General features: G+C 47.3%; 3 protein-coding genes across 5 annotated transcripts; 1 reads left to right on the plus strand and 2 right to left on the minus strand.

Moving 5' to 3' along the window:
• Positions 1-3681: 3681 nt before the first annotated feature.
• Positions 3682-18738, minus strand: LOC103179519 (wiskott-Aldrich syndrome protein family member 3). The gene is made up of 9 exons (XM_042340743.1): positions 18395-18738; positions 8293-8451; positions 7951-8085; positions 7668-7821; positions 6960-7077; positions 5830-6005; positions 5020-5286; positions 4434-4792; positions 3682-3963 (listed from the first exon to the last, which is right to left on the minus strand). Exons 2-9 carry the CDS (start codon positions 8423-8425, stop codon positions 3806-3808), a joined length of 1500 nt encoding a protein of 499 aa, XP_042196677.1. The 5' UTR covers positions 8426-8451; positions 18395-18738; the 3' UTR covers positions 3682-3805.
• A 6572-nt stretch (positions 18739-25310) lies between these two features.
• On the plus strand, positions 25311-38034 carry LOC103178804 (monocarboxylate transporter 8). Of its 3 annotated transcripts, none has more exons than XM_042340892.1 (7): positions 25311-25509; positions 26433-26779; positions 33170-33314; positions 34695-35115; positions 35264-35407; positions 36052-36280; positions 37093-38034. In XM_042340892.1, the coding sequence occupies exons 2-7, from the start codon at positions 26452-26454 to the stop codon at positions 37317-37319; spliced, it is 1494 nt and encodes a 497-aa protein (XP_042196826.1). In that variant the 5' UTR covers positions 25311-25509; positions 26433-26451; the 3' UTR covers positions 37320-38034. The 3 variants fall into 3 exon arrangements, with proteins under 3 accessions (XP_042196826.1, XP_042196825.1, XP_007891933.1); XM_042340891.1 differs by lacking the exon at positions 25311-25509 and adding an exon at positions 25734-25864; XM_007893742.2 differs by lacking the exon at positions 25311-25509 and adding an exon at positions 25991-26158.
• Positions 38035-44506: 6472 nt separating this feature from the next.
• Positions 44507-56645, minus strand: rlim (ring finger protein, LIM domain interacting). Its single transcript, XM_042340903.1, has 5 exons — positions 56508-56645; positions 48516-48727; positions 47606-47713; positions 46362-46624; positions 44507-46226 (listed from the first exon to the last, which is right to left on the minus strand). The coding sequence occupies exons 2-5, from the start codon at positions 48700-48702 to the stop codon at positions 44901-44903; spliced, it is 1884 nt and encodes a 627-aa protein (XP_042196837.1). The 5' UTR covers positions 48703-48727; positions 56508-56645; the 3' UTR covers positions 44507-44900.
• Positions 56646-68124: the final 11479 nt, after the last annotated feature.

Consider the following 68124-nt stretch of genomic DNA (forward strand, 5'->3'; position numbering starts at 1 on the left):
TATTCAGCTGCAAAAGGAAATGGAGAGGTTCTGTGGTTCATTCGTCTCTCTCTCTTTCCCAAAGGCTGATGTCAATGGGATGACTTCGACTGGGGAGAGGTGTGTGTGTGGGGTGGGGGTGGGGGGGGTGGGGTGGGGGGTTGTGTGTGAATGGGGAGAGATGGTGAGGTTTGTGTGTGGGTGGGTGGGGGGTGGGGTGGGGGGTTGTGTGTGAATGGGGAGAGATGGTGAGGTTTGTGTGTGGGTGGGTGTATGTGGAAGTGGGTGAGTAGTGGGTGAGGGGGTGGGTGGGTGGGTGGATGGGTGAGAAACACACTTCAGATGTAAGGACTGTTTGAGGTTTTGTGTTATCTCTTTAGGCATTTTTGAATTTCAATTTACCAAACCAAATATAACCCCCTTCAGGGATCTCATATGAATATTTCATGAGATGGATGATGTAGGGTTTTTTTTTTTAGTACACACTATAGTGGAACTTTCCGACATGGGCAAAAAATAGAATCACCTTTTTTTCTTGAGATCGCCTCATTTCACGCGGCGTCGGGTTTAAGTCCAGGCGAACCGTGTCAGATTAGTGTTCGTCCAATCTGATACCATCGTTATTGCCACAGAGCGTTCAAGAAAAGTGTTATTTTCTATGTTCTTTTTAGAAATGCATTCCCCCTCCCCACCCATAAGATGTGATTAATGCTCCAATCCTGTGCTGGGGGGGGGGGGGGGGTGCGCTGCCTTATCAGAGACACCGCCCTTTGGATGAGACGTCTAACCGAGTTCCCGTCTGCTGCGGTCGCCTACAAGTACACAGTCACTACACATCCTGCGAAGCGCTTTGAGAAGTCTCAACCACGTGAAAAGGCGCCGTATCAAATGCAAGGGTTACTATCATGACTCCACTGCAGACGATTACCTTGAATCGGTGCTGGACGTGGTTTGTACACGTGCAACTCGGTTCATCGTGTAATTAAGGCTCTCGTCAATGTTCTCACTGAAGCTGAACTGTTGCCTTTCTCAGAGATAACAGGGGAGACAGTGGGAGGCTGCCACCCTGCGGCGGGATCCTGTCATGGCCGGGTGAGGAGACAGACCCGCTCCTTGGATAGATTCCTGTTTTATAGGGAAATAAATGACAACCTACCTCCCCCCACCCACCCAACTCCTGCCCCTCCCGCAACCCCAAATAGCAGGAGAGAACAGAAAACACCTCCCCTGGTCACTGGGAGAGAGTGGGTTTGCAATCCGGAAGCCAGTTTCACCTAGTTCTTTAAAACAAAGTGATTTCCAAACTAAGACCGGATTTATGACTATTGCCTGATATCCGCCTAATCCTAAAATGTTGCGGGTAACTGCTGGAGTCTCACCAGCTAAAAACCGCATAGCTTGCCATTGATATTGCTGTGAGGACCACCCTACCTGTTAGGGCTTTGGCTTGCAGAGTTGGCAGGAGCTGAGTGGGAGGATTCCTTGCCCCCAATGACTGGTCTGCCCTTCTAAGTCCTGCCGATGAGCCAGGCTTTCCAGTGTTCTGCATTCTTCCATGTCTAAGCCATGTACCACAGTGGGAGGCATGCCAAGACCAACACCTGGTTACCTTAAGCAATAGAGTCAATGCAAGTTTACAGGGAGTGTGGGGGGGGGTGGGGGGGGGGTCTGGAGGGGGAAATCGATGTAGAGCATCCATTTATTTCAATTTTAAAGACAGAGTGTACAGTTAAAAATCACCAGGGCTCACATCATTGTCACCACTTCATGAAATATATAATACACAATACTGTCAAAACTTCCAATAATGAGCTTGAGTTGAGACGATGTAAACTGAAGCGATGACACATACAGGTCAAATATGTACAAATCCACTGAAGTGGTACAGTCCCACTTTTTAGTTCAATTTGTGTTTAAGGAGTGCTTAAAAGGGGGGGGGGGGGGAGAGGAGGGAGGGAGGAACACTGCCATCCCAGGGATCCGCAGTCTGTGCTTTAACACCATGAAATATAAACCTACAAAAGCTTTATTTGGCATCTCCCGGTTCACAATGCTTCAAGTATTTCTCTTGGATTATCTCCATGACCCACTCAGTTTCGCCCACAAAACAGTCACTTCATTTTACAGTATATTCTGTGAAGCGCTTTGAGACGTCTCGAAGACAAGATAAGGCGCTATATCAAATGCAAGGATTATTATTATTATTACTAATGCTGAAAACTCCCAACTCCCTTTCCCTTCCTTAGTAAACGATGGACATGGGATAGTTCGGATTGCACAATAGGAAATCATAACTGATTCTGTTCCGTTTCTCTCCTGAAACTAATTACGTTTCTGGAAAGAAAAAAAAAGCTTGAAGCCATGCATGCTGGTCTCTCGTTGCCCGAGGAGGGAGCGGCGGGTCCTCTTCGATCAAAACTTTGACGGTCCCACCCCCACCTCCGGCCCCCCCATCGCCCAACCTTCCACATTACTTGATTCCAACCCCCAACTCGGGTACAAATCCTTAACTGTCCAGCGCCTTGGCACATCCTTCCAACGTGAAAAGCACTGTGTAGATTTGGTTGTGGGGTGGGGGGGAGGGGGTGGGGGGGGGAGTGGGGGTGGAAGAGGAAATCACTGACAATCTGGTGCATTTTCTCCTGGCTTTAGGGCTCTGTGATGCGAGTTAAACAGCCGTGCGGAAACATGCCATGTCTCCCCAAGCCCAGATGTTTAGTCCTATAGATATTTGTGAAGTCAGGGTATTAAGGGGTGCGGAGGCAAAGGGCGGGTAACTGGACTTGAGGTACAGATCAGCCATGATTTTATAGAATGGAGGAACAGGCTCGAGGGGCTGAATGGCCTCCTCCCGTTTCTACGTGCCTGTGTTTCTTTCCATGTTTCTAAACGCAGGTGATGTCGGGAAGCGATACTGATTTCAACGCACTTCAAGTATTGTAACTCAAAGTCTCGCAGGATTATCTTTCAAGAGCAGCTTTGCAGAGCGGTTGCTTTACTGATACAACGAGAGGCTCAAATTATGCCGTGCGGTGAAGTGAGGGCGTGCTTTGATTTCTTCTCCACTTGAAATGTCCTCTCTCTCTCTCTCTCTCTCGCTCTTTCTCTCTCTCCTCTCATCCTGAAGAGGCCTTTGACTCGTTTTTTTTTTTGTCAGGGGAGCCACACTGGATTTGCACGGAACAGGGACTGGAAAATATACACGAAGCAGATCCAGAGGTTTCGCTATCTTAGTGTTGCATAGGTTTAGGTCAACACACAGGCACAGCATCGATCTGAACGACAAGGGTTCGTGTCAGCAAGAAGGCGAAAGGCTCACTGCGGGCGTCTACACATAGAGCAGGAAAGAGCAGCGCTCATCGCACGACTCAGTCACAGAAACAATTTCAACAAGCCAGGAAAAGGGCGGAGAGCGAGAGAGAGAGAGAGAGAGAGAGAGAGAGAGAGAGACTGTGCTCATCAGAAAGACACAGCGCTTAATACAGTACCAGGCAGATGAAAGTCAGCTATTTTACATATTTTTACGTGTGCTTTGCTGGGATGGGCCCGCGCGCGAGTGCATGAGCGAAAAAGCCCGTTAATATCTATCGCTGCAGATTTCAATCGGAGAGTAAACGGCCAGAAACACCGGCACGCGCACACACACACACACACGTGCGCGCGCGCATTGCACACACGCGCGCACAGACAGACAGACACACAGACACACAGACCAGACCAACCGACCGACCGACCACCGGCTGGGTTATTGCACATACGTAGCTCCCATGCGCCAGGGGTATGGGGGAGGACGACAGGACGGGACAGGACGGGACGAGGGCGCTCTTCAATCTGACCACTCGTTCTCATCCAGTTCTGAGTCGTCGTCGGACTCGCTGTACTCCACCGCGATCCGGCGGGACAGGATGGTAGCCACGTCGTTGCCAACCGGCTCCTTCTTGGCCTCCTGCTCCCGCTGTTCCTGGACTTTGCGCAGCTGAATCCCTGCAGCACAGGAGGCAGAGACGTTAATATTAACGACAATGATAAATGCATCATCAATAATGATCAATAATAAATAATAAAAAAAATAATAAATAATAAATCATAACAAATAATAAATCATCACAAATAATAATGATAAATAATAATAATAACAAATAATAAAGAATGATGATAATAATATAACAAATAATAAATAACAAATAATAAATAATAATGATAAATAGTAATAACAAATAATAAATAATAACAAATAATAAATAATAATAGAAATAATAAATCATAACAAATAATAATAAATAATAATGATAAATAATAATTAATAACAAATAATAATAAATAATAAATAATAATGATAATCCGTGCATTTGACATGGCGCCTTATCAGGTGGTTGAGCGGTGACGAGGCGCTGTATCAGATATGCCCCGGGGGTGGGGGGGGGGGGGTTCGAGGTGACTGCGGCTCCGCTCACCTCTGCGGATGGCAGCCAACAGGTCGCTGCGAGCGTCGCTGATCGGCATCAGCCCCACGTTCGATTTCTTCGTGTCGATGAGGGCGGCGAGCGGGGGGCCGGGGTGCAGTGGGGGGCCCGGCGGCGGGGGAGGGGGGGCGGTGGGCGGCCCGGGCGGGGATGGGGTGTAGGACAGGGGGGGAGCGGGCGGGGGGGGCGATGGGGTGTACGTGCGGCCGCTGGCAGCCGCAGCGGCCAGCGGGGGAGGGGCGGAGATGGGGCTGTCGAAGGCGGTTTGGGCCGAGGGGATGAGGGGCGGGGGAGGGGGGGGGGCGGGGGCCGGAGGGGCGTAGTATTCCGCCAGCTGCATGGCCTGGGCGCTGCGGAGACAAAAACCCAACGGGAGAGAATGTTAGTCAACGTACAATTGACGGGCAGTGAGGTCCTGACCTGGTCCTGCCTGCGGTGAAATCGTTCCCCCCCGAGGGGAGTGGGGGGCCGGATGCGGCCCGCGGGCCACCAGTTGGACCACCCTTGCCCTACGTGAAGGCTGTTGCTGACGGCGTCGTTGCCCATCGTGTCCGGACACACCCTGGAGCCTCCTCACCTGTACTCCTTGAGCAGCTGTGGTCGGGGCCCGTTGAGTGTGGCCTCGGGGGGCTGCGCCGGGTGCGAGGGCGGCTGGGCTCGGGTCAGCGACGCCTGCCGGATGCCGGCGGCTGGCAATCTGAAGCCTCGCTCCTGGGCCTGGGTCACGGCCGCCAGGAGTTCCTTGTTGTCCGGCATCGGGAACAGGGCTGGAACGCTGCCCTGCTGGGCCGGGTGGTTGGGGCTGGCCGGGTAGGAGAGCTCCGCCGCGTCGGAGATGTACGACCTGGGTTTTGGGAGAGAAGGGAGGGGGGAGGGAGGAGGGGAGGAGGGATGAGGCGGAGGAGGGAGGGAGGAGGGGCGGGGGGAAGTGAGAGGGACATGTTATTGGCCTCCATGATTGGCCACAGAAGCTACTGAGTTACTATGAAGCGTATCAAAGACAAACTACCTCTTACTCCCCAACCCACCCAACGGTTGGCTCCACTCGACTCGCTCCGGCCTCCTGGCTTCTCCCTCTTGCCCTCCTCCGTTCCGCCATTGTTGACTGGGCTTTCAGCCACGACACCCCCCCCGAACTCTGGAACTCTTTCCCCTCTATCTCTCCGCCTCGCCCCCCTCCTTCCCCATCGTCAGGTCGCGCCTGAAGACCTTCCTCTTCAACTTGTCTATGGTCTCCTCCCGCCCGTCCCCTCCCCTCCCCCCGGCTCTGCTTCCTGCTCCAGCGCAGTCCAGCACTCTGGGACGTTAGGCTGCGTGAGGGGCACTGTGTAAATGTAAATTGTTGTTGTTGAGTATTGGAGACAAAGCCCGAGTGTCAGAGACTGACCTGGTGTCCGGGGAGACGGAGCCTTCGGAAGACGTGGCATGGTAGGGAGATGGGGAAAACCTGTGATCGGGTCTGAACTCTTTGTCTCGGGCCATCATGTCCCACTCCTGTCGGCGATTTCGGGCTTTGCGAACCTTCTTGACCTCTCGCGTGGCATCTTCCACAAGTTTCTGCTCCTGGGAGGGAGATGGGATGGAGGAAGGGAGGGAGAGAGGGAGGGAGGGAGGGAGGGAGGGAGCGAGGGAGACAAGGAGATAGGGAGGGAGACAAGAAGACAGGGAGGGAGTGAGTGAGGGAGGGAGTGCAAAATTAACTTGTTTCACATCAGATCTTTGAACAAATCACAAGCCTTGACTTTTCTTGTCGTCGAAACTATCGAGTTTAGTGACTGAGTATTTTGTAGCCGACTGTGAGAGATTGTTGGCCGGGACAAATGTTGGCCCGGGAGAGGGAGCTGGAGGTGACCATAGGCACGGCCGAAGAAGTAAGTCTTAAAGAGGGATTTAAAGATAGATAAAGGGGGTGGGGGGGGGGACGAGGCCAAGGGGTGGGGGCGAGGCCAAGGGACTTCCAGAGGGTAGCGGCTGAAGGTACGGCCGCCAATGGTGGTGCGGAGGGGACCAGTAAAGAAGCTTTCATTGATGGGAGAGGTTCGTTGCTTGGAAAAGTACAAGGGTTTGATGATTCACTCTGACTCCTGCCTCTCTGTCTATTTACAGCACATTGGTCAACCCTATCCAATCTATTTCCATTTACTTTGCTAATTGGATGGACTGTTGTACCGGTGCATTACTCAGCTGCTGACAGTGTCGGGCAGCTGAAATGGAAATTGAACTGTTGGCAGGTTCCAGGCGCTCGTCTAACCAGGAAATCCATTCAGAGAAAAAAATCCAATTAAAACCCTCAGGAACTCGCTCACGCTCACACGCTCACATAAGCCCTCACGACTCATTCACGTGTACACACTCACCTCAGTGCATCTCGACACACTCGCATCAATGCACATCCTTGCACACACGTCGTTGTATACACACGTGTGACTTATTATCACTGGCACACACAAACAAACACGCAGGTTGGAACATGTGTTTATTACAGGAACACAAATCCTTCCCTTTCCGCCTCGTTACCTTCTGTCTCCGCTTCTCTTTCCGCTTGTCCTCCGTAGCCTGTAGCATCTTCTCTTTCCATAAATTGAAGAAATAGGAGGAATCCGTGTAAAACTTCAGCCCATCTTTCCTGTCGTCCCTACGATAACAATCAGAAATGTCAGATATCCTTTCAAATCGATAATCATAAGGGAACTTACATAATAATAATAATAATAATAATAATCCTTGCATTTGATATAGCGCTTTAACACGTTGTTTAGTATCAAAGTACTTCACAGGTTTTACTCCAAAGCGTAGTGACTGTATACTTTGTGGGTGAAACGCTGCAGACAACTGTGCTGCACGGTGTTGGGAGGGTTTGAACTCGCTCCGTCCACCACAGACCGCAGCCCGGCTCCATCCTGCCTCTGCGACCCTCTTCTAACCTGGTCATTCCCTCCCTCCGCTCAGCAAACACTGACCTGCTTCACATCCCCTGCCCTGTCCACCCCGACATCGCGGGAGGAACGAGCTTTCAGCCATTCTGCTCCCATTCCTTGGACCTCCATCCCAGAGGTCCTCTGACTCACGCCCCCACCCCCTTTCTCCCTCTCCCCCGCTTTCAAAGCCCGTCTCAAGAGTTTTTGATCGCGCTTCCAGTCATCTCTCTCTCTTTCTCTTTGTCGAGATCAGCAAACTCGAGGGCTTTGAAAACGTCCTCCCAAAGTGAAAGGCGTCTTGGATTACCTGTAGGGAGTGAGGATGTTGAGAGGCGGAGGCTTGTCACACTGTTGGTACATTTCCAAGGCGGGATTCGGGATAGTGTTGCGGGAAACCACCTGCTGATCCTGAATTGTGGAACTCTTGAACGCTTTCCTCATGTTGATATCCTGCAGCGAGACTGGAAACAGACAAGCACAGAGCTTACAGGGGACCTGCCAAGGGTTCCCGTCTCCACAATTGCCCACGTTTCGCCCACAAATACACAGTCACTCCACTTTACGGTATATCTAGGTCCTCTCTCACTGACCTTCCTCCACCGTTGAGTCCAGTTGGGTGACTTTGATCGCCAGGCAATCGATTCTCTCCTGGAGGGAATTCACCCGAATGCAGAAATGGTTTGCTTCGTTAAACAGCTCCCCGAATATGTCCTCGGCGTGTCTGCCTGCGAGAGGGAAGGTGAGGGTGGGTCAGTCAGATGTGGATCGGGTACAACAGAGGCATTCACAAAACTCGCAGCGAGAGGTCAGGTCCAGGGTGTCAGTCAGGACTGGGCAAAATATTTAAACATCTGATTAAATAAGATAATAAATATTTACATATTCCCCGTCTCCAGGCCTTCCTGTTTGACCATCCTGTGTCATTGACTTACTGAGGCTCCCGAGCTGTTGAATGATGGAGGCCAGAGTACTGTTGGTCACACACTCCAACTCGCTGGTGACACCGTCTGGTAAAGCCCCACGGCACAGGTGCCGAGGCTCAATGATCCTCTTTATCAGCGGCATCTTGGCTTCAAACCCGCCTCGATTCCCTGCGGCAGAGAACGTGGGCAAAGCACAGTGAGACGCAGGCCATCCCTGGAACCTGAGCTAGTTCATGATAGCGGTCGTTGCTCTAACCAACGGAACCAGAAACTTAAGCTTAACACCAAAGTTCCGGGACGCTAACCTGCATGAGTGGCACTACATAAATGCAAGCTGTCGTTGTTGTTGCTGTCGTCGTCGTTGTTGTTGTTGTTATTGTAGGTGTGTGTTAAATGCTCCGAGAAGCTACTCTGCAAAGAAGGGCCCTATATAACAAGTTGTTGTTGTTGTGTGCGTGTGTGTGCGCTCCAATTAGAATTTTGCTTTATGTTGGTCAATGCAACAATGGCTCAGTTGGTAGTGCTCTCGCCTCTGAGTTGGAAGGTTGTGGGTTCAGGTCCCACGTCGGGGTCTTTCAGCTCATATTATCTAGGCTGACAGTCCAATACAGTGCTGGGGGGTGGGGGAGGAGGGGGAGGAGATTAGGCGCTGCATCAAATGCAAGGATTATTATTAATTATCATTATTATTAACCATTCCCTTGACGTGAGCTAAGCGCTGTTCTGCTTCATGTCTTATTTTCAGCCAATCTGTGGCTTTAGTCTTCTAACTAAATGCACTGCGATTTTAAATTAGACATCGACACAGTTCATTATCACCGCAAAATTAAATTAGACACAGGGAAATAATTACATTGCAATAATGTCCATCCCTGTGGTGGGGCGATGGGGGTGGGTGAGGGAGAGAGGAGGGGGAGAGGGAAGTAGCGAGTTGGCTAAGCTACACGTACAGAACAAGATACGACAGCGCTAGACCCGTATCAATGAGCAATGACCAGTAGAAAATCCCTAAACCAGCACCCCTCAACCCTCACCCTCACTCGCCCACCACAAGGCCTTAGACAACCTGCTTAACACAGTCAATAATTCCCAGACAGTCAGAAGACAACAATCCATCAATACGTGAGTCAGCTTCCTCTGACTGTGAAGTTCACGCTGAATACATTCGAGCATTTGATTCACAGCGTCAACCGTGTCGGAATTGGATGAGGGGGAAAAGAGGAACACACACTTTACATCGTTCGTATAAAGCGTAAAACAAAGCATATCACATCAGGACTTTGACTTCAATGCAGTCCGTCCGGGCTGACCCACTCCAACAACCCAGTTTAACACCGTTTAACCGAAGGATGGCACCTCTGACAATATAGGCCTCTGACTCCCTCCCCTCACTTCTACACTGTAGCATCAGACTAGACGGTCAGCTCAAAGTCCCGAGGTGGGGCTTGAACCCACAAAGGCCAAGACTGCATTCTACTCACTCACTGGATATTAAGTTCCCTACTTGTAAACGTCTTTCTCAACTGTTATTTATTTGCCACGCACTTGACTGCACTCAATGACAGCCCTATGCATGCTTGAAGTTGTCATTGACCGCAGTCAACGACAATGTTAAGATTAAACTAAATGGACAGACTCCTCTAGACACAGACGTGCAGAGTAACCCTGATTTTTTTCCCGCCCCCCCCCCCAGCAATTTTTCTTTCCAGTGCATCCGAGTTTGTGCCTTAATTCCGCGCCGCATCTAAGCGCAGTTTCAATTGGCAGCCGCGTTCTCCCGCAAAGCGCACAGTCGCTACAGTTTGCATCGAATCCCGAGAAGCACTTTGAGGCGCGTTTCTGACGTGAAAGGCGCTGTATCAATTGCAAAGATTCTTATGATAATTGTGCCAGGTTCCTCTCTACAATCAACAACAACAACAACAACAACAAGAAGGCTCTGCGAACCCCAGAGTGTGCGAATCAGTAGAACGAAGACCAAATTGGAATTCCCTCACGGGAATCAATTGCTGTTCCTTTGGATTTGGGTGAAAGGAGCCGTTCATTCATTGACCGGGAATTCTCATTCGAGTGTTTGGCCACAGGAGGGCACCAGAGCCAAACTTGAATGGGTCCTCACCTAAAACCATCATCATCATCATCATCGTCATCAACAACAACTTGCATTTATGCAGCACCCTTCACACAGTGTAGCACAGCCGAGCGCTTAACAGTGGCGGAGACTGACGTCGAGCTGGGGAGAAACGGGAGAGCGAGACCGTGAGCGCGGTCCAAAAGGGAAGGTCTTCCTTCAGGTGTGATCTGAAGACAGGCAAACAAGTGGAGGGATTGAGGCAGAGGGTTCCGGAGTCAACGACTGCACCGGTTCGCACTTGTAAACCGCACTTTCTGATTGGAAAACATCTCAAACTTCTCCTCAGAAACAGCAACAGCCTAAGGTGGTGGGTAGGTTTGGAGTGGTAGGAATCCCCCTTCCCCCGTATTCTCTCCCTCCTCACCCCCGCACCCCCACCCCCTCCCCACATTACTGGCCCAAATAGCACATCCCGACTTTTCTTCGGTCAATGAACCACATGGAGCTGTCTGACAAAGGACCAGAGCCTAAAATGGGATTCCAGCCTTGGAAGCATTCCCTATATCCATTCACATTTGTGTGAGTGGTCTCTCTCTCCCTCTCTCCCCTGTGACATTGGCTATACCCCTGGCCTGTCGACAGTCACGGTGATGTGCGATGACATTTCCACTGAAAGCTTAACCATTGAGACGCTTTCTCGGCAGATATCTCGAGTGACGAGAGCCGATTACTGCCAGGATACATTACAAAGCCGGGTTTCCGTTCCTCTCTACTGCGTATTGACTTCACGCCCAAGCTGCATTCCCTTTGCTGTCATCCCCTGCTCTTGTGCAACTGCACTCAGCATCTTAAAGAGTTCGGATACACTCATGAGGTCCCTGGTCTTGTCTTCCCCCTCGTTCAACCGGTGACATTGGGATTACGTATTTATATAATCAAAGTGCTAAGAGATCTAGAACTCTCTCCCCCAAAAGGCTGTGGATGCTGGAGCCATTCATATTTTCAAGACTGATCTCACAGAATGGGCGGGCACTTCAAAGCGCTTCGCAGGATATACTGTTCAGGTGCAGTGACTGTCTGTTTTGTAGGTGGATCGCGGCCCGAGCCAAGGTCAATATCTTGCCCTAGTCTCACCGTGCACAGTCCATCAATGGAAGTTACCGAACTACTCAACAACTCAATTCATTTCCGCGCTTCATCCAACATGCACAAACGAGGTCAAAAATGCCACGTTTCATAACAGAAAAAAGGCAATTCTCTGTCTTGATGGTCTCCCTGTTTCCAGCCTCCAGTCTGACGCCTACAGTAATCCATTGCCCTGTAATGATGCACCTGACGGCAATCAGCACAAGTTGAAGCATTGATCGCCAGCACATTCACGGGTAAGGCATATTTTCCCAGTCAAGTAAACGTGTCACGTTCCTTTACCCTAAGCATCAAAGTGATTTAACACCGAATTACAGTGTTTTACAGCATCTGCAACAGGGTTGACTAAGGGAGGTGTAACGATGGATGAACAGAGCTGTATTTCGCTTGATGGCCTCGGGGAATCAGCAAATAACAAGGGTAACAGTGATCTCTGCAGCTGATATAAGTGGCTTTTCACCCCTTTGAAACATCTCGACGCACTTGGCAGGGTGTTCTGTTCGCCGCAAAGTGTAGTGACTGTGTATTTTGTAGCAGAACGCGGCAGCCAATTTGAACGTCCCGGTAAAACAGACACCAAAACAGTCAGGTTCGCGCCAGACAAATGAGTGACATAGGATGTAAAAGAAAAGAAATCTCTCTCTCTCTCTCTCTCTCTCTCCCTCTCCCTCTCGGCGTGTCAATGATTGAATACTTTGCTTGCAAACCATTGCCAGATATTTAATATGCCCGTACACATAAATTACAGAAATGGCGTTGAGGGCTGGAACATGATCTTTGAAGCTATAGGTTTCTGAATGATTTGTTGTACAAATGAGCACAGAATAACAGAACAATTGCTTCTGTGACTCCCACTCAAACAGCCTGCGAGTGGCGGTGCGAGAGTATCTCACCTCAACATTTAAGATTTTGCCTTAAAACACCGAGTTGTTGAAAATTCTTCATTTCGGACTTGGTTTTCAGGTCGTGTTTTTTTTTTAGGGCGCGCAGAACGACGAGAATTTTCCGCGCACCATTCCGCACAGAATCGTAAATTCATTTGAAGTCAATCCATCTCGCAGTATATTCTGCAAAGTGCTTTCGGGACGTCTCTACGGCATGATAAAACGCGACATAATAATAACACGATAATTCTCGCAGTTTATCGAATGCAAGGATTATTATTATTACACTATTATTTAAATCCCCTTGAAACCCTCAGTCTGGTTTTGGAGACTGTTAAGCACGGCGATGCAGGGTGTCAAGACACCTAGCTGATCGAACAAAAAAAAATCCATCCGCGTGGGTGTGCATTTCTCTAGAGATTTGAAGTGCCTTTGCGCTTCCACTGAGAGTTTGCCCGGGGCCATCAGTAGCTCTAAACACATATCAATGCCTCGTCGTAGTGGAGTCAAGGGCGCTGAGTAGTGAGTCAGGTCACAGGTGTAGCAGCATTCCAGCCATGGCTGCGTAGCAAGGAATGTGACATTGGCTCAAACGCTATGCAGGTTGTTTTACGCTGACGGCAATAAAATAATAATAAGGATAACGCCTCATCACGTCGTTGATGTACTGCAGAGTGCAGCGACTGTGTACTTGTGGGCAAAACGCGGCAGCCAATTGCGCACAGCCAAACAGTCGTGGATTGAGTGACCAAATTATTATTATTTTTTAAAGGGACTATTACCCCCGGAAGGCGATCCAGCAATCCACTAACAACCGGGTTTCTACTTACTGCGAGCTAAACAGGCGGGAGGAGTAAGGAAGCTTGCCTAAGGTTTCGCCCCGCCCGGGAATTGAACCCAGGTCCTCTCGCTTTGTGAGGCCAGCGCTCTAACCACTACCCTATATTAGGATCTATATTAGGATCTCTGAGGTAGAAACCTGGTTTATAATGTAGTCTTTTGTGCCTGATCCCCTGATTAGGTGTAGAGCTCCAGAACATAACAATTATTTCACACGTTATTTCCAAGTGCCAGTTTTTTTAATGAGATTTTGTCGCCTCGATGCATCTGAATTAAGGATGAAAATTAATCTTTTCTTCACTTCTCTCAGGTGCTGGAATGGTAAATCTGCACACGGGCAGCCAGCAACTCATTTATTTATTTTTGGGGGGGGGGGGGGTGGGCGGAGGGGAATCTAAGCAAACCAGATGCTTGAATAGCAAATAACATAACAAAGCCGCTCTGTGAATACTATGTTTTAAACTCCCTCCTTCCCGTGTCTACACCCTGCCCCCATCTTCCCCCGCCCGTCTCTCTACCCCCCTTCCCCCTCCCGTTATCCCTCGCACCCTCTCCTCTTCTCCCCCCGATCCCCATCCTCTTCCCCGCATCCCTCTCTCCCCCGCACATCCCTCTCTTCACTCCCCCCCACTTCCCTCTCTTCACTCCCCCATTCTTCTCTCCTCCATCCCACCTTTCCCCCATCCCCCTTTCCCCCCATCCTCTCCCCCCCCATCTTCTCCCCCATCCTTTCCCCCCATCCTCTCCTCCCTCATCACCACACCATTGCCACACATTTCCTTTGGGTGCTCTCTGTCTTCTCGACTCTAGTCCACAGCTGATTGATGCCAGCTGAAAGTCACACTGGAAAATCCAATAGAATTATAATAAGCTGTGCTGCACTGAGTGCAGATGACCTTGAACGAGACTGCAGCTCTGATAGTTCGTGTTGTTTCCTGGAAATTGAACCATTTATTCCAGCCGACTCCGGGTCAAATTCCCTCCCGACGCTCTCCGCGCTGACTCTACTCTTGATCTGTTTCGTTGAACCGCAGGCACCACAGTCACTACACTTAAGAGCGATTAGTCTATCTCAAAGTTCTTTCCAGTCATCGCTTTCAAGTGACTGTTTTTGTGGGCAAATAGAGCAGCTATTTTGCGAGTAGGAAGTTCTGACAAATGGCTATAAGATACCAACAATTTATCTGGAGGATTGTTGGCCAAGAGACCGTGAGGAACTCCCTTCTTTTTTCCAATAGCGTCATGGGATCTTCAACAGTGAGAAGTTTTCTTAATGAGATTTCATCTCATCGTGATGCCTGATGGAAGGATTAACCGCTGCTGACTTACTGTCGTGATTTATCCAGAGGTGGTTGAACGCTCATTACATAGAGGCTGGATACCATTGCACGAGTGACATTCCCTCGCAGGCTTGTCAAGGAATCGGGAAGATTCGATTTAGACTTTCTCTTAATTACTCGTCACAGATAAATCCAATAAACCCAAAAGCTCAGCAATCACAGAGCATTGGTTACAGGGGCAGATCATCCTAATCAGTCAAAACTGAAGAGGAGAAGCAGCATTGAAGAGGTGGGGAAAGAAGAAATGTGCAAGAAAAAGACTGGGCAAGCCTGGCCTATCCATCGCTTGACAATGCTGGTGTCTTGCTGCATGTTAAGAGAGATGAACTCCAATAACAATCTTTGCATTTGATATAGCGCCTTATCACATCGTTGAGACGTCTCAAAGCGCTTCACAGGACATATAGTGTGAAGTGAATTGACTGTATATTTTGTGAATGTACAGAAACTCCCTTCTCTTTTCGAATAGTGCCATGGGATCTTTAACATCCACCTGAACCAGGCAAATGGGACCTCGGTTTAACGTCTCATCCGAAAGACGGCGCCTCCAACAATGCAATATCCTCCCCCTCACCCCCAGTTTAGCACTGGAGCATCAGCTTAGATTAATTGAGTTCAAGTAGTTTGGAAACCCTTAAGAGATGGGTTTCCGCGCTTGTCAGTCACCAATTTTGGCTGCCCAAAATAAGGGAATTCAATTCAGGAATCACTGTGAGCATTCATGACCGCACATAAATGCTCACATTGATATCCAAGCTGCTCTCTTCGGACCTTGGTAGACAGTAGAAGGGTCACGTTATGCTTCGGCCTTATGCCAGCAATCTGTCTTGTGTCCTGAAGCAACATCTTGGTCAATTATCTGGTCTAGGTATCATCAAGCCCTGAAATTGTATTATTTACCCTGTCCTTGCGAAATGCGCTTTAATTTTCAAATCCACTTTCCTCAAACGTAAATCGTTTCTGCTTTCGCTCTAACAAACCAGTCAGCGGCTCAATTAATCCATCACTTTTACAAAGAGCCTTTCAGAGGGATAAACATGATAGAGCACCTCGGGACTTTGAGCTTGCAGTGCAGGCTGATACTCCAATGCCATGCTGGGGTTTGGGGGGGGTGGAGGTGGGGGGGGGGGGCTGCACTGTCAGAGGTGCTGTCCTTCGGATGAGACGTTAAACCGAGATCCCCTTGGAACTGAGCAGTCTACGAGGAAGTAGTAAGAGGTAGTTCTAAACTCCTTCACGTAGGAACTTTAACAGCCAACAGACTAAGGAGGCCTTTATATTGGCCTTGATGTTAGCCTGGACTAGAGCTACAGCCAGCTCCAAGAGGTCCTAACCCCAATGTACAGCCCTGCCCCTCAATATCACACAACTGGGGGGAAGGAATTCCACCCAGATCTAGATTTACTCTATTTATGTAGCGTTTTAGAGCATTTGGAACAAAACACACAGTCACTACACTTTACAGTAAATCCCGTAAAGCGCTTTGAGACATCTCGGAGATATAATAAGGCATTGTATCAAATGCGAGGAGTGATCTCAATGTGTCATCATCTCTCGCCATTTTTTCACATGTGCCTTAAAGTGCTACTCCGCTGGTGTTTGACAATACTGGTGTCCCTCACACTCACAGGATTATGTGTAGGTATGTGGGTGGGGGGGGTGGGGGGGTGGGGAAGAGGGGTAAAGTACCCTTTAAAACGTGCAAAGAAACACTCTACGAATTTGCTTACAGCCCCAGACGGCAATTACCTGCGAGAAGTCTTTGCAGACGTTTCCTAGTTTCATAGCCAACTGCGGTGCCCAATTGGCTGCCGGGTTTCGCCCACAAAATATATAGTCGCTAAACTTTACAGTATATCCTGTGTGTAGCGTTTTGACACGTCTCGACGACGTGATAAGGCGTTGTTATTATTATTATCGTTATTAAATTTGTGTAGCGAAAATGCCAAGATTATTACAACCCGAAGAGAGATCGACACGGTTTCCCTATCTGTCAGGTCTCTGATATTTTGGGTCATTTTGTGTGGAAACTGCAGCTGAGCCTGACCCAGTTTCCATGACAGCTGAGGGACGGACAGAGACAACGGGCTTAATAACTCATCTGCCAATGTACTTTACCCTGGGCAACCTCGCAGGGGGATGATCTGGGAGGCTTACTCCCCCTAAACATGTCGACAGATGAATTCAGAGGGTTCTCCACACACACACGCACCAAAAAAAACATTTTTTGTCTCCAGGATGGCAAAAAAAATGCAGTGCCAATTGGGGAAAGTGGCAGATGGTTGGCGTTTTCATGGGAAACTTTCTGATTAACGCTTTACAGTACCTACCGTGTACACTGCTCGGGGTATTTGCCTGTGATGCAATGCATTGTGAAGCAACACATCAGAACTGCCGCACAGTCAAACATTTAATCTGTAGCCTCCGACTGAACGATGGTTATCGACGGGGGGAGATGGACGTGTGTGTGGGGAGGGGGTGGCCATAAACCGGGACCCACCCCACCCCCACCCCGAACTCCCCCAAATAAAAACTGGTCACTCAATGCACGACTGGTTGTGTCAATGATTACATTAATCGCAATAATCCTTCCGCTTGATGTAGCGCCTTTCACGTGGGAGGGGCGTCTCAAAAGCACTTCGCAAGTATTTTACTGTAAAGTGTAGTGACTTGTGCATTTTGCAAGCGAACACGGCAGCCAATTTATGCACGGAAACATCTGCGGAGTAAACGCCTCATATTGTTGTTGGCCAGGACACAGGGAGAGAAAAACTCCCTTCTCTTTTCCGACAGCGCCGCGAGATCTTTAACGTCCACCCGACCAGGCAGACGGGAGCTCGGTTTCACCGTAGGATGGCACCTCCGACAATACGTCGCTCTCCCCCACCCCGGCGCCTGAATGGAGCGTCAGCCTAGACTATGAGCTCAAAGTGCCAACATGGGGGCTTGAGCCCCCAACCTTCTGACTGGTGACGAGACAGCACTACAGTACTAGGGCTGAGGCACCAATTAGCATTGGCAGAACATTGCAGAGAATGGATTTTTTTCTCTTGGTCAACCGGGTGTCTGACAGCGCACGGAAACCCATCGCCGTTGCTTAAGTGTCTCCAATCCAAACTGAGAATTCCATGCATCCCACCTACACACATAAAAATCCCAGGGATAGAATTCCCTTTCATCCCCCCCACCCACACCCCTCCCTCTTGAAGGGAATGAAAGAGGGGGGGGGGGGGAGAGCTGAAAAGTTGAGGAAAGTACAGCCATAAATAAATGTCTCAAATAGGTGTTGACCCAACAACTGGAGCCTGGGCTGCACACAAATCCTATTAAACCCCATCCTATAATGTGAAGATCACTTCTGGGAGGCATATATATATTTTTTTTTTGGGGGGGTGGGGGGGTTGGTATTGATATATGAATCAGCTGTTAGATCGGAAACCAGGACAAGGGCAAAAAGGGAGTTGATGCATCCCTCCCTGGACACCTCCAACCAGGCGGATCCCCTCTCCCTCCCTCTCTCCCTCTCCCCCTCTCTCTCTCTCTCTCTCCCTCCAACCTCCTAATTCAGAGATGCTGATGGATGGTTGAGATTTAGCTCAATCTCAGGCATTTGGTTGTGGGGGAATGGATGGATGGATGGATGGAAATGACCAGCTTTGATGCAACCACAGGAACAAGATTGGTACCCCACCCCCCCAACCCCCACCCACCCCCCCCCACACACACACACACACACCCCCACACACACACACACCCCCACCACCGCCCTCCCAATTCCTCCTCCATCCCCATCCTCATCCCCATCCTCATCCCCATCCTTTTGGTACCTGTGCTCCTGTGATGGTGATGATGATGTTGGGAGGAGAATCAGAGATGCTTCAAGGCATCTCGGCTCCCCAGCCTCTGGCTGCTGTCAACGCCTTTTCCCTTCCCGATCGGTTCATGTCTGTCTGTCTGTCTGTCTGTCTGGCTGTCTGTCTGTCTGTCTGGCTGTCTGGCTTGGATGGCTGTCCCAATCCCGGGCACAATACTGTGCAGCTCAGCGGTCCGCAGTCACAGGCGCGCATGCGAGAGCTCTCTCTCTCTCTCTCCTCTCTCTCTCACACTCACACACACACACATAAGCCCTGGGAACCATCACCCACTTGTGAACACCAACTTAAAAGGGCAACACACCATCTCATAACACACACACACACACCACTCAACACACACACACACTCAACACACACCACTCCCCAATATACACACACACTCAACACACACACACACACCACTCAACACACACCACTCCCCAACTCACACTCACACACACTCAACACACACACCACTCAACACACACACCACTCAACACACACCACTCCCCAACTCACACTCACACACACTCAACACACACACACCACTCAACAGACACACACACCACTCCCCAACTCACACACACACTCAACACACACACACCACTCCCCAACATACACACTCCACACACACACACAGACACACCACTCCCTAACACACACACACACCACTCCCCAACATACCAATCAACACACACAACACCCCAATACACACACACCACTCCCAACTCACACACCACTCAACACGCACACACCACTCTCCCAACACACTCAACACACCCACACACACCAAATTACTAGATTACTAGACATTTAGAGATTACTGCATTGTGTATGTTTCAAAAGAGACACGTTTTCTCTCACGCTGACTGGGAGAATGAATCATTTCTCTTTCTCTAACAGGAGCCGTGTGGTACTAACTGAATGCAATAATAATAATAATTGCAATAATAATCTTTCCATCTGATATAACACCTTTCACGCCTGGAGGTTGTCTCAAAAACGCTTCACAAGATTTTTACTGTAAAGTGCAGTGACTGTGTATTTTGTAGGCAAACGCAGCAGCCAATTTGCGTACAGCATCGCCCCACCAACACCCACGAAGAGTGTGACCGATTCTATTTGTGGGGCGAGAGGGGGGGCAACACACAAATATTGCTTACGCGGTCCGCGGACATTTCTCAAATAGAGCATCCGGCCCTCAGCAGCCAAAAGGTTGGACCCCACTGGGTTAGATGATACGCTATTCAGTTGGAAGTTGAGCATCTTCTGTGTCCAATTTCCTAGCAAGGTTATACGGTATAGCAAGCCAACCTAGATAATTGCTGGAGCCTTGCCAAGAGGAGATTGGGTTTTGAAGGGTCGATTTATCACTGAGCTCACAAAGCCTGGAAATGAATGATGGGCAGTCACAAAAGGATTACTCTTTCACATCTGGGATCTGGGTCTAGATCCAACCCAGACAGATGGCCTGATAGTCTCCATCGTCCCCAGTGATTGAGTATCGGGTAGACTTGATCCACACTTGGCACGTGACATCCGAGGCATTTGACCTCACCTCTAGCCCATGTTAAAATGTAAAAGGTGTTCAATTTCCCCCAGGGATAAACCCAACCCTCGCCTTAACGGCCAACAATCATTTTGCTAATTATAATAATCCTGGCATTCGATATAGCGCCTCATCATCACTCATCATTCAGCCAACTCAAAGCACGATATAAATGCAATTGGTTGTTGTTCCCAAAGCCGCTGTGGATACGGAGAGTAATCAGGAGAGGGTCCGTATTTTGTAAACTGTGAAAGGAGATTCGCTTTGCAAGCTCCAGCGGGTACCTGCTGAGGTGCGAATGGGAATCGATCATTCAGCGGAGTTTCAGACAGCTCGTGTCCGAGAGAAACGCACGGTCGTCTCTGTCGCCGAGCGAACCAGATAAACAGAACTTGCTGTATGGTCTCAAACCGGTTCACGGTGTGCACACAGCAGGACTCAAATTTGCGGGTTGTGTTGATCATGTGCACAGAGGAAAGTGCGGGTGCCCCTACTGATGTAACGAAGAACCGATAGAGAAGACAAAAGGAGACTTTGATTGACAGCTGTCAATTGCCTTTGATCCGTGGCTGCTTTGAAGGGCCGGGTTGGCTGGGAACCATTGCCTTGCAAGCCGGGAAATGGCGGCTTTTAACATGATCACAGCGCGGGCGGGCTGCCGAGCGCGGGGGGGGGGGGGTGACTGGTGGTGGAGGAGGAGGTGGGGGGGGGGTGATCTGTTTGAATTAGTTTAAGCGGCACGGTCTTCAAATAGAAGCGGTTTGGTGATCATGGCGTTGCTATGGTGATGGGCAAAGACTGAGGATCTTTTTTCCGCAAGACAACTGAGCACTCCCTCTGCCCCCCCTCCCACCCCACCCCCCCCCCCCCCCCCCACCCCTCACTGCTTTCAGTTCACAATCTGTAGAGGATTCGCCCCTGGGGGAGCGGCGGGGAGGTTTGCTTACTGGGGGCTGTGGGGAAAGGGTGTCTCCAACTCTTGTAGATATTCCTCCCCCCTCCCAACGCCCCCCACTCTGCTTGGTGCGCTGGTTCCACCCCTCCACCGACCAGTGTCCATCACCCCACCACCACCACCACCACTGTAGTAAATGTCTTTGAAGAGAAATGTGGCCACATTCATTGTGTGTTAGCCTGGCTCTCGCCTCTGAGTCAGAAGATTGTGGTTTCAAGCCCCCACGTCGGGACTTGAACTCACACGGTCTAAGCTGATGCTCCAATGCAGCGCCGGGGGGTGTGTTGTATTGTCGGAGGTGACGTCCTTCAGATGAGACGTTAGGTCCAGTCGGCCTGTTCAGGTGGACGGTAAAAATCTATTCGAAAAGAGAAGGGAGTTTCTCTCTCTCTCTCTCTCTCTCTCCCAGTGTCCTGGCCAACGACAATTCCCCCAAGTAGTACTGGTCACTTTCTCCGTGGCTGTTTTGTGGAGCGTCGCTATGCCCAATTGTGCTGCTGCGTTTGCCTGCAAATACACAGTCACTGCATTTCATAGTAAATCCTGTGAAGCGTTGACCAAATGTGACCAAATTATGATTATTATTATTATTATTATTATTATTTTTTCCTGTATTTATTTTTGAAGGGATATCACCCCTGGAAAGCGATCCGCTAATCGACTAACAACCAGGTGTCTAGTCACTGTCAAGTCTCGGGGACACAACATTTATTTTGTTTCAAAGAATAGAAAATTGACCAAGTTACTGGGGCGCATTGGCGGGTGGTGGGGGGGGGGGGGTGGGGTATATTATTGGATGTCTCTGATGTGGTTTCCATGGAAAGGAATCCTTTCAACCCTGTTGCGCATTAGAGAAACACCATGGCAACCACACAGCGCCCTGAGATAATCATGTGGTTAGTTACACACTGCACAAAAGGGCTGATTCTGGAAGGTTTGACTGCAATTTCTGAGATGCACAACAGCGCTCACGTACAGAGGATTACAGTGCACTTTTTTTCACAGAAGAAAATCCCCATTAAATGATTCTCTGTACTGATACCACTGTCAGCGTCTGTTCATCACCAATTGCCCCTCCTCCATCCACTGCCCCTCATCCAACATCAACTTACATTTACACAGCACCCTTCACACGGGCAGTGTCTCGGAGCGCTTAACAGTGGGGGAGCCTGACACCGTGCCGGGGGAGGGAGGAGATGACCGTAAGCACGGTCGAAGAGAAAGGTCTTCAGTCATCATCTAAACAAGGGGTAGGAGGAGGCAAGGTGGAGGGATTGGGGGAGAGAGTTCCTAAGCCAACAGGTATATCTGTGTTTGTGTGTGCGCGTGTGTACAGGATGTTCACAAAGTCCTGTTAAGCCCCCGTTTTCTTTTCTTACAATGAATTTTTATTTTCTGTTGCAGATGAGTGAGTGTGACGATGTCTGATGCCAGTAACTTCCTCGTCACTCCGTCCATGTTACAGAAAATGGGACAACGAACATGGCGACAGATCATTATCTGCCATGAAAATGATGGCGCTCACACTCACACACCAATCCTCTGGACATCCAAAAACAGTTAAACAGTTGTACCAAATGCAATTAGTGTCATTCTTCCACGTGTTTCAGTTGTTGGTCAGTGCTGTTGAAAATAACATGTTGGGGTAACAGGACTTTGTAAACACCCTGTTTATGATAGACAACCAGTTATTAAAGCAAAGGATCAATCAGCTAAGTAGGGACTAAAAAGGATTAATAAGACATTGCCTTTGGTCTTTGCCATCGGTCAGTTCCGAGACAAGATGGTCCACATTTCCCCAGGGCAATTGGGCCTTGCAGCCTGTAAAGACTGAGGCGTTTGCGGAGCGTGAGTGAGTTTGGGTTCCTGCAGATTGCGAATTCCCACCATTACTCCAATCTTTGCTGCCTCTCCCCTCCTCCTCCACCCCGCCCTCAGCCCCCCAATCCCTCCCCTGCCAAATCCACGTATTGTCAGAGGTACCGTCCTTCGGATGAGACATTAAACCAAGGTCCCGTCTGCCTGTTCAGGGGGATGTTATGGATCTTGCGACACTATTCGAAAAGAGAAGGGAGTTTCTCTTTCCCGATGTCCTGGCTAACAATCCCCCGAATAAATTTGGTCACTCCATCTCCTCCCTCCCCCGGCACGGTGTCAGACTCCCCCACTGTTAAGCGCTCCACGACTGTTTTGGGACACCGCTGTGCGCAATTGGCCGCCACATTTCGCCCACAAAAATACAGTCAATCCACTTTACATTAAATCCTGTGAAGAGCTTTGAACACGTTTCAACTACGGGATAAGGCGCTATATCAAATGCAAGAGTGATTGTTATTATTATTATCATTCCGCCCGCCATCCAGCAGTGTTCGCCAGGCTGTTAGGTGTAGTGACTGTGTATGTGCAGGCGAAGTAACCGACTGACCTGTCCGATCCCCATGACTGTTCAGGACTGTTTCCGTAAACGCAGGTTGCACAAAAAGTCATTGAGGAGTCTCCTGAGGGCCAATGGTTTCTCTGGGGCTGGGCTGTGACTCTGCTGTGAACCACTGGACGGTGCTATTTCGGCACAAAGTTTGCGTTGAAGCCAACCCCCAAATGAAGAGTAATAATAATAATAATCTGCCAATTCAAAAATAAATAGATCTCTCGGTTGATGTGGTCCCAAGTAAAATAGAATGAGTAGGGAAGACGCTATGTGAATCATTATGTACAAACATATAAACATACAAACATATGTCTGTGGACTAGACAAAGCCCTTTCCCCATAGAGTGTACAGACGCTCAAAGTCGTAGAGTCTTATGCCCACATAGAGTATAAAAGTATATATTTTGTTGGCCCCGTTTCCCGTTTCACCCACAAAGTCAATCCACTTTGCGGTACATCCTGCGAAGGGATTTGAGACGTCTCAACTATGTGATAAAGCGCCATAATAAATGCAAAGATTATTATTATTATTAGAGTATTTGACCAGCCTTGGGTGAAGCCAAGAAGCGATCACAAACTGGTTATTAAGAAACACTGGTGACAAAGCCACTGGTGGCCTGTGGACAGAATTATTAAATGGAGGCAAGCACAGACTAGTATATTGAAAAGATGCCAATCAGTATTCTGTGTGAATACAGTGGAGATCGATAGAACAGGACAGGTTTACTGCAGCAGTAATATTGATTGAGCGGTGGGGAAACACAGTGAGCTTAAAGACAGGAATCCTATTGACAGCTTCCTGACTGTACCTATCACTCGGTTGCTATTCAGCACACGCGCACACAGACACATACATTACATCTCCCGGTGTCCTGGTCAACAACCCCCCCCCCCCCCCCCCACCCCTCCCCAAATAAAACTGGTCACTCACTCCACGGCTGTTTGTATGACACTGTGGCTGCCGCGCTTTGCCCGCAGAATGACACAGTCACTGCACTTTACAATGCGTCCTGCAAAGCACTTTGAGGCATCTCAACGAAGTGATACGGCACTAAATCAAGTGCAACGGTTATTGATGCTGTTATTAAATAGGAGAGGGGGTTCAGAGGGTTAGGAACTAGAGTGGGGCATAAACCCTGGCACGAGGGACGAGTTGGATCTATGTGTTTTGTGCTGCAAATTCCCCCTCCAGGCTCCGAGACAGCTGCGCGAAGCCTTGAGACAACCTCCCCACATGAAAAGCAGAAACATAACATTTGGAGTGGCTCTAATGTAAAATATAACAGGAAAGGGAGAACAGTTAAAGGGAAAAAAACACAGAGGACAGTAGTGTGGGGGGTGGAGAGGCAATATGTTAGGCATTATGGTCACTCTTGTTTGAGAATTGCAGAACCAGGGGGTTGATAAGGGGAGAGGTGGGGGAGGGGGGGGGAGAGGTGGGGGGGGGGGGGGTGAGGGGGGGGTGAGGCTGTCATTCAGACCACAGACCACAGCATCGCCCACGTGAATGTGAATGTGAAAGCGTTCACAGCCATTCCACTGCCTCCTGTACACAACACACACTCTCACACACACACACACACACACACAGGGATGGACTGGGGGAGAGAGGGAGAGGGAGGGAGGGAGAGAGAGAGGGAGAGAGGAGGGAGGGAGAGAGAGAGGAGGGAGGGAGAGAGGAGGGAGGGAGAGGGAGAGGAAGGAGGGAGGGAGAGAGAGAGAGAGGGAGAGAGGAGGGAGGGAGAGAGAGAGGAAGGAGGGAGAGAGAGGAAGGAGGGAGGAAGGGAGAGAGAGAGAGGAAGGAAGGAGGGAGGAAGGGAGAGAGAGAGAGGAGGGAGGGAAGGAGAGAGAGAGGAGGGAGGGAGGAGGGAGGAAGGGAGAGAGAGAGAGGAGGGAGGGAGAGAGAGAGGGAGGGAGGGGGGGAGAGAGAGGGAGGAAGGAGGGAGGGAGGGAGGGAGAGAGAGAGAGGAGGGAGGGAGAGGCGGAGCTGATCCCGTTTAAACCTAATCCTATTCAGCTCAATGTTTGTTAATAAGTGTCTGAGACCACAGTTGCAGTTCAGAGTTGATGTGTTACTGTGACACATTGCGACAGTGATCCGCTGTAACGCGTCTCGGCTCTGACTGTTTAAAGGGCAAAAGCGGAGAGAGAGAGAGGTCTCTGTCTGTCTGTGTGTCTGTCTGTGTCTGACTGTGTCTGACTGTCTGTGTGTGTGTGTGTGTCTGTCTGTGTGTGTGTGTGTGTCTGTGTGTCTGTCTGTCTGTGTGTGTCTGTCTGTGTGTGTGTCTGTCTGTGTGTGAGTGTGTGTCTGTCTGTCTGTGTCTGACAGTGTGTGTGTGTCTGTCTGTGTGTCTGTCTGTGTGTGTGTCTGTCTGTGTGTGAGTGTGTCTGTCTGTGTGTCTGAGTTTCTCTCTCTCTCTCTGTGTTGTCCACTACTTGTTTTCTGGAGTGAGGTTTTAATTCTTTTACAAGTGGAGAATCTCTAATCCGCCGCTGGAGGATTGATTGGGGGTATCGTCTGTTCATTTCTTTCTTTATGTATTTATTTATTTGTAATTGAGGGTTTTTTTGGGGTTAAAAGATCGTGTAACTACTTTTCTAGTGGCCGGGGGTGGGGGGGGGGGGTGGGGTGGGGGGAGAAGAGGGGATCGATATCTTTGTTGGAGGAGAAGGTTTTTTTTTCCTATTTAAACAAAATCAGTGAAATTTCGATTTCACAGTTCGATCGACTCGAATTTTTTTTAAAAAAAAAGACTATTTTTTGACGATTTGTTGCAAGCGATGGGCCACTTGATTTGCTGTTATGTAAGTTACATAACATTTTGTGGATAATATATATAATACAAATATATATATATACAGATACATACAGTATATAAAGTCTTCTTGCAGATGAACTGGTCTGGGAGGGATAACGAGAAGAGATTGCTGGCTGACCAGAAGAAATCTTTGCAATCATTTGCTGGGTGGGTGATTTATTTACTGTTATCATTGTTTTTATTATTGTTACTTTTTTCGTTCCTCCCTCCCCACCCCCCCCCCCCCCCCCACCCCCCCAAAAAAAAATTACTTGCAAAAGAAATTAAGACAAGGTGCGAATGCATAGCGACGCAGGAAGTTGCCAAGGGCCGGGAGAGAAACATGGGGCGATAGAGATGGAGATTGAGTTGGAGGAGAGCGGTGTGACCGAGGAGGAGAAGACGGGGGATGTCACCGTATTGGACACCAGCCGGACGCGGGGGGAGGCAGATGACTCCCCTCCCGGCCCCCGGCTCCCCGATGGTGGCTACGGCTGGCTGGTGGTTTTTGCCGCCACCTGGTGTAACGGCTCCATCTTCGGGATCCAGAACTCCTTCGGGATTTTGTACGTTTTGATGCTGAACGAGCAGGAAGATCAGAAGGATTCTGCCGTGCAGTTCAAAACAGGTGAGTCAATTCCACCAGGTTCCTTTCATGTCCCCAAATCACTTTGCTTTCTCTCTCTCTCTCTCTCTTTCACCCTCTCTGTTTATCTCAGATCTTTTTGCTCCTAACTCGTACCCCTCTCTCAAAGTTACAGCATCTGCTATGGTTTTTATACATATGCCTGATAACTCGTCACTGCTGTGATTTTGCTAAGGATTCTTGACCTGTCCAAATAGGTGCGGGTCTGTGTGTATGAATATGATAGGAACACAGTAAACTCCTGATAACTAGTCACTCCGAGGGGAAGAAGCGCAGTGACGAGTTGTCAGGAGTGGCGAGTCGGGTGTATGTGTCAATACATAAACAAATAAATGTGGCTGGGATTTTGGCAGAGTGATGACTTAAGTGGCAGCGACAAGTTAAGCTAGCGTTGAGTTACCAGGAGTTTACTGTATAACAATAATCCTTGCATTTAACACAGCGTTTTACCAAGTAGACGTTAACGATCCAGTGGCACTACGTGAGAAGCCAAAGGGGTTTCCTCAAGTGTCCTGGCCAACAGTACTCCAAGCAAAATTGGTCACTCACTTCAAAGTTGTTTGTGAGACATTGCTGTGTGCAAATTGGTTTCCATGTTCACAAAGGAACATATAAGAACATAGGAGCAGAAGTGATCCATTCAGCCCTTCAAACCTGTTCTGCCATTCTATTAGATCATGTAACTCAACTCCAATTCACCTACAAAATGCGCAGTCACTACAACCTGACAGTGAGTTCTTGAACCCACAAACCTTCTGACTGACTCGGAGGCGAGAGCGCAGCTGATTGAGCCAGGCTGCCGGGCACGATATGCTTTGCGAAGCGTGATTTTATGAGCGCTGATAATAATAATAATAATAATCCTTGCATTTGATATAGCGCTTTTCACGTCGGGAGGACGTCCCAAAGCGCTTCACAGAACACACTGTAAAGTGAATTGACTGTATATTTGTGGGCGAACGCGGCAGCCAATTGCGCAGAGCAATGTCCCACAGACAGTCGTAGATTGAAAATGACCCAATTTTTTTTTATTATTGTTTTTTTGATTAAAAATGTCTGCATTATTTTGGTTTCATACAAGATCAGAGAGGTTATTTTTCACACAGCCATCTAGCACAAGTTCTATTTTTAACAATTCAGAACATTTTCCGAATCCTGAATGCTCTTTTTTGTTTTCAGCGAAAATCGACCGTAAACACAAGGCAATAATCTCTACCCATGGAAATCCGCTTCTCATAACTGTTCTTAAAAAGTGTTTATTTGACCACAAAGATGCCCGTGACTTGAGCTCAGACTTAGCGCTGCAGTGCTGTCTTGAAGAAGTGTCATTCTTTCTGATCAGTTATCAAACTGCCGTCCTGCTGCCTGTTTGGTTGCCCGTTAAAGATCCCTTGAGTTTCTCCTGGTGTCTTGGCCAACAATCCTTCAGTTAAACTGGTCATTTGATTAATTTTTGTGTGTGTTTGTGTGTGTGTGGTGGGGGTGGGGGGGGGGGGAATTTGTTGGACACTGGGAGAAACTCTCTTCTCTTTTCAAATAGTGTCACAGGTTTTTTTTATCATCCACCTGAACAGGCAGACAAACTAAACTGGAGCTCAGTTTAATGCCTCATCCGAAGTTTGGCACTCACGGGCCAAGTTGTGCGAGACATTCCTCTGGGAGGGGTTCACTGTTAATTCTTCTGACGGGATCAGTGAACTTCAAATATGATGAGTTGCACAGCCCCACCCCCGCCAGAGAGAGATGGGCCTTGTAAACTAGATGCCTTTGATTTGTGAAGAAGACAGACACCCAGTGGAATATCGGTGGTATTTATTTTGGGGAGACTCAAAGCATTCAGATTCCCCCGAGTGACATTCATTCCAAACAATTCAATTCAATTTGTCCCCCTTTTGAAGTTCCTCCGTTTGATATTTTGTCTCCTTCCTTGGCTTTTGATATCCCAAGTCAGAGCTGTATGATAAGAGGGAGGGGATGTCTTGCTCTGTTACCCTAGGGGGTGTTTTCTCCTCCCACCGCCTCCCCTTTCAGAAGTCAAGTTCAAAGCACTTTCCCCGTTAAAGATCCCTCGACTTGCAAATCAGATATGAACAATTTAATAATCTTTGGTCTTGCATCCGATAAGGTCTCGGTGCAAGTTCCGTTGGGTTCTGAATAAAGCCGAGGAGATCAGGCTCGGTCGAGGGAGGGAGCACGGCAGATCTGGTTCAACCCTGATGATAATATTCATTATAATCCTTGCATTTGATACAGAGCCTTGTATTTGAAAGTTTATATTTAAAGGCGATCCGAATTCAAGGCCTAAAATAGGGTGTATCAAATAATCACGTAACAAGCTGCAGAGAAACCAGATTTTCCAGGTAAATACGGTGATTTGCACCGTGAATCACATGAGACACTCCTCCTGTCCCTGTGTGACTCAGCCTCTCCCTCGTTTCCTTGTCCTCAGGCTGCGTCTGATAATAATAATAATCCTTGCATTTGATACAGCACCTCATCACGTCTGCGAGACGCCTCAAAGCGCATTCACAGAATATGCTGTAAAGTGAATTGTACTGTGGATTTTATGGGTGAAACATGGCAGCCAATTCCCTTTACAGTATATTCTATGGAGCGCTTTGCGACGTCTCAACGAAGTGATCAGGCGCCATACCAAATGCAAGGGTTATTATTATTATTATTATCAAAGCGCCTGAGCTTGTCTGATGGTTGCTCAGAGCTCGTTCCTCTAACGCTGTGGGAATCATCCTCATTGCTCCCCTGTGCACAGCCTACAGGAGCTGAAATCACGCTGCTCTTCCCACCAGCTATAGGGGGGCGAGTCGTGTGTTCTTTGCTTTAAAACCGATCGCTCCTAATGTTTGGGAACGTTTGGAGGTTATCGGGTCCGCATGATCTTCTCCTGAAATGACCTGGCATAACAGGAGGGTTATCAATGCATCGGATCCACAAGGCCCCGAGTTAAAAGCTAAATGCAATCGATTTACGATTGCTGAACTGGAATGGGAAGTTATCTCATTCGCTGTGACAAACAGAAAGACAAGCAAACAAATTCGAAAGGCAGATGCTATTTCGTAAGATCACGAGAGAGGTCCCGAGTGAAGCGAACTCTTTATAACCCGTTTGATTTCTACCTGCCAGAATACGCAACATATCGTCCTCCTAATGTTGTGTCAAACTGTGTGTTGATAATCATAATAAAAATAATCTTTGCATTTGTTATACAGTAGCGCCTCATCACATCATTGAAACATCTCAAAGAATATATTGTAAAGTGCATTGACTATGTATTTTGTGGGCACAGCGCAGCAGACAATTGTGCACAGCTCAAAAGCTTCCTCTTTGACTGTGTTTTCGGTCATCCTCCCATCCTGATTCCAACCCCGAGCCCAGGTCCAGGCCCCTTGACTGTCCAGCGCCTTGGGACGTCCTCCCCCGACGTGAAAGGCTGCTGCATAAATGCAAGTGGTTGTTGTTGTCAGGGGAGAGGTTTAATCTGAACCTGTACTAACGTCAGTGGGTGAAAGGTACCAAGCAGGTCTCCATCCAATTTGCGAAAGCACCATCCCAGGCACTAGGCAGACTGTAAAGTACAAGGTCCTTGTTTAAAAAGTTAAATTTTTACTCGGGTCACTCACCCGGCCAGTTTATCATCACCCCATGTTGTTCTCTGTAACCGTTTGTTCAGGTGACAGCCAAGGTCGCTGTTGCCGTTAAATCTCTGAAGACCTGTGGGTTCCCTCCCCGCTCGCTACTCAAAGCTTTGATTTTCGGTTTTTTAACTGAGTTTAAAATCTCATCGCAAAATTGCGTTTAATTGGCGTTCGTGGAGTCCCGTAACGTAACGGTTGGCGCGCTCGCCTCGCAAAGCGAGAGGACCCGGGTTCAGTTCCTGGACGGAATGAAACCTTTGGCAAGTTTCCTTACTCCGCACGCCTCTGTTTACCTAGCAGTGAATAGGAACCCGGATGTTAGTTGATTGGTGGATCTTTTTGAGAGAGCTTTTCGGAGGTAATAATCTCTCAAAAAAAATTGGGGTCACTCAATCCAGGACTGTTAGTTGAATACTGCTGTGCACATTTGGCTGCCGCGTTTCGCCCACAAAATATTCAGTCAATCCTTCACGGTGTATTCTATGAAACGCTTGGAGATGTCCAGAGAACATGATAAGGCGCTATATCAAATGCAAAGATTATTATTACTCTTATTATTTTATCAATAACGCACCACACAGCTTTCTGAATGGGGCTGACGATGGATATTCATAGGGATTGAGTGTTCTTCGCAATGAATAAACCGTTGGCCATCTGGCAAGGCACCTACTATGTGTAACACATACAAAACAAATCTCCAGATATACAGTGACAGGGATTTATGTTTTGGAGCAGTAAACAGTGATCGAAGTCTTGTACAGCACAAAGTTGGTGTTAGAATGTATCATAGAACCCTACAGCACAGAAGGAGGCCATTCGCACTGGTAATGCTCAGCCCTCCTGCCAAATGTGCCGGGCAAGAGATATCCACGAGTTTAGCAACAGCTTAGAGCTTTGAACCTTCCTGGTCGGTCGGTGTGAATGGATCCCGAGTAACAAGAGAAAGTTACACAGCAAAGCCACTTGCAACCGAAACCAGTTTGATTAGGAGAGCGACAGTCAGGAGCCAGATAATCATGGCTCGACGCTCAGTGAGCTTTTCAGACACTTGTACTCAGGCTCCAATTGAACTGCCGCTTGTCACACAGAGAGAGAGAGAGAGAGAGGGAGAGAGAGGGAACGAGAGAGAACCTGGAAACACTTTGTGCAATTAGTTGGTGAAAAAAACTGATTACGTTCAGGAGAAAGCCTTCTCTTTGAGCCTCCCCCGTATTATTGATTTGAGCAATTCATGCAAGAGTCTCAGTTGAACGGAGATAATTACTGCTATTTAGGGAATGGAACAGTGAGGCCTGTTTACATTTCAGGAATTAATTCCCTTTGTGGCGCAGATTTCTTTTTGAGAGAGAGTTTCCAAGTAATTTCTTTATATCCCGAGATAATCGGATCCAACTTGGCACAGAAAGTGGTGAGGATTCTGGATTTCGGGACTCGCACAAAAACAACTGTAGGGCTCAGATACAGCAGGAGGGTTAGTGGGCAGATGCCATCCTTCGGATGAGATGTTAAACCGAGGTCCCGGCTGCCTGTTCAGGTGGACGTTAAGGGTTTCCCTGGCGTCTATTCGAAAAGAGATGGGAGTTTCTCTCTCCTGGTGTCCTGGTCAACAGACCCCCAGATAAAATTGGTCACTCACTCTGTGGCTGTTTGTGGGACACTGCTGTGTGCAAATTGGCTGTTGCGTTTGCCTTCAAATGAACGATCACTAGACAGCAATGGCCTGTGAAGCGCTTTGAGATGTGTTGGGATTATTTTTTTTAAAACTCAAGAGGATTGTTGGATGAAGTATGCCTTGCCAAGTGAGTTGGTCGAGGCTCCTGCCCATTGTGGGTTTCCAGAGGGAAGTAGACTGGCATATGAATGGGGTATGGAAATAGGGCAAGGCAGTAGGACTGAATGGACGATTTACTGAAAACACATTCTAAAAATGGCTTTTTCTCAGCCACCTTCCAGATAAAACTGGTTATTTGCTTCTTGACTCTTTGTGAGAGCTTGCTCGCTTTGTGCAAAATTGGCTGCCGTGTTTGGCCAGCAAAAGCAGCCACCATACTTGACAATAATTGCTGTGAAGAGCTTTTGAGATGTTCTGACCTAGGCACTGTGTCAAACGTAAGGATTATTCTCAGTCCTATAAAATTGACCCTCGCACTGCCTCCACTTCCCGCTTACATTGGATAAGTAAACAGGTGAGTTTCAAGCACGCTGTGGTCAGAACTGAACGCGATAACCACCCTCGCGTTCCATGGAGCACCTTATCACCATGAGACATCCTGAAGCACTTTGCAGTAATTACTGTGACTTTGTATTTGCGGGTGAATGTGGCAGCCAAGTTGGACTCAGCTCTGCCCCACAAACAGCCTGGAGCCGAATGTTCAATTTAACCAGAGGATTGTTGCCCGGGAAAAACTCCCTTCTTTTTTCGAACAGGGATCTTTAATGTCCACCTGATTGTATAGACAAAGCATAGCTTGAGCATCTCATCCAAAGGACGGCACATCCGACAATGCAATGCTTCTCTACCCCCCCGCACCCGCCTTCCTACCCCCCTCTCTCCCACCCAGTTCACCCGGACTGTGAGCTCAAAGTCCCCGACGTGTGTTGAATAATTTGGAAGAATTGAATCCACAGAATTGAAAGCCCATGATTCTAACACAATTTTCCTTTTGTCTCTCTCTCTCTCTCTCCCCCTCTGTTTCTTTCTCTCTCTCTCCCACTGCAGCCTGGGTCGGTGCTCTCTCAATGGGAATGATTTTCTTCTGCTCTCCTGTTGTCAGTATGTTCACCGATCGGTTTGGATGCCGACGGACGGCAATGGGTGGTGCAACGGTAGCTTTCATTGGGCTCCTTTCCAGCTCTTTCACAAAGTAAGCCTGAATTCTTGTCTTAATTGGTTCGGTCGGTAGCTCTTTCGCCTCTGAGTCAGAAGGTCGTGGGTTCAAGTCCCCCCAAGTCGGGACTTTGAGCTCACAATCTGAGCTGACGCAGTTCAGGGCTGGGGGTGGGGGGAGCTCCACATCGTTGGAAGTGCCGTCCTTCGGATGAGACGTTAAACTGAGGTCCCACCTGCCTGTTCGGGTGGATGTTAAGGATCCCATAACACTGTTTGAAAAGAGAAGGGAATTTATCTCTCCCAGTGACCTGACCAACAATCCCCCAGGTAAAAATTGGTCATCGACTTCACGGCTGTTTGTGAGACGTTGCTGTAAGTTGCGCTCACCTACAATATACACTGCAAGTCACTGCACTTTGCAGTAAAATCCTTGTGAAGCGCTCTGAGACGTGTTCTCAACATGAAAAGCTGTATCAAACGCTTGAGTTATTATTAGTCGTACTGTCACCCACCACAGGCACTGTTTGTCCAGCCACTAAACTGTGAATTGGAGCAGAGGAAGGATTTCTATTTAGAACGATTCTTAAATTAGCTGTGTTTATTTCCCCGCTGACTTTTACAACCCTCATGCAAAATCAGCGAGTCACACACACACACACACACAAACACATATTTACAGTATGTATAAATAACACTACTCGCAGACACAACTATTTAGGTCACAGTGAGTGAATAGCAGTGCGATTGGTATCAGAGGGTGAATTTCAGGAAGTGGCACATGTGCTGTGATGGAATGAGCTGGAATCGCATGCACCAGGCAGCCCCCCACCCCCGACTGACGTCTTATGCTGTCGACCTTGTTTGCTCACACGCATCTCGCTTTTTTTCTCTCAAATTCCACAATTTCCTTTTTTTTCCCCCCTCGCTTCAATTGCCGGAAGTAACGGCCCTTTTTTTTTTAAAAGATGTTTCTCGTTTCTTTTTTGGGGGCGGTTTTAGAAAAAAATCTGACGTGTATTTTTTGCTATGAGTTCCATACAAGTGCTCTTTCTGTTTAATTTGTGCGTTTTAAAAAAAAAAGGACAAAGATTGCATGTTGAGAAACATGACTGGCAGAACAGTGTCCTGCAAACAGTCATGGATTGGGTTTCCAAATTATTTACTCTTATTTATATTATTTTTGAAGGGATTATAATCCTCGGAAAAGCGATCCGTCAATCGACTAACAATCGAGTTCCTACTTACTGCTAGGGAAACAGAGGCGTGGGGGGTAAGGAAACTTGCCTAACATTTCGCCCTGCCCGGGAATCGAACCCAGGTCCTCTCGTTTGCGAGGCAAGTGCTTTAACCAATACACTACAGGACACCACGATTGTGTGACTACAATGGACTTCTTCCCAATTGTCATCGACAGGTCCTTGGGATTGAGGTACCTCACCTATGGCCTCCTCTTTGGGGGTGGCTCATCATTTGCTTTCCAGCCTTCCTTAGTCATCCTCGGCCATTACTTCCGACGACACTTGGGACTTGCCAACGGGGTGATGACGGCCGGGAGCAGCATTTTTTCCATCCTGCTCCCCCTCCTGCTGAAGAAGATCGGTGACAGTCTGGGGCTGGCCCACAGCCTGCAGATTCTCAGCCTTTTCATGTTCATTCAGATTATCCTGTCAGTGTCCTACAAACCCTTGGTGCCCTCAGGGGAAAAAGCAGCAAACAGTCGCCAGTGTCTTCACAAGTGCCTGAACATGAGAGTCTTCAGCAAGGTCACCTATAGGGTCTGGGCCTTTGGTGTGGCCACTGCCGTTTTGGGGTACTTCGTGCCTTATGTTCACTTGGTGAGTCCCATTGTTTATCTGCGATAACTTGTGTTTCACCCGCAAATAATTACAGTCGATTCACTTTATGGTGTATTCTGTGAAGACGATTCTCGGTGACAGTAGGGCTGACGTCTGTGCCTGTCTGTGTCTGTCTCCATCTCCTCAGATGAAATACATCGAAGAAACCTTTAAGGATAACAACAGAAACTGGAGTCTGCTGGTCTGCATCGGAGCATCATCAGGCATTGGACGCCTGATGTTTGGCAAAATTGGGGACTTGATACCCGGACCCAAGAAGGTCTACCTACAGGTAACTGACCATCAGGGTTCGAAAGGTGATGATTTGCAGCAGGAAAAGGGGCTTCCATCTCGCAGCCAGAAGCGAGTCACCTTGACCACTCAGCTCCCGTTGACCCTGCAACCCACTGCTCTCGCTCCTCTGTTTACCTAGCATGAAGTAGCAACCCCAGTTGTTAGTTGATTGACGGTTTGCTTTTCGGGGGTAACAATCCCTCTAAACAATAAAAAAAATGTGGTCACTCAATCCACTTCTGTTTGTGGGACACTGTTCCGCACAATTGGCTGCTGCACTTCGCTCACAAAAGATTGTGGCTCATACTCACAAAAGACCGTCAATCCACTTGACACTATATCCTGTGAATTGTTTTGAGGCGTCTCAACGTCTCGATGTGATAAGGCGCTGTATCGAATGCAAGGATTTTATGAATATTAATATTATTAATTGAAATGGACGTGTTCGCAGCCATTAATCACACGCTGGAAACAATGAGGAGACGAGACCGTATCCCTCTTTTTAGCCAGGCATCCGCTGATTGGAACCCATTGCGTTTGCTCGATCTAAGGGTTAGTACTGCTCTGAAATAGGTACCACACCCCACCCCCCACCCCCAACCCCGTATGCACCACAATAATGTACCTGTGTGTTATTTGCAGATGGCATCCTTTTGGGTGTTGGGGATAATGTCCATCATGATACCACTGTGCCAGGTCTTCGAAACTGTGATTGTCGTCTGCATTTTCCTGGGCCTCTGCGATGGCTGCTTCATAAGCATTATGGCGCCCATTGCCTTTGAGCTCGTTGGACCTCAAGAGGCCTCGCAGGCCATTGGCTTCCTCTTGGGGCTCATGGCGATTCCTATGACAGCTGGACCACCCATTGCAGGTTAGTGTGAGAGAGAAAGAGAAAAGGAGAGAGAGTTGGTACAGCTTGGCTCAATCTCTAGCACTGCGGCCTCTGCGTCAATAGTTTGTAGGTTCAAACCCTAGGCTGACAAATCGATGCCGTACTAGGGGGAGCACTGCATTGTTGGAGGTGCCGTCCTTCAGGTGAGACATTAAACTGAGGTCCCTGTCTATGCCTGTTTGGGTGGCTGTTACAAATAAAATAAATTGTATTTAAATTCATATTAAAAGATACACGATTCAAAAGAAGAGTTTCTCCCTCCCGGTATCCTGGCCAACAATCCCCCCACTTTGTGGGACATTGCAGTGCACAAATTAGCTGCTGCTACGTTCGCCCACAAAGCGCACAGTCACTACACTTTACTTTACATCCTGCGAAGCGCTTTCAGATGTCTCGGCGACGTGATAAGGAGCTGTGTCAAATGCACGGAACATTATTATTGCGATTATTATTATCTCCATGACATCAATTCTTGGTGTTAAGTTCTGGGGTTTTTTAGTCCTCTTATGTGTTGACAATCCGTTCATTCATTCATTCACTCATGCCTGGCTCAGCTCGAGGAGCAATTTAATAAACGTGTCCAATTTCGAGGAAAGATTTCTGCACATTCCTGACCCCCGCCCCAACCCCCACACCCCCGGCACACATTTTTAGCTGTGGGCTGGATTAAGAATTGTTGCCATGGGTGCCACATTTCCGTACAGATTAGCGGGTCCATTTAATTGAAGATTCGGCTTTGATGTGGAGAGTTTAATACTAACTCACGTTAATCCCTGAACCATTTTGTGCAGGATTAATCCATGATTACCTGAGGTCCTATCAGATGGCTTTTTACTTGGCCGGAGTGCCGCCCATCGTCGGGGGGACCGTTTTGTTCTTCGTGCCCCTGATCCACGGCCGGATCCTCAAGAGGCAGGAAAACCGGGATGATCCCAGCGCTGATAAGGTGTTGATCTCTCAGAGCGTATTGAACGGAGACATGCTGCCCGGCTGCCCCAACCCTGAACCCTCTGTTTAGACCTGGTGTCGCCTTCAGTGCCAAGAGCCACGTTCCAGAGCGGGATTCCTTCCCAAGGACACGGCAGCGATCATTTAAGGTGGGGGGGGGGGGGGGGTCCAACCTGTTGGCTGCTGAGGGCCGGAGGCCCGATTTGAGAAACGTCCGGGGACCGCCTGAGCAATATTTTATCCTGATTGACCAGTCTCGGTGCCGGGTGGATCCTGAGATCCTGGGGACCATCTCCTGATTGGCTTGGGGTCTGCGTGTGTCGATTGAATTTGCACGTCAGAAAATTAAGTTGGGAACGGCCCGCGGGCCGGATAAAATCATCTCCCGGGCCGGATGCGGCCCGCGGGCCGCTACTTGGACCCACCCTGATTTAAGACAATTTAGTTGTTCCGCACAATCACACATTTTTTATCAAAAAAAACGAGGGTGGGGAGAGGGTTGGGGGGGGGGGCAGCAGTGAGTTGTTATCTCTTATCTCGCTTCTTCTTGTCAGGAGGAATTCTTTATTCTACTCCTGATGAAGTGAGATAAGCAAAGAAACTGACGACCTGTTCGTTCCCTCGTGCTGTGACCAGTTAACCTCTTTGTAATGTTTGGATGCGTTGGCAGAGGAGGGGAATGTGCTTTATCTCATACCCCCACCGGATACTTTCCTCGGTGGGGAGGTAAATAATAATATTTAGCGATGTGAAAAGGAAACAAGAGAGAACTACTGTGAAAAGTTGATGATCTGAAATGGAAACATAGATGCTAGAAGTTCACATCACCGAGAGAGAGAGAGGGAGAGAACGAAAGAGAAAGAGTGCGAGAGAAACAAAGAGAATGAATGAGAGAGATAGAGAAAGAAGAGAGAGAAAAAGAAAGAGTGCAACGTGAATATTCAGGCGAAGGACAGCCCATTAGTTCTTGGTTACGGCACTAAAGTCTACCACTTGTGCACTTTCTGGCCTCGAAACATCAAAAACGTCTTGTATCGTCTCTTCTTGCTCCCCCACCCCCACCAAGAATCCCCTTGTCTGTAAATTGTGTTTCGGACGGTTCATAACCTCTGTCAGTGTGACCAAACTGTGTTTAAATGTTTTACTTTGTGGTCAAACGCACCTTATCTCTACTCCCCCCCCCTCGAGTGTGTTTCGGTCACATTACGTTTCAAGAGATATTTCATTCCGACCTTGAATTCACACCTCGTGCTCCTCCCTGGTCTAGCCCGTAACTAGCCCCACTCCTCTCCCCTCGCCCACACGCACCCCTCCCCAACCTTCCAGCTAACCTTCTCCCACAGCTAACATTCCAGCCCGTGACCTCCGCTCTTCCAACTGTGTCCTCCCCCCATTCCAACACGGGTGGCCAAAGCCTCAGTCCACCATTTCCCCCAGGGAACTTGCTTCCAAACCACATTGCCTTGCTGCCTCCCTTCCTGCCTTCTGAAACTCTCTCTGCCTATGCTATTTGGGTCAATATTCTTCAATCCCTCAGCCACGTTATGATCCACGGGCTGGTTGTGAAGTGGAGAAGAGTTTCCTCCGATTGAATTATTCCCGCTGACCCTATAATGTGAAGCCGTTTGGAGTATTGTCCAACGCCAGTGTGGTGGCAGATCAATAAATGGCCAGATATTGACCCTGATGAACATTTCCCCCTCCTTCGCATTTCCATCACTGTCACAGGCCATCTACCAAACTTACATCTGGTCAACCAACTCTGCATTCCAGTGCCATCCTGGAGTCTGACGTCCATTAATCGCCTGGTTTTGTGAGGAGGGGGTTGTGGCTCATGCTCTTTGGATGCTGCTCCTCTGATCTCATCTGCGTTAAGGTTCAGAGAAACGATTCTTATTGCGGAGCAAATAGTGCTGATTAGTTTAGTGCAGTCAAAGAAAAACTATCAGAAAATCATTCTTAACCACCTTCAAGCCTTCAACTTTTATATGCCCGACTATTTGCCTTTTGCAATCCACAATGGCCTCTGGGTCTATCACCTTACTAGGCAGGGCGTTCCGTATCCCAACAATTCTGTGCGTGAAAGAATTTCTCCGAAGTTCTCCTTTCTCTTCTCTTGTGACTATCTTATAACTATGTCGCTGCTCCCTGACAGTGAAAATATGTAAAGCTTCCCGACTGAAGTGTTCTTAGATGGATTAGTGGGAGCTGCAAGCCCAAAATCCAACAGTCTCGTGGGTAAAGCTAAATTAATAGACTTGTTGGAACAGGCTTGATGCTGAGTGGCTTTCTCCCATGGGCCCATGAGGAGTAAGCTGATGTTCGGCTGCACTTTTCGTCATCTTTTCCCAACGTGAAAGGCTCCATACAAATGTAATTTTGCATTGCATCTCTTCCCCCCCCCCCCCACCTCGCCTCTTCCACCCTCTTCAGTTCCCGCCCACCGCCCCAGCCCCTGCTCAGGTGTATAAAGCACCTTGAGGCGTCCTCCTGACGTGACCAGGTGCTGTATAATTATGTACAGGGTTGGGCTTAGTTGGCCAAATTCTGGAATACTCTCCCTCAATCCTTCCGCACTTGCCCCCTCACTCCCTTCTTTCAAATCCTGCCTGAAAATGTTCCTCTTCAACCGTGTTTACCGCCACCCCCCCACTCCTCCCCGATCGGAGGCAGGCTCCGCCACTGTTAAGCGCTCTGAGATGCTAACCTGTGTGGAGGGCGCTATGTAAGTGCAAGTTGTTGTTGTATTTTTACCACCACCATCATCCCCACCTCCCCCCCACCCCAAAAAACAATCATACCAGATCATCTCAGGCTGAGGCAAAACAATTTTCTGCTCATGTTAAAAGTTAGACGTCGAGCAATTAAAACTGCTATCTTGACTTGGCAGGGTTGCACTCAGCCACTATCCTAAACCATGAGCATCTCCACCTTCTTCTTGCAGGGAAGAGAGTAGCTTTATGTATTTTTAACGTTAAAAAAGGACCTTTACAGTACAGTAGGCCATTGCTTGACATGCAAACGTACGGTGCATCAAAATACCGCCGTCTTTGTAATTGAAAATTGAAAAATTACCAGCAATCCAATCACAAATGTGAATATGTAAATATCTTTGCAGTTTGCATACAAGTTGTGCTACGCAAACAAAAACACACATGCAGAGTAGACATGACTGAGCCATTAACTCAACAATTGCCAAGACAATCAAATTGTGATAAAAATAAGAATTACAATAACATGTTGACAGTCAGATTAAGAGATTGACGCTCAGATCGCACATTATTTTCGTAGTCTGTTTGTTTCAAACAATGTGATAGAAGTAAATAGAGTAAGTAGAGGCCTCAGAGGGCAGAGATAGCAGAAATGTGAAACAATAGAAAAGCCCGCCAGTGTTCCCTTGTTACACTTCTCTTGCCAAGGTTAAGGTTGAGTTCAAAAGTCCCAACCTCCCTGAGATGTTCGTGTCTGTTTTTGTCAGTGTAGTTCCTGTGTCTTTCTAAACAATGAAAATGTCTCACCAGCATTTGTGTCGTGCACAAATAAATACGTGAGGTTGCCAAGTGATGTGTAGTGAATTTATGTTAAGTGTCTTTTAAAAAAAGATTAAAAAAAACACACAAAATAAAGCCTGGAAAAATCCATAGAATAAAATGATTGTTTTGTTTTATTCCGTTCTTCTGGAACTCCATTCCACAGTCCCTTTGCCTCGTTCCCTCCCTTGCATCCTTCAAAGCATGTCTCAAGACCCTCCTTTTCGACCGCACCTTCAGTCAGCCTCCTACCCCTAATCTCCCCGCCCTCCCCCCCCCGCCTCGCCCGCTGATCCCAACCCCCAGCTCAGGGACATCCTCACGGTGGCTACACTTTACAGTGCATCTTGTGAAATGCTTTGAAACGTCCTCCTGCCTTTGAAAAGGGCTGCATCGAAAAAAGTAGCTGATGTTTTCAGACAAGTACTTGCAAACGTGGGAGTGGATTAGAATACACATCCCATATTAAAGGAAACATTAAAGTCCTTCGGGATTAAATAATGGAAAGGATTTTACTCAGTGTTAAAGCAGTGGAAATCACTTGGCTCCACCAGCGGAGAGAGAAATTGTGTCTGTAAGCACCACCTTGTGGTCACCCCATACATTTGTCAACAGATATCTTTTCAACCCCAAAATTTGTCCCCTTTTATTTCTGCCTTACAGCACCCCGGCCAGACACGCTCCACAGCTGTGTGCATTGGTGATTCGCTCACGCTTGCACACCCTAATCGCTTCTACTGCAGTGACAAAGCCTGTGTCAGCCTGGCTCAGTTGGTAGCAGCGTTGGGGCTTTTGAGCTCACGTAGGTTCCCGAGACTGTCACCGTGATACAATGCTGGGGACGCCATCTACGCAACATTTCCTTGCGTCTCGCATGGAATGCGCATCACTCTCCCTGGAGGGTCACACCCTACTTACCCGATGAGGGGCCCGACTTTCAGAGTTAACAGGAGGCAAGTGGGAAGAATCCCTTCTGCCAATCTGCTCCTTCAAGTCCTCCCGATGAGCTAGACTTCTCGGTCTGTCATCTCCTGGGCCCTGGAGTATTGCAGATCTGTCTCGCTCACCAACCACAAAACCTGGACCGCCGTTGGAAGGTTGAACACACGGCGAGTTCAAGAAGGAAGCAAATAATAGCATTGAAGACTTGCACATGAATACATCACACAAAAGTGTATTGAGAAATAAATTAAGATCCTCGTCCTTACCTCCAATTTCCCACATGGTCTTGCTCCATCCCATCTCTGCAATCTCCTACAGACCCACCACCCCACAGCTCTCTTCTGTTTCCTGCAATATATTCTGTGAAGCTCTTTGAGACGTCTGAACGATGCGATAAGGCGATATATCAAATGCAAGGATTATTGTTAAAAGATACTTCCTTTTTCCAAAAAAAGTCAAAACCAAACCAAACCAAAAGGAGTGGAATAAACCTCACAGACAAAGAGTGCTGGTTGCTTTTTCGTGCAATATTTTATTAAGGTTTATGGATAACTCATAACTCAACTTGTTCAACTGATCAAGGTAGAAAGATAACATCTCTCTCTTGCAAGTAATGTTTTCTCTTTCCAAAAGGGATAAAAATCCCAACTGGGTATTCATTAGACAAACTTTTTTTTGCATCAAAACTCAAGTGACTAATTTACAAAAAAATTAGTACAACATTACATAAATAAAACTAAATCACTTTAAACAAGCCCTGTACAGTAAACCAAAGTATGTTCGCTCTGGTTAATAAGACTCCTGCAGATGCTGGAGGCTGTCCCCTGGACTTCTTTTAAAGCACTTTTGTCTCCTAATTTGCATCGAATCTTTACTACACAGTTCGCCTTATGCAGGAGCGATCACTGCCGTGGGATTATATTAACGTAATGGCATCATTCTTTCGCAATATTTATTTGCTCAGCGGAACTAAACTATTGATGGAATACAAGTGCACATATTACAATGTCAGTCTTTTAAAATTTATAACAAGATGCCAACTTCATCTGGGTCGCTTTCTTTCCTGTATATAAAAAAAGTGGGTCGTTCCGTTTTTTGATGCGCGCAACATCAGAGTCAGCAAACACGGGCCATTTTCTGTCCATTATCCCCTGTATACTTTTTAAACAAAAAATATCTCGTACTGGGAAAAAAAACAGCAAGCCATTCTGACCGAGTTAGAAACGATCTCGCTTACGAATCCTATCCATCAGTTCCTAGGGTATCGTATTGAGAACTGCAACCTTTTGACTCGGTGGTGTGAGAGAGAAAAATAATCTAGAGGTGAAGCTTCTAGTTTTATTTTAAATATCGACCTCCCTGCCCCTCCCCACGTGGGTATTTTTGTCCACAACTGCTGTTGCTTGTACCGCATGCAATCTGATCCGGCTTTGACAGAAGTCGCCAGCATCCTTCCACGCTCAGGGTCTCGGAGTATTCTCTGCGACATCGATGCCCCTGGAAAGGGGGTGCAGGGATTTCGGGGGAAAGCGGTGCCGCAGTTAAGCAGCAAAGCCCTGAAGTCAACAGGTTGTTCCTTAGGCACGGGTTGAACGACATAGCACTTTAGGCCTTGGGAGAAACACAGCACATTCACGCCCGCTCGCACTGTCCACCCGCGAGATGGCTTGTAACTGCATCTCTCTCTCTCTCTCGAGTCACGTCACACATACTACCTGGCTTCACGAGACAAAACGGCCCTCTCATATAGACGTCCAGTCAATTCACTGCAGAGTGCATCCCCCCAACCTTATATACACTGCTTTCTCTATTGTATATATAAAAAAACAAACTAAAAACACACCGTATATACGGGGTAGAAGCAAGAACTGAGGAACGGGAGGTAGAGAGAAACTCCGGAATAAGGTGAAAAATAAATTGATATTTAATAAAAAGCAATTTTTAATGGAGACCATTGAAAACAATGGATTTGGTATTGATGATTCCACTGTACAGAAACCAATACTCTTAACTGCTGTACACGTCTCCAATTATCCCCATAGACTTGATACGTTTAGTATAAGGCAACCTGTCCATTAAAGATGCTCAGTAAATTAGAATTCTTTTCATAGCTGTGACAATTTGCATTGCAAATTATCTCTTTTTTTTAAAAAAAGTGGCCAATTTTTCCCGCTTCCCTCCCCCCCGCCCCCCACCGAATACCTTACCCTGCAACAAATGAACATACTTTTGAATTGCTAAAGCACACAGGCTCTACAAGTGTGCAAGCCGATTGAAAGAAATCATGTGAATAAAAAAGCAAGGAAAATTATCTTCTCCTTCAGAGAGAGAATGCGAGCGAGAAAGAGAGAGCGAGAGAGAGAGAGAGAGAGCGAGAGAGAGAGAGAGAGAGAGAGAGAGCACGCGCGAGAGAGAAAGAGAGAAACATAGCGCGTGTGAGAGAGAGCGGAGAGGGGGTAAAAAATTAGGATTCAGAAACAGGATGTGAAACTGAATTACAGCTAACCCAGGTAAAGCGCTAATGACCCTACGGAATTCAAGCCAGGGAATCCGTCCTTTACAAAAACAAGTGAAAGAATAAAGCAAATCATTGCTGTGTGAATAACTCATTTACCATGCTAAGAAGAAAAACCCTTGCCTTCTGAAATAAAACAAAATCAATTCCAATAGCTTTTTAAGATACCCGACACACTTGTGGAAGTCTACCTTGCTCTGAACACAGCTTTGTTTGTTGCTGTTGCCTTTTTGCTTCCTAGCATGGTAAGTAAACCTCTCCAACATTTTATTTTCATATTTTTTTTCTTAAAAAAAGCAGTGCGATAGCGAGCGCACACATTTTTCTTTCTTCCTTTCTTTCCTTCTTTCTTTCTTTAAAAATTACCAAACCAACATTTAAAGATTAGCAAAAAACACAACCTTTTCCCTTGAACGGAGGATAGGAAGCCTTCACAATAAGAGTATTAGGTATGGCTATCTTTTTTTTCTGTATGTGGGTGCGAGTGTGTGTGTGTGCGCGCGCGCACGCGTGTGTGGTGTGTGTGTGTGTGTGTGTGTGTGTGTGAATGTGTCAAAATTTCCCCCACTACATTCTGAAGTATAATTTTATAGGCTTCACCGTTTGGTACAGCTAGCTAATTCTACATGACACCAACATCAGGGTGGCTGATGGCGGCTGAACGCTAGCCAATGCTTTCCCCGGCGCTGCGGGCCAGAACAGCCTGACGGCAGATGGGGCAGGTGGAGTTTTCCGAGAGCCAGCGGTCGATGCAGTGGACATGGTACTCGTGCGAGCAGGGCAGCTTGCGCAGTTTGTTGCCCGCCGTGTACTCGCTGATGCACACGCTGCAGGTTTTAATGGCGTCGCTCTCCCCAAAATTCCGGGTGGACAAGTTGTCGATCTGCTCTTTCGTGAGTCCCCTGGGCTGATCGTCCTCGTCCTCATCGTTCAGCAGGAAGAAGTGGGCCAGCCTGAGGATAGGCAAGGTGCCGCTCTCCTCCAGGCCAAACAGGCCCCGGCTCTGCGGGCCCTCTCTTCTCCTGGCCCCCGCCGTGCCGTCGGGCTCGCTGACGTTCCTCTGCTCCCCCGCCTGCTGCTCCCCGACTCTGCCTTCCTGGCCCGCTCCCAGGCCGGGGGGCTCGTTGCCGCTCGTGCCGCTCGGAGTCTCCAAGGCCTCGGCCGTGGGATTGGGGCCCCTGTTGCTCGACTCGGAGTCGCTGTCGCTGTCCACGAAGGAGCTGAGCTCGCCGCCCATCATGATGCGGCGCAGGATGGTCTGCAGGGCGACCGAGGCTGCCTCGCCCAGCCCCGAGCCCGATATCCTGCGGAAAGGAATCCGGATGGTACTGACGTACGTCCGCACCCCGGCTCGCTCTGAGCGGGAGAAGGTGCGCCTGAGCCCGCCCCGCTCGCTCTCGTACACCACAGTGTTGTCAGTAGTCTGGGATCGCGAGCGGGTCCTGCTGGCTATACTGTCCCGGTCCGCTGTCTCGCCGGGCCTCACTCTTCTTACCTGCAGGTCCAACATGATGGTGGGTGGCCGGCGGCCGGTGGCCGAGGGGTCGCTGGCGGGGTTAGAGGAGTCGGCGGCCTCCTGCGAGGGCTCGCTGGGCTCCAGGGCCGAGGCGGGATTGGCCACTTCAGTCTGAGCCTCGTCTCCGGCTCGGTTCTGCCTGGACACCACGTGCTGCCGTGTTCGGGAGCTCCCCTCAGCCCCGCCCTCCGGATTGGAACGCTCGGGCCTGTGGGCCGAGCCCTGGCGCCGAGTCCGACTGGATCCCTCGCCGACGGGGTGCAAGGGCGACCGGCTGCGGTTACTCCTTGTCCTGGAGGACCTGCGGCGCTCGGGGCTCCGGCTCCGGCCGCTCCTCGGGCGGCTGCGATGGGCCTGCGTTTCCAGCTCTCTCCTCAAGAGTTCATATCTGGTCTCGTAAGGCAGGTCCCCGCTCAGCCTCCTGCTTTGCCTGGCCAGCGGGGTCTCGGACCTCTGCAGTTCGCTCTGGATGGTCTCTTCGGCGATGCTTGCCGCGGTTACCGGCGGCGCCACCAAAGCCACGGTGGGGGGCGCGGGTGGGGGCGGCAGAGGGGGCGGCGCTGGCAACGGCGGCGTGCGGGTTAGTGTCACCGACGGGGCGAGTGGCGCGGCCCCCCCCGCCGTCGCCGCTTCGCCCGACGTGTCCATGGGCTGCTCGCCCTCCAGCTCGGCACTCTGCTCCAGCCGGCTGCGGCTCACGTTGATCTCCAGGCTGAACCTGAAGTCACCGCTGGTGGGGTTGGTGCGGCTGACCGCTCGCCACGAGCGGTTCCCGCTCTGCCCGCTCCGGGTGGTGTTCCCCGTCTGCCGGAACGCGTTCAGCCACTCCAGCAGCGAATCCCCACTCAGTCCTTCCTCAGAACCCTCGGCCCCTAGAACGGCAAAACACACCGGTCAAGCGGCAAAATAAATCAGCTTCCGGCAACGCCTCGAATCTCACCCGCACAGAAAAGGAGACGCCGAGGTTGGATGCGTGAAAGCACCACCACGGTTTTTCGTGGACGGTATAACTGTTTCACCTGCAAAATACAGTCAATTCACCGGACGGTATATTCCGTGAAGAGCTTTAGACACGTCTGGAAGACGTGATAAGTTGCTGTATTAAATGCAAGGATTATTATTATTGTTATTATTATTATTACGCAGTGCTGCGAGACGGAGAAGGAAACCGAAACAGAGAACCAGCGCAGTGACTGTAGCAAAAGGTTCAAGGATTCACCCCAAGTCCGAGGGGTGATAGCAAACAAGAACAACAACTTCACCTTCCTCCCACCTTCCTCTCTGACTTCTCCACCCTTCTATCTTCCCTCTGCCTCTGTTCCAAACGCCTCCTCATCCTAGGCGACTTCAACCTCCACTTCATCCCCTCTTGCTCTATTTCAGCTGACTTCTCTGCCCTTCTCTCCTCTCACGACGACGACAAAATTAAATTTGTATAGTGCCTTTCACGTCAGGAGGACATCCCAAGGCGCTGGACAGACAGAGTTACGGACCCAAGCTGGGGGTCGGGGTGGGGGAGGGTAGAGGGCAGTGGTGGAAGCAGGGAGATCGAAAGCATGGTCGAAGAGGAGGGTTTTGAGGTGGGGCTTGAAGGTGGCGAGAGAGGAGGCGAGAAGGAGCGACTGCGGGATGGAGTTCCAGAGGGTGGGTGCAGAGTGGCGGAAGGCCCGCCCGCCAATAGCAGTGGGGGTGACTACCCGGGTCCTCATCATCACGGACATCACCATGACCGACAAATGCCCTCATCCAAATGAAAACGTTGAGTACGTTTCAAGGGTTTCCAAACTGCTGAAATGTCCCTCACCCACTCGCGCTGACAGTACAGAACCACCTCACTGGGATTAACAACTCACCGTGGTTGTCCACAGATCCTTCAGTCCTCCGAGTCTCTGCGTTGTTCTGGATTGTTCCATCCTTGACTTGCTGTAGACGTCTCAGAAGTTCCTCCTCTGTAATTTCCCCTAGAAAACATCATTGGCAATGAAAACCCAGAGCCATTAGATAACGTACTGAGGAATGTTGAACACAGAACCATGAAAACATCCACCAGCTTTAAATCAAACAAACTATCAGAATTAAAATATCTACTTTCTAACTTAAGCCGTCCTTTGGATGAGACATGAAACCAAGGTCCCGTCTGCCTGCTCAGGTGGATGTTACAGATCCCATAGCGCAATTCAAAAAGAGAAGGGAGTTTCTCTCTCTCGGTGTCCTGGCCAACAATCCTCCAAATAAAATTGGCCACTCACTCCATGGTTATCTATGGGACATGGCTGCGTGAAAACTGGTTGTCATGTTTCGCCTACAAAATGTACAGTCAATCCACTTTACAGTATATCCTGTGAAACGCTTTGAGACTTCTCGGCAATGTGATAAGGCGCTATATCAAATGCATAATGATGATTATTATTATTATTATTAAGCATTCACACACCCACTGCACATTGTCATCCAACTATGAACGAACAAACCGAGATCCCGTCTATCTGGCCAGGGCGGGTGTTAAAGATCCCATGACAAAAAAGGTGAGTTTCTCCCAGTGTTTCAGCTCCAGATAAATTTGGTCATTGGGACAAAATTGGTTTGCGGGACACAAATTGAACACACATAGATTGGCTGCCGAGGTTGCCTATGAATACAGTCAGCAATTGTTGGTGAAGCACTCAGAGATGGTTTATCACTATAGTTGCTTTAAGTAAATCGAGTATTATTATTATTAATAATACTGTAAACACGGTGATGCTCCTTTGCTTCAGCTCTCACCTGGTGTACCAAACAGATTATTGTCCCTCATCAGCCTGTATTCCTCTTCGCTCAGGTTGTTGACAAAATGATAGAAAGCTTCTTCCCGATCCAGGCGGTCCAACTGTCGCTGACGCTGAGCCTCGTTCGAAGATTGAGAGTCACCCTGCTCGCTTCCGCCACCATCCTCATTGGCAGCATTTTCCATAATGAGACAAAGTGTTTTTTTAAACCTAGAGAGAAAGAACAATGTTAGGAAGGAGGCTAAAGCTAGATTTGTTTGGATTTACCATATTCAGGGAAGCAGCGTGGTAAAGAATCATTTAAACCCTGCCTTTCATATTCCACCATCAGTCTCCTTCTTCCCTAGTGTCGCCCACCCTTCATTGGAAGCTTCCGGGCTAAACTTCTAACTGGAGGACATGCCTGATAGTTGACTGCTTGACAGTCTACAACTGTTTGTGGGACATTGTTGTGCGCAATTGGCTGCCGCGTTCGCCCACAAAAATACAGTCAATTTACTTTACAGTGTGTTCTGTGAAGCGCTTTGGGACGTCCTTCCGACGTGAAAAGCGCTATATCAAATGCAAGGATTATTATTATTATTATTATCACTGCGCAATCAAAAATTCAGACCAATTTAAATATCATTTAAATACTATTTATATAACCTAAAGACTGCTGTGTACAAATGGCTGCCGCATTTTGTCCACAAAATACAGTCAATCCATTTTACAGTATATTCTGCGAAGCATTTTTAGCCGTCTCAACTATGTGATAAGGCGATATATTAAACACAAGTATTATTATTAGCAGTATTCATACTTGACTGTCAGTGGAGCTGGGTTACAACATACAGCAGGAACAGACTCTGAAGAGAAGTTTACCCACAGGAAAAAACAAAGAAACTCTGATCAGAAACCACAGTCATTAATTGTCAATACAAGTGCATGTTCCCAATAATCACCAAGTTTTGCTCTCCTGAAATGAACAAACACCGTCCCTGATGAGAAAGAATTGCTCTCTAATTCTCTCAGCTAAAAGCAGAGAGAACCAATGTACGTTATCACAGAACTGGAAGTCATGAAGTAAAAATGTCTCAATAACTAGGTAACCAAGTCGCTTAGTTTGAATCTTCTCCCGGTTACTTGAATGCAAAGAATGCTGAATTGGAAGTTTAACAAACATTTACAGCACATTATCTGGACTCTGGATTGTGTTTTCATGAAGAAACTCACAAAGCAGAGAGAGAAAGGACCCAAGCAACAAAAAGTCACCTTATTTTTCGCAACATACAGCGGCCTTGGAATTGAATTGCAAGCTACCAGCTCACCTGGGCTGAAGCTCAAAATATTTCCTATGATTTCAGATGTACTTTGTTTAGGGGGATATTCCAGAATTGACTGTTAAAGGCTGCCCCACACTGCTTTCAGTAGTTGAACAAAAGGTACAGGCCAATGGCCCAGTCCTGTGAAGAATTAGATGAAACTACTGGGGGGGGGGGTTTAGAAACTGAAACTGCTTAAAGAAATCAATGAACAAAGAGGAAAAAATGTGAAGTGAAACCAAAATGATAAACAAATGATAAAACGGGAAAGTGTGATTAAAGGCCAAAGTCCCATCCAGTCAACTCATGGGAGAATCTCCACACTCCACCCCCCACACATCTCTCCTGGTGATGCCTACTTAACCCCATCCTTGGGAAGGTGAAAAATAACAACAACGTGCATTTATATAGCACCTTTTACATTGGGAGAATGACCCAAGGCGCTGGACAATGAGGGATGTAAAACAACTCCATACTCTCCTTCAAAATAGTCGCAAATCCTGCAGCCGTCTAAACAGTTCAGACAAATTACGGGGATTGAGACATTTCTAGTAAAATCATCACATCCTGAAGCTAAAAAAATCAGAAATGTGAAGATATTTTGAGTTGTCAGACTAAATATATTGTGTTGTTGTTTGAGAAGTATTTTAATAAGTACTTTTTTAAAACTTTTTTTTCACCTAAAGACTGAAAGGGGAATTAGCTGTTAACAAATATTAAGAGCGTATTATGGCTTACTCCACGAGACTCGGTAACTTGCGTGGTTCAATCTGAATATTGCACTGCAAGTGTTGGTAGTGTAGCTGAGAAACTGAAGGCACGATTTTAGTCGTAACCATTCTTACCAATTGAGGCTCAACAAGAGTTTGGAGAGGTCAAACTGCAATTTGAAAAGTAACCCAACAAACAAACAACCAAACAAATGGGGACTTACTTAGCGGCCTCACCTTTCGCACAAGAAACCCTCCTGCAAAATGCATATAGGAGAAAGGTGCAAGAAATGCTCAATTAAAATAACTTGCTGACACTTCAATTTTCCACACGTGGCATTTTTCCAGTGTGAATCTTCTCTATTCCCTGTGCTACCAGCTATTTTAGATCCCCCCCGTCCCCTCTGTCACACACACACATACACACATCCACTTAGTTTACACCAACTACTTGATCTGCGCACACCGAGTACTCTTCAGTCACAGAAGGAATAAAATCCCCTCTCAATATGCCTCAACACCAACCCCGGCCCAAGTGTCCCGCAATAATGAACCTTAATAGTTCTAATCCAAATTTCTATTGTGCGGCTTTCCTGATTCAACAGTAAATTATGGGCAGTTTTGTGCTGCCAACTCCTGTCCACTAGGAATTTGGATAAGACTTCCAAACTAATTTCTCTTTGGTCCCAAACAGCTAATGGAGGGAAGCGATTCATTACAGCAGTGCCGGCTGGCTTCAAAACTGGATCATTGTTTTCTGCATTCTGTCACCGAATCATAAGGACCTAACAAATTAACACTGAAAGCTTCTATATCAGAATATAAATAGCTTGCTTATTTATATTAGTCATAATTCTGATAAAAGCCATATGACAAAACTGTATAAGTTATACAGTTGTGTTATTGTGGTCAAATGACACAACTGAATAAATAAATATGATTGAAGGACAATTCACACAGAAGGTAATCAATAAAATACATAAATACATATACAACTAGAGCGACAGGAGCAAAATAGCTCATACAATAAAACGCTCTGAATATTGTCAGGCAATCTCAGCACCTGACCCAAATTCTCCTACCCAGCACCACTACCTGCTATATTTTTATTAAATCATATCTGACTCATTAAGACAAATGACACTGACAAACAAGCTCTGAAGTCACACTCTTAGCAAACGTCAAATTGCCAGTGTAGAAATTTTGCACAAAAAACTGCCAACTCCAAGAAAACTTCACATTTGTATTTACTCATCTTGGAAAAAAACTAGTTTATAAATTGAACAGTAAGGGCTCCAACTAAACTACAGACTGTGAAACCTTTTTTGTTTCCCGGCATTTAGAAAGTTCAAATATGAAAAAAGTTTAATTTTACTTAAAAGTTACAAGAAAGTTCAAATGACAACAATGATGCTTAAGAAACCCTGGACTATTCCTCCTGGATAGTTACAAAGTGGAATTAGCAGAGAGAAGGGAGCAAGGTTGTTTCCCGCCTTTATGGGTGAGAATGGTTATACAGGACAGGAACCGATAAAGTTGGGAGGGATTAACAGTGTTGTTAATGGTTCTCATTGGCAGAGCAAGCATACACTACAGAACTGACTGAAGAATGTCAATCCACTTGGCTGGAATGCGGAGTAACTGAGGGCTTCACACAAGAGTGAATAAGATAATATCACCAAGGTATTATTACTTTGGAAAACACTTTTCATAAGTACTGTAGCCATTTGCATTATTATGACCAATTATCCGCCCTGTTTGCTTATCCAAAATGGGTCTGGAACTATGTGGATAAAACATTTTGAAATAATAATTTGGTCACACAATCCACGATTGTTTGTGGGACACTGATGTGCACAATTGGCTGCAGTATACAGTCAATTCACTTTACAGTATATCCTATGAAACGCTTTGAGATGTCTCAACGAAGTGATAAGGCGCTATATCAAATGCAAGTATTATTATAATCATCTCTCTACTAAAACTTAGACTGCAAACTGACACTGTTCGCAATCTGAGAGTGGGATCAGCCTACAACTCACCAAAAGAAATTAAAGTTTTACAAAAACAATGAAATAATTGATTTTGTTCCAAGAGGGCAATGTTGCTGGCCAGTGTCAAACCATATTCTAGAATGAGTTACCGGTTCGACCATCAAACCGTGCTTAGTTAAATGTCTGCCAAGACAGAGAATGAGTGCTATAATCAGTCAGCAATGTAGGATAGGGGGAAAATATTAGCCACAGTTGTTGCTCCTCTCCTGATCATTATGCTGAAACTCTGCTCCACGCCTTTGTCACCTCAAGGCTGGACTATGGGAACTCTCTCCTCGCCGGCCTTCCCGGCCCTCCCTCCACACTGCAGGGCATTCAGAACTCTGCAGCTCGTGGACTGTCCCGCACCAGACACCGCGCCCACATCACTCCCACCCTCGCCCTCACCCTCACCCTCACCCTCGCCCTCACCCTCACCCTCGCTCGCCTCCACTGGCTCCCCATCCCCCAGAGGATCGAATTCAAGATCCTCATCCTCACCTACAAGGCCATTCACGGCCTTGCTCCCTCCTACCTCTCCGACCTACTATCCCCCTACCTACCTGCCCGTACCCTCCGTTCCTCTGGCTCCGGTCTGCTCCATATCCCCCGCCCCAACCGCCCTACCATCAGTGGCCGGGCCTTCAGCCTCTCAGCCCCGAGGCTCTGAAACCCTATCCCCCAGTGCCTTCGCCGCTTCCTCTCTTTCCTCCTTCAAAGCCGGTCTCAAGATCTTTCTCTTTGACCGTGCCTTCAGCTCCCCTCTCGACTCTCTACCCCCTCCTCGCTCCCTCCCTTCCCTCCCCCTGACCATTTCCCCCCAATGCTCGGGTCCTGACCCAACTGCACAGCGGCTTGGGACGTCCTCCCGACGTGAAAGGCGCTCTATAAATGGAATCTTGTTGTTGTTGTATGCAGTGATTCCTGTTGAAATGTGTGTATGTATGCATATCAGTTAAAGACAGGTCAACACCCCCAAGGTTCAATACCCTGCTGGGACTGTCTACGTAGGTTTACAGTTGAAGAATGGCCACATGGGTAAGTTACTGGAAAGCAACCTGTGTTCCAGCAAGTCTGCATCTTCCGTAGAGGAGAGAGGAAAAAAAACAGCAATTTGTAAAAAAAAAAAGGAGGCGTTTACACCAACCCCATTATAAATCTCCTCTATGGCAGTGTTAGAAATGTAGCACGACATGAAATCAGATCATCGACATTTGTCCAGCGCCTTGGGACGTCCTCCTGACGTGAAAGGCGTTATTACACAAATATAATTTTGTTGTTGTTGTCCAGCATTCATACCTTAGAAAACAAAAATAATTAAGTACATTTTCTGATATTTTGGTATAACAAGGTGTATTCTGTGTGTTTCATTCACAATATCATTCACGAAAGTGGGAAATTTAGGTTTATCTTTGGAGACCAAGGTTCAAGTGCAGGTCTGAGAATATGGCTGAAGTAACACTCTCCAATGTATTGAATAGTCTCAACTAAATTCTTACATGGGGCAGGAATCCACCAAGCAAAACCACCCCAGCCTGTAAGGAATAGGCTGGTGGGAAATATGATGCTCTTTCAAGGAAACAACAACAACTTGCATTCATGTAGCACCCCTCATGCAGTGGAGCGTCCCAGAGCGCTTAAGGCAGACGTTGAAGCAGAGTTTTTGTGGCAGCACTACAGGGAGCGCCACCATACATCGAGCTCATCTGGAAGCAATCAAAATTCACCCACAAAATACAGTCGCCACACTTTACAGTCATTATCATATTATTATAGTGCCAATTTGAGCAAAAGAAACTGTAAAAGCTTCACATTTCCAAGCACCAACATGCCTCACCTTCAGCACAAAATCCAATTTTTCCCACAAGCCTACTGATATGAAAGATGGGTTACACAGATCCATATAACTATTTTCTCTCTCTTTTTTTGAAAATTTAAACAATCCTTTGTTTCTGAGATAGAGTTTCAGTCTTTACCCTCCCCGTGTAAGATTTCACTGAAAACTGAATTGGTTTAAAATATATCAAAAATAGAATAGAACAATTCAACATCACCAAGAAAGATGTGCCAATTCAACGTCACCAAGCAAACCCACAATCCATTCCCACAAAGTACTCCACACAAACAGGGTTTGTGACAGAAGCTTTTTTTAAAAAAAAAAAATCCTTATTTAATTGCTCATCCTGAAAATTGCAGCAAGGCCTGAAGCAGAAAAATGGAAATGGAGTCTAAATTGAAAATGGCTCCCATGTCACCAGGAATAATAGCCAAAGAGGAGCAAAAATCTCTCTCAACATAAGCTAATAAAGTGTCAAGTCAGTCTTTACAACTTCAATGATGATTATATAAACAACTAAGAGCTTTTCAAAAATCCACATTTTACAAAGGAAGGCACCAGAACCTAAGAAGCCCAAAAGCTGCCACACTGGGGGGGGAAAAAAAACACTAGAGGTCAAGAATTCCACCAATGTAGAAATTCAAAGACCTCCATTTCACGAAAGTCTAAATAAATAACTGCATCTCCATGAACTGAAACCAGCTCGATTTTATCCTTATCACCCGACGAAGGCAGTTAAATGGGAAACATTTGGCAGCTTTTGGGAGACAGCGATAGGGCTCATGAACCGAAATTAACTCCTTGTCTACAACCCCAAAAAAAAAAACCCGATGTCCAAAAAGCCCTGTCACTCGGGAGGAAAATAAACCTAAACATCATTGACAGAGGCCGACAGAGCAGCCATTATGCGGATTTGCGTTTGTTCACGGTGCTAACTGTAAATTTGTATAGGTCCTAAGGAGGTGAAGGAGGGGGGGGGGGGGGGGGGGGGCAGAGAGGGAGCCAAATAATTCCCTGTATGAAGCACATCATATTATTGACCTACATAAGGCCAGTTACGCAATCGCCGGATAGATGATGATGATGGTGGGGGGGGGGGGGGAAATCGCAATGCATCGGATCCCTACAGCAACGTACAGGAACCCTGATGTGTCCCGGGAGAGAAAATAACAAACAAACAAACAAACAAACAAAAAAAAGAACCCCAACAATTTTTCATCCCACAAATTAATTTGGTTTTTTTTGTAAAAAAAACTCCGTTTGTTTATATATATATATATACACACACACACTCACATCTATAACGTGAGAGAGAGTGAGAGAGAGAGAGAGATTTCTCAAATAAACATTTATTACCATAGAGATAGCAATGTGGATACTAGAGGGCCTTTTCCATTTAGACAGTCACCGTACACACACACACACACACACATATACACACACACATATACACACATATATAATATATATATATACATAATGTATGTAGCACACAGACAGCCGCCACACAGACGTTTGTCCCGTTGATGTTTCTGGATCATAGAACGGCTCCGGTTGGATCGAAAAGGAGCAAAAGACGAGGAAACTGAGCAAAGCGTCGGTTCCAAACAGAAAACCGGTTGGTGGGGGGTTCGCGCACACACACACACACACACACACACACGGCAGCGACTTACACATTTTTTGTTCCCCCCTCTCCCCACCCACCACCCAAAAAAAAAAGGGAATATTAAACCAGAAATTATTTTCTTGTCGTTTTCTGTGATTAATTCTAACCCCCACCCACCCCCACCCCCACCCCGAACCCCACCGGGGAGGCGCCGAGAGCCCGAGCCTCGACGTATATTCTGAGGAGGAGGAGGAAGAGGAGGAGGAGGAGGAAGGGGGAAAACAGGGCCTCGGTGCTCTCGCAGCGGGAGTCGCCGCCGGGGAGAGAGAGAGAGAGAGAGAGAGAGAGGAGGGAGAAGTCGCACTAGGCCGCAAAGCCTGCGCCTCGCCTGAGCTCCTCCGGCCGTAGAACGGACCGAGTGTCCGCCCGTCGCCGCCGGTCCTCCCCAGAGCGCTCCTTCCCTCCCTCCGCCCTCCCGCCGCGCGGCCTCTCCTCACCCGCCGGCACTGACCGAGTCGCCGCGTCGCGTCCAGTCCGGGGCCGGGCCTCGCCGCTCAGACCGTTACCGCCATTGTCAGAGGCGGCGACCGACCGGAAACAGGAATCCACCTCCGAGTCCCGCCGTCTCACCCCCTCCCCGCGGAAACACCGTCCTGACTGCTCCCCCGAGCGCCCGCGCAAACGTTCCGGGGCATCGCATTCCCACTCAGTCACGCACTCAGTCAGTCAGTCGCTCACTCACTGGACTCAGTCAGTCACTCACTCACTCACTCAGTCAGTCAGTCAGTCACTCACTCAGTCAGTCACTCAGTCAGTCAGTCACTCGCTCATTCACTCACTCGCTCAGTCACTCGCTCGCTCACTCATTCACTCACTCAGTCACTCATTCAGTCACTCACTCATTCACGCACTCAGTCACTTACTCATTCACTCAGTCAGTCGCTCACTCACTCAGTCACTCACTCATTCACTCACTCGCTCAGTCACTCACTCAGTCAGTCACTCACTCTCTCACTCACTCAGTCACTCATTCAGTCAGTCACTCACTCGCTCACTCAGTCAGTCACTCATTCACTCACTCAGTCACCTACTCATTCACTCAGTCAGTCACTCACTCAGTCAGTCACTCACTCGCTCACTCACTCAGTCAGTCACTCGCTCACTCACTCAGTCAGTCACTCACTCGCTCACTCACTCAGTCAGTCACTCATTCACTCAGTCAGTCACTTACTCATTCACTCAGTCAGTCGCTCACTCACTCAGTCACTCACTCATTCACTCACTCACTCAGTCACTCACTCAGTCAGTCACTCACTCACTGGCTCAGCTTCACATGCACTGAAATAATAATGATAATCCTTTCATTTGACACAGCTTATCATGTCGTCTCAAACCGCTTCACAGACCATACCGTAAAGTGTAGTGACTGTATATTTTGTGGACGATACGCGGCAGCCAATCGCGCGCAGCAGCGGCGGCGGCCGGTTTAATCAATGAAATGATTCATCTTTAAAGTTAAACAAACAAAAAAAAATCAGAAAACCTTTCAGGCGAGGGAGGTGCTTGTAAGGCATCTTTGATCCACTGGAAGGAAGTCTCAAAGTGCTTGACAGGATTCACGGTAAAGTGTAGTGACTGGTCAGGACACCTGGAGCGAGAAACTCCTCTTTTTCGTATGGCGCCGTGAGATCTTTAACTTCCACCTCGAATGGCAGACATGACCGTGGTTCAACATCCCATCCGTAGTACGGCATCTCCGACATCGCAGCCCAGCAAATGAAAAATCATTCGAGTAGTTGTCTTCCGGGTGGGGGCGGAGAGGGGGTATTGGGTGGCGGGGTGTGGGGGGGGTAGGACTGTGACTAAGGTGAAATCTCCTGATGTTTGCGTCATCACAAGATTCGGGTTTGGGTGAAAAACCTCTTCGGGCCGATTGATCCCGTCTTTCCAAATCATGTTTAAATGTTTTGCTTTTCTTCGGGGAGGTATCGTTTGATGTAAGGAACCAGCTCCAGGTGAGGCGATCACATTGCCAACCGCAAGCCACCCTGAAAACCCACAGACATTTAGCGAAGGGTGAAAGGTTAAACCCCATTTTGGTTGCAGATCAAGGTTTCCTTATGACTGAACGTGTGCCGACCGAAATAGAATGCTGGGAGCTGTAGTTTGTGACCGTGGAGGTGTCCGATCCTAATAAGTAATACATCCACGCAATTCTTTGCGCTTGATATCGCGCAGATCACTTCAGAAAGCACTTCAGTGTCCACTCCATTGCTTTCGCCTCTAGTGACTGTGTGTTTTGTGGGCAAAATGGCAAAAAACAATGGGTGGGAGGGGGAGGGGGGGGGGGTTGAATATGTAATTAGCTCAATTACACCGACCAGCACACAGTAATAACACTGGTAAAATCCTGAGAAGCACTTTGAGATACTTTGATGATGTGTTGAGGCATTTCATCAAATGCAAGGATTGTTAATTTTTAATTATTATTGCCCTCTGTGTGCGTGAATACCTCATTTATATCTCTATTCTCACTTGCTATTCATTTTTCCCACCATAGCTAGCATGTGTTAAGACATTAAAATTACAATGACAATGAATTGCTCGCTGGATCGTTGAACTAGTTGTACACACATGTCCATACATGTTGCTCCCGGTGTCCTGGCTAACAGTCTCGAAGTTAATTGGCCATTCACTTTATGGTTGTTTGTGTATGCAAATTGGCTGTGACATTTGCCTTCAAACACAGTCACTACGCTTGACCACGATTCCCCATGACGCACGTTAAGACATTTAAACGTTAAATCGAGGATTGTTACTATAGTTTTATTGTCCAGTGTGTACATGGAAAGAGATGGAGGGTTTATTGATACGCTTTGCTTCCCTTATCCCGAGCCTTGGGCTTTCACTCATAGTCATAACAAACGAAGACCACGCGCCCACCCAACTGGAAGCATGGATTTTGAGCGTGCCTGACATTTTTAGCCATTATTACAGCCAATATTTCTCCTCTAACTTTATTCCTGTGCAGCGTCCTCACCTGAAATCACTTTGGCTCCTTTTCTCTTCTCTCTGGATTGATTTCCTGTGCATTCCTCCTCCATGGCTTGCTGTCCATGTTGGGAGCCTGGACAAACAAGCCCGAGAAGTTTGTCCGACGGTGCTCTCAATGGCAAGCTGTGCAGTGTTAACTGGGTAGACTCCAGTAGTTACTCTCCCCCTCCCAATTGGCTGCCGCGTCTTGTCCACAAAATATGCAGTCAAACCACTTTACAGTGTATCCTGTGAAGCGCTTTGAGACGTCTCGAAGACGTGATAAGGCGCTATATCAAATGCCAGGATTATCATTATATTATTCTTATCACTAATTAACACTGGCTTGGCTTTGCTTGATTTTCTTGTGAGGCTCTGCAAAGCACTTTGAAACATCCTCCCGTTGTCCTCCTCTGACAATTGGTGGCACTGATTTAAAAGGAATAGATTATTACCAATGGTCTGGAAATGATTGTGTATCTAATGTTCTGCAAAGCCGCTTTTCTCTGGCCACCAGAGGGCCTTCTGCGAGTGTTTTACAACGGCACTCTGTGGCAAGTACCGTAAAAAATGCCTAACCAACCACTCCTCTTTAGGAAAATACATGTTTTATTATTCTCTAGGAAAATGTGGCGCTTGGTCAGCTCGGGATTATTTTCCTGACGGTTTTGAATATTTTGATATTTCCCCACACCCAAGTTTTCTGTGAGGATTTCAGGAGTCAACCTGACTCGGTTGGTAGCACTCTGGCCTCTGAGTCATAAGGATTGTGGATTCAGGCACCCCCACATCACATTGGGCGTTCACCTTATAATCTAGACTGATGCTCCAGTGCAGTGCTGGGGAGTGCTGCATTGTCGGAGGTGCTGCCCGTTGGGTGAAATCTTAAATCAAGGTCCCGTCTGCATGTTCAGGTGGATGTCAAAGATCCTGTGGCATTATTCGAAAATAGGAGGGAGTTTAACCCGGTGTCCTGACCAACAATCTCCCAAATAAAATTGATCATTTGCTTCATGGCTGTTTGTGGAGACCTTTGTTTTAAAGTCTCTAAGACATCTGCAACCCTGCAGTGCTCTCCCCAAGACTGCATTTGAGTGCCAGCCTAGACTTATATGAGTTCAAAGTCCTGACGTTTAGATTTGAACCTACAGCCTTCTGGCTCGGAGGCAAGAGTGCTACCAACTGAGCCAGGCTGATACACACAGATAATAGGGGGGAAAGGCAAAGCATTGAATAAAAATAAATGGTTTGGGAGGGTGTGGGGAGGAAGAAGCCACAATATTGATCGTACAATTTATAGTCAAATTAATCTGCTAGCAGCTTCTCACCACGTAACCCTTGTCTTGTACCACAACACACTTCAGACCAATTTGTTCAGACGTGTCATTTGGCTATGAGTGTATCAGACAGTGGTTGGCTGTGGGTGACAAGAAACCTGCCCACTCGCTGCTTTCACTCTAGTCTGTCAGCCTCTTTATCTTCTCTCTCTCTCTCTTAGATTTTGGAATGCGTCTGAGTGGCATGGAAGCAGATTTGATGGTAGCTTTCAAAACGGAATTGGAAAGGTACTTGAAAAGGAAAAATATGCAGGGCGATGAGATAAGAGCGGGGGAGTGGGACTAGTTGGATAGATCTTTCAAAGAGCCAAGACAGTACAATGGGCCGAATGGTCCCCTGTGCTGTAGGATTCTATTCTATGAGAAGCAGACCACGGGCATAAGGCTGATGCATCAAAGCCTGGATCTGGCACACGCTTTAACAAACTGATCTACTCGGCAGCGGTTGGATGCAACATCCGTCCCTGCTCCCTTTACACGAGGGATGTAGAATGAGCCAGGCAGCAAAGGAGCCCAAACTCACCCCTAGCGTTTAGATTTGAGTCTCCGCCCCACCATCAGAGGTGGTGCTTTCAGTCTCTATGCACCGAATCTCTGGAACACTCCCCTCAATCCCTTGACAACTCTCTTCCCTTTTGCAAGTCCTGCCTGAAAACCTTCCTTTGACTGTGCTTATGGCCATCTCCCCCCCCCCCCCCGCCCCCCCCCAGCCCCATCTCGGAGTCAGGCTCCGCCTCCGTTAAGCGCTCTGAGACGCTATCCTGGATGGAGGGCGCAATATAAGTGCAAGTTGTTGTTGATGTTGAGTCTGTTGTCTAAAGACTTTCAGATTGCGCAGAAATATTTTGGCAAACTGGTGTGTTTGATGCTGATTTCTGTTGAGGTTTTTTTTTAAAAAAATACACCCAAGCACACAGACTGATTTCTAAACGAAGACTGAGTTAAGTTTTTAATTTCATAACGCGAATAAAATAAAAACAGTTCAAGTCCCTAGTCTCTAACTGTAATAATGATAATCCTTGCATTTGATACAGGGCCTCATCACTCACACCAACAACTCCCTTTACGACTGTTTGTGGGGGCACTACTGTGGCTAAATTGGCTACTGCGTTTGCCTACAAAACACATAGTCACTATATTTCACAGTAAACTCCCGTGAAGCACTTTGAGACATCTTGAAGACATGTTGAGGCGCTATACCAAATGCACGTATTATTATTCACTGTCCTGTGCTGTGCTTGGTGCTGGAATCCTCACACCGTTCCACCTCCTACCAAAAATAGAAGGAAGCATTAATTGGCTGGTATTTTTCTGTAGATTAATTAAGGACCTTTTGGAATGCACGTCTCGCTAGTGCGCTGGATTGCCACATCCATTTAAACAGCAATAAGCTGGCAGAAAATAATTGGCGACAGTTGCAATAGCACCCGGAACATTCAAGCCGAGCCCTGTCTAAAGCAGCTTCACGCTGTACAAGGTCACACGTTGACATATATTCTTTGTGAAATTAAGTCTCATTAGTCATCTTGCCCTTTGGGATTTTTCCACTTGCGGAATGTGCAACATTCAAATTCTTTTTGCCCGTGTGTGTTAAAAGAGAGGACCCGGGTTCGATTCGAGGGCAAGTTTCCTTATTCCACACACCTGTGTTTTCCTAGCAATAAGTAGGATCTTGTTTGTCAGTCATTGGGCAGATCGCTTTTCTGGGGGTAATAATGATCACTCAATCCACGACTGTTTGTGGGACACTTCTGTGCGCGATTGGCTGCTGCATTTCACCTACTAAAACACTCTAAAGTATCTTCTGTGGAGCGCTTTGAGACATCTCAATGACATAAGGCACTATATCAAATTCAAGGATTATTATTATTGAAGGTAATATATACAGTACTTTGAAACAGACTTACATGGGGCAGCCCCGATGCTGCAATGGATAGATGTGCTGCTTTGCTTGCACACCAGGAGTTCCCTGGTTCGAATCCAGGTCCGCGCTGAAGTTGTTGATCTCAGCCCAGGCCAGGATTTAAGAAGGGTGAAATCAGCGAGGTTTCCTGCTGCTGGTGATGTGTGTGTATATATATATATATATGTGTGCCAGCTGGGTGGGGAGAGGTCAGGTTCCCAGGGGCTTATGATACCCCCTCTTCAGTCGAGTGGACTACATCACTCACTGCCAAGACTCACACATGAAGAACAGCCATTTCGTAGTGCCTAAGGTGAACCGTACCCTCAGTGAGCGGAAGCCGGGGAAGCAGGAACAGAGAGGAAGGGATACGCCAGAGAGATGGGAGAAAAATCAGAAAATTGCACTTACTGATATTTTCTCGCATTCAAAAAAAATGTATATTCTGCGTGTTTGATAAGTACTTTTAAAGAGCTATCGCCGCCCTCGTGCTCTGCATTACCTAATACTGTGCAGTCAGAGCTTGATGTGATAGCCAAACGTGTAACAGTTTGCGTAGTAGAGGAATGCAAATTATGGAATGAGAGGCAGTTTGCACTTCTAAACAGAAACCTTTGACTCGCATGAAAGCAATATATAGCACACTCCACAGGAGCAAGGCAACCCTCCTAGCCTTATCCTTTACATGAGTGGAATGTGGCTCTACTGCTTTCTACTGTTGCTCACTCGTTTCCCCCCCTCTAGGCTTTTGCCACTGAATAATACAATAGGCAAAGGCCAAACACATTAAATTCATTTTGGCTTTCACTGTGTTATTAAATATGCAGATCATTATCCCTCCCAGCCCATTGAACAGTTTTAGATTACAAATGATCTCGACTGATTCGTTTCCACATCAGTGAAGACATTCGCGAGTTGCAATCGGTGGAAATAATTACCGTTCTGCAGCCACGTCGGGAGTTTTAAATAAACATTTTGCAAAAAAAAAAGATAGTAATAATCGTTTTGAACAGAGGAACAGTCAGACGCAGGTGGGACTGTTTGTGCCGTGTTTATAAAGCGATCTTCACCTTGTAATTTCCCACCCCTTTCAGCAATTACTGCCAATCACTTTCAAAGGACTCCTCTTATCCACTGAGGAACTGGATTGGAAACTGACACGTTTCTCTTGGAAGCGTTTAAAGGAACGTGCAGAGGACAAAGTGCCAGTGAGATTTCTCTTCTGAACCGCTGGAGAGAAAGGTAAACATTCTATCAAAGGACACCAAAGCCACACATTCTGTGTGCAATCTTCTCCTCCTGACCAGCCAGAAAAAAAGAATTATAATAATTCTTGCGTGTGATACGGTGCTTCATAATAATAACCCTTGTATGTAATATAGTGTCTTCTCATGTCTTCGAGACGTCTCAAACACGTCGTCGAGACATCTCAAAGCGTAGTGACTGTGCATTGGTTGACGAACCCAGTAGTCAATTTGCGCACAGCAACGTGCTGCCAACAGCCGTGAGGTGAACGACCAATTTTTATCAGATAATTATAAAATTAGGATCGCATTGAAATGGAATGCGCACTCCCTCCCTGGAGAGATGCATCTTGCTTACCTAATTCAAGAAAGTATTAGTGTGCGTTGAGGTTACTGCTGGAGTCTAACCAGCTAACAACCGCACAGCTTGCCATCGATGGCACTGTCTAGCAAGCTTTCCTGCTGCTTGTCCAGCTAAGACCACTTTACATATTAGAGCTTTGGCTTGCAGCTTTAACAGGAACTGATTGGGAAGATTCCCTGCCCCCTGGAAGTGGTGGACAAGTCCCAGATCTCTGTCAATTCTCTGGGGGGGGAAGGGGGTATATGTCCAGATTAATTTGCTGCCTAACGGCCAATGTAAATTATTCACTTATCTAACCCATTTATCAGCTACACTTTTTGTGTGACAAAATGACATCTAGGCTTGAAATATCACTTAATGGTGAAATTTCACAATGTGAGCTGGGGCACCCGAAGCCTCACATTCTGTGTTCAATCTACTTCTGACCGGAGAGAAAAATTACAATACAATTGAGCCCCGAGGCTACAGTTGACTTTACTCGATGACTCTACGTGCATTGAGATGTTAGACACATTTCTCACACAGCCATCTCATCTGTGTAACACCAGATCATTGGCAGGTTCCCTGGGATGGGAAGGATTTGTGTGTGTGTGAGGTGGTGGTGAAAAGGAGAGCATTAGGACATGGTAGGGGGAATATACATGCACACTTTTTGCAATTTGGTTGGGGGGGGTGATTAGTATTGAACGATACAGAGTTAGCATGAATAATTACTCCTGAGGAGCTAAACAATGCACCACCTCCTTTACGGAGCACTTTCATTAACACTGTTGAGGATGAAGAGACCTAGGACATCATGAGATCCCAAGAGTAGTTTGGAATGAAGGCCCTGATGACACATTCAATCTCATTGTCTCCAAATCCTCCCACCCTGCAGTCTTACCATTGCGTAACTCTGTCTGTCCAGTACCTTAGGACGTTCCTCCCGACGTGAAAGGGGCTATACAAATGTAATTTTGTTGTTGTCGTTGGGTGCCTTTGTTTTGAACAATGCCAGCATCATTGGCCAAACCACCATTCCTGTTATCCCCTTCCAGCTGTTGCCCCACACTCTGTGCAAAGAAACCTTTCCTGGCGCTTGTCTTAAAATTGCTCTTTAACGTTCCTGAATCTGCCCTCCCTTAGTTCCTGCTGCCTTTCCGTCTCTGCGAGTATTGCTTATTGTATCTCTCCCGTAAATTCTCGTTCTTAGAATATTCCCAGCAGTGCGAAAGTGCAATCTCTCTGTCGCCGAAACTGGGAAAATGCACAACAACAACACCAAAATTACATTTATAGAGCGCCTTTCACGTCGGGAGGATGTCCCAAAGAGCACAAGCAACCTCGAGAAGAGTCACGCAAACAAGGCAGCCCAGTCACAGGTTTACACTTTACAAAAAAATTAGTTTTAACATTGTGTTCAATTCAATCCCGACAAATCTGTCTACTCCACTTGGCCGCAATTAAATGCACAATGCAATAAGGCATTTCAAACTTACAGGTGTCATCAAATGCAAAGCTTATCTCCCCCCCTCCCCCACCACAGGCACACACACCACAGCAAAACTCCAAAGTAAGTGGACAAGGCAGAGGATTTATAATAATCCAAGTGTGTGAGATAACGTCTTAGTGCAACAAAACATCTCAAAAGCACTTCTGTTTGCTTCTAAAGTGTAGTGACTATGCATCTCCCGGTGTGCTGGCCGATAATCCTTCAGTTGACATTAACTGATCATTTCATGACTGTTTGCGGGACATCGCTGTGCAGAGATTGGCTGCCGTGCTCACCTCCAAAATCCAGTTGCCACACTTTGCAGTGAAACCTCTGAAACGGTTTGACATGTTGCCCTGACATGAAAGGCATTATGTTCTAAATGCAAGGATTTTTATTATTATTTGATATAGCATCCCGAAGGTCAATATGTATCAAAGTGTGTCACAGTCATTGCTATTATTGGTTGGCAGGCGCGGCAGCCAATTTGGAAATAGCAAGGTCCCACTAACAGCCGAGGAACAGAATATTCCCGCTTGGAAGCAGGAAAAATCCAGCCTTCAGACACTGCCAGCTCTGCTCTTTAACTGAGAGGCCAGGAAATCAGCTTGAAGACAGGTGACTGCCCTAACCTTCTTGCAGACCACGGGTAAACAGGTAAGTCCCAAAGGCAAACCTGTGCGCAAATGCCAGCGAAGACGGTGGTTCAAACTCGGGTCTCTTGGGCATACTTATTAAAAGATGTTTATGTAGGATAAATCGCTCATGCTCGATAGCCTGTTTACAATGGGTTTGTGCCCAAGGGCATCCAACAGACACAACAAGCTAGAGACTAAACAGATACAGCGCAGCCCGACACTGGGCAGTCGTTGATCTCTTTAGTTCAGCGCCGTGGCCGTTCGGTAGCAAAGCCCCATGTTTTTGTGGCAGCCACGCATTCAAAGGGGACTAAAGAGGGGAGCTCGCAAACCTTCCCTCCATCGGAGCAGTGCTGCTCTGGGTTTTCCAGAGACGAGTGACCGATCACACTCAGAATACAGCCTAAGATTATATGTAATACGTTGCCCGTCGCTGCTGTGGATGGAGAGGTCACTAAAGATGAATTATGATTTATTTTGTCTGCCGGGTATTTCCTTCAAGAAACATGCATCATTCTGTGTAACCATGCAGAATATCCCTCGTTTCCGACACTGACATTTCAAGTCAACTTTAGTTTATCCCTTTTTCCATGCACACAGTTTTAAAATCAGATCTTCATGTTTGGCTGTTTGGCATTATCACTCCCGCTGAATCTTTGCTTAGTTCACATGACATTGATAACAGAAGTAGTCTTTCTCTTTCATGGAAGCTAAGCTGCAGATAGTCAGTTTCTTCTGAATTAATTGAAGCTCATTACCCATTCCCCTGAAATGCCCAGTGAAGCTCACACAACCTGACTTGTCCCTTTTTCCTGAGATACTAATTCTGACATCTCTCTGCAAAGGGCACCCTTGCACGCCAGAATCATTCATTCAGCTTCTCTCCACCTCCTACATCTCCAGGCTTCACTCCATTAGCACCACATTGTACGTCTTGGGGAATTTTTATTGAACATGAGTGGTTTCCATGAAGTCAAGTATCAACAGGTCTAGAGGAGCAAACTCTAGGGTTATGTTATTACACAATACAGCGAATTTAGTCTTTTTAGTTTTATGCAATATACTGTACTCAATAACATGCTTTTAGCTGTCTCAATGACGCAATAAGGCGTAAGAGGGACACGGATGCAGAATCAATTGAAGATTTTAAAGGGGAGTCAGACAAATGCGTGGGAGGTGAGGACATTAATGGATGTGAAGGAAAGGTATTGATTGGGAATAGAAAGGTGAATAGGTGCCTTGAGATACTACATTGTTTGAGAGGGCTCGACGGGACGGTTGATCTACTAGTTGCTCATACTGGTTAGTGTGGACAGGTATTAAACTATCCAGGAGCCTGGGAATTCCTGGAGGTTTCTGAACTTTTAAATACCCGAAGAACATGCAGATCGAACTGAAACAAAACCCACCTTTAATGAGTAAACAGGGGCTGCGCTGTTAGCACGTTGAGCATTATAGCCATTGATTGAAGTGTTCCATTGTACCCAATGTGCTTCATACACCAAACCAATTCAGAGAGCCAAGGAGCAGCAGCTCAGACATATTGACTGAATGGCCTCCTCAGGCTGTGCTGGAAACAAACTTTCTATATGTTGTACTTTTAATATTTTTTTATTTGATACTTTACTTTTTTGTCATATTTAAAAAAAAACATTTCAGCACAAAGATAAGTTTCTGTGATTTTTAAGAGCAGGAATGTTGATGTCCATTTAACAAAAAGAAAAGCTCCACCATATGTATGTATGTATATAACACTCGCAATCACTCCATCAAACTGACTGCAGGCAACAGGTAAAAGATTCAAAAGACAAAAGAAAAATACACTGATGAGTGCAACCATTTCACAAACTTTATACAAAATAAATATTTAACAATAACTTGCAGAACTGTTCCTTCAAACACACACTCAGTAAACAACTATCAAAAGTAAACCCAAGGGGTTCATTGCTAAGCTTACAAGAGACATAGCTATTTAGAAACATTTCCTGTATTTTTTCTGAATTCCCTTCAAAGTAGATTTAAAACTGCAATATATTAGGTCGTTTAGAATTACAATACCCGAATATAAATTGAACGTTAAAGTTGGTGGCAGAAAAAAAAGGTAAAATTTTTAAAATTGTTTTC

Source organism: Callorhinchus milii, unplaced genomic scaffold (assembly GCF_018977255.1).
Source record: "Callorhinchus milii isolate IMCB2004 unplaced genomic scaffold, IMCB_Cmil_1.0 Scaffold15, whole genome shotgun sequence".
Taxonomy (NCBI): domain Eukaryota; kingdom Metazoa; phylum Chordata; class Chondrichthyes; order Chimaeriformes; family Callorhinchidae; genus Callorhinchus; species Callorhinchus milii.

Excerpts from the sequence above, each read along its gene's own strand:
- LOC103179519 (XM_042340743.1), bottom strand. The coding sequence starts at position 8,425 with ATGCCGCTGATAAAGAGGATCATTGAGCCTCGGCACCTGTGCCGTGGG. Across the intron at positions 5,287-5,829 it reads TCCGTCTCCCCGGACACCAG|GTCGTACATCTCCGACGCGG; the intron begins GTCAGTCTCTGA and ends CCCAAAACCCAG. Across the intron at positions 4,793-5,019 it reads CAGCTGCTCAAGGAGTACAG|CGCCCAGGCCATGCAGCTGG; the intron begins GTGAGGAGGCTC and ends TTGTCTCCGCAG.
- rlim (XM_042340903.1), bottom strand. The coding sequence starts at position 48,702 with ATGGAAAATGCTGCCAATGAGGATGGTGGCGGAAGCGAGCAGGGTGAC. Across the intron at positions 46,625-47,605 it reads AGGATCTGTGGACAACCACG|GGGCCGAGGGTTCTGAGGAA; the intron begins GTGAGTTGTTAA and ends TTGCCGTTCTAG. Across the intron at positions 46,227-46,361 it reads CGGCGACGGCGGGGGGGGCC|ACCATCCAGAGCGAACTGCA; the intron begins GCGCCACTCGCC and ends ATCGCCGAAGAG.
- LOC103178804 (XM_042340892.1), top strand. The coding sequence starts at position 26,452 with ATGCATAGCGACGCAGGAAGTTGCCAAGGGCCGGGAGAGAAACATGGG. Across the intron at positions 33,315-34,694 it reads CTTTCCAGCTCTTTCACAAA|GTCCTTGGGATTGAGGTACC; the intron begins GTAAGCCTGAAT and ends TGTCATCGACAG. Across the intron at positions 36,281-37,092 it reads AGCTGGACCACCCATTGCAG|GATTAATCCATGATTACCTG; the intron begins GTTAGTGTGAGA and ends CATTTTGTGCAG.